Genomic DNA, 60,948 nt, shown 5'->3' on the forward strand with positions numbered 1-60,948 from the left:
CTCCAGATGGTATGGACTACAGTTCCCATCATCCCCTGCCAGTATGGCTAATTGCTCATGCTGGCAGGGGATGATGGGAACTGTAGTCCATGCCATCTGGAGGGCCGCGAGTTTGACACCTGTGAAAGGATGAGGTCGGAGATGTATGAGACCTCAGCCTGAGAAAATAAAGAGCTTCTGCCAGTCTGAGGCAACACTTACCTCTGTAGACCAAGGGACCAATTTAGTGTAAGGCAGCTTCATGTGTGGACTTTCAGTGTCTTTGCTTGTCACAGGTGGATAAAAATGCAGTTTCTTACACAGGTGTGTATTCACACACACTGGAGGACGATTGCAGGGATACCTACTCTTCCTCCCCTGCATGGACAACAGTGATGGCATTCTGATTTGAAACCAGCTCGGGTTACCTATTGAAAAAGACATGCAGGTGTGAAGTTTAACTAGAGTTAATTTCGGGTCCCCCTGCCAACCCAGGATTCTAAGGCAGCTTTTAATCCAGGTGTTAGAATCATTTTTGTGTAGGGGAAACCAACTTTAGTCACATGCATGCACTGATGCAGCCTGGGTAACCTTAATTAGTTTTAAAGTAGGTTTCATTCATTGTGCTCTGTGTGAGCAAAGAGGCAAGTGCTAGAAGGCATTTGGGCTCAGTGCTTGCTTGACGTGGCCTCTGAATGTGGCTCATGTCCTAGTAGTGCAAAAGTTGTCCTGGTGTAAATATTTTTGCACCCTGGGCATAGCAAGCCCAGACATAGCAAGAGGGTCCACACTTTGAACCAAATTATTAATCTCAAAATTCAGGTATGACTAATACGCTGTGGTCTGCAACTGTGAATTAGACGCTCTCAAGCAGGCAAGAACGAGAGTAGGGATTTTGCTGTGCTGCTTTTAAAAAAATACGACGCGATGTCACTGTTACTTGCAACAACCACCTGGCAAGCCCAAGACCACTCAACTAATCAGTACAGTCAGAACAAGGGGTTAAAACCAGATCTTTTCAGAAGCTCGCTACCTGCTGGGTCGCACAGGTACGTGTGGAATTGTACAGTAGATGGCCTCTCCTATTTGCAAACACAGGGACTGAGATCAGTTGCGCAATTGTTCCCTTTTTTTGCCCCCTACACAGTCTGTGTGAGCTAAGGGTGCAGTTGTATATGTACAAGGGGAAGCTCATGCTGATTAGCCGCCTGCTGCTGCTGAAAGGTTGTGGCTTCTGCTGTCAGACGGAGAAGCTCTCCGGTTTGCAGGCCTGATCCCAGTAGGTCATTCACTGCAGGCTGCCTGTTCCCCATGGAACTTATTTGCCAGGTAAAGTCTGCTTGGAAGCCCTGCTTTGTATCCCCCCACAAGATGCAAAGTGGGTGGGACTCCTATTTTATTTTATATACGTCTTTTGTACCCTGCCTTTCCCCTGCAATGGATACCTAAAGAAGCTTACATAGTTCCATCTCCCCATTTTATTCTCACAACAGCCCTGTGAGGTATGTTAGACTGAGAGTGAGCGACTGGCCCAGGGTTACCCTACAGGTTTCCATGGCAGAGTGGGGATTGAATCTGGGCTTCTCAGATCCTAGTGTGACACTGTAACCTCTACCTCCCATTGGTGCTGTTTTTGTACTGTATTTTCCCTTTGGAACTTCCTCCTGACACTTTGAAGTGTCCAGCTGCAACCTGTTCCCCCAGGCACTTGCAGATAGCTGAGTGTTTTCCCTTCTCTTTGTTCCTTAATTCTCCTTTAATACTGCCTGTCTCTCCCCCCACCCCCACCCCCACCACCATGGTTTTATGTTTCAATGTGGCAAAGCTTGATATTGTGTGTCTTTTTGTAATATTGTGCTTTTGTTAGGTTTTTTTATGGTCTTGTTGCTCTGGTATTTTTAGAACATCATCACTTCGATCGGATGTTCTGTATAGTTCCCAGTTGTGGGTTGCATGGTTATTGTAACCCTACTCAGGGACTTTTAGCTGAAAAGATGGGGAAAACATTTTAAAGAAACATTAAGGCCTGTTCCGCACATGCAGAATGATGCACTTTCAGTCCACTTTCACAATTGTTGCAAGTGGATTTTGCTCTTCCGCACAGTAAAATCCAGCTGCAAAGTGCTTTGAAAGTGGACTGAAAGTGCATTAATCTGTATGTGAGGAAGAGGCCTAAATTATGCAATCATATTGTACAGATCAGCTCCAAGTACCAATCAAATCAAAAAGAGCAGCAGACCCACACAGCGATATTTGTTCACATATTTATAGCCCACTTTCTCCCCAGTGGGGCACCGAAACCAGCTCGTTCTCTCAAGCTTCATGTTATCCTCACAACAGCCCTGTTTAGCTAGGTTAGGCTTGGATAGAGTGGGTGACCCCTGATCAAGCTTACAGGCCAGAGTGGGGGATTGGATCTGGGTCTCCGAAATCCTAGTCCAACCACTGTGCTAACAAAAGTCAGACCAGAAACCCATACCTGTTAAATGTACCCTGGTCAAACATTTTTTTTTGACCTGGTATAAAACCCTTAAGTTAAACCTTCTTGAGCAAAGAGCTCTAAAGGTTATGTACCTCTACTTTAAGAAAAAAACAACCAAAAATACCCCAGGTGTTGTGGGTTTTCCAGGCTGTGTAGCCATGTTTTGGTGGGTTTTGCTCGTAACATTTTGACTGCATCTATAGCTGGCCAACCCCCCACCCCACCCCCCAACCCTTCTCTCGTGTTCCTATGACTCTAAGGGTGATGGAGACACGGAAAGGACCGTTAGCAAAGGGTGCAGGTGGATTCCTGTGGGGAAATGTTGTTTTTTTTTTTGAAGGTATCCAAATGCAGTTGCTTATGGAAGACATGGGAATGTGTTACATCTAGACAGGAATGTTTGTTAAATATTTTCCAGGGCAAATAACATTGTGAAAGTTGTGAGTCAAATATTGGGAGATTAGAATCCAGTCCATGGAATTGAACGACATATTAATTGGATGTTTTGTGAATTTGTAAAAAAAACTTAACTGTTTACTCTGATCAAGTAGCTGAATTAATGATTCCTATACTGTGTCTTTTGGGGCAGGGGTAGATGATACATGCTCCCTGGACTGTATTTTGTATCTCAGATCCTCTTCTCTTCCCCCCCCCCCCCACTTTCCCCAGAACAAATTGTTCATGAGTAGGTTGTTGTGCAACAGCATGTATGGATTAGGAGTTAGGCCTCATGCAAACTACAAGCCTTTTGTGATCTGCTCCTAGCTGACAAATCTAAGGGGTATGAGAATTAGGCACTTCTTTCCCATGCTCCACAACTTGTAAAAATGCCTCTGAATTTAGTGTGTGTGTGTGTGATATGAATCTGACAGGTGTATGTAGGCTTAAATTGTGTGTATGAATGAGAGAGAGGAATGCATATGGAGGTGAAATCTGGATATGTTGTGCTGGGATCGGTCCAAAGGAGAGGCCAGATGTGCCCCGCACTGTGCACTGTGCCACTGATACAGGTGTGTCTCTTTGTGGCTTTGCAGAAGCAGCAAGGAGCTGTTGTTACAGCCCGTGATCATCAGCAGAAACGAGAAGGAGAAAGTCCTGATCGAAGGGTCCATCAACTCTGTGCGCGTCAGCATTGCAGTCAAGCAGGTAAGCAGTGCCCAAGAAAGAAAGGGGTGGAGTGCGGTGGTCACTGCTTCTCTTCCTAGAGGAAAGGCTGACGGGCTTCCCATTCCCTCCTGCAGGCAGATGAAATTGAGAAGATCCTGTGTCACAAGTTCATGCGCTTCATGATGATGAGAGCAGAGAACTTCTTCATTTTACGCCGGAAACCTGTTGAGGTGAGGTGGTCTGACCAAGCAGCACGGAAGATTCTAATTTGCTTGAGGTCTCCAGTGACAGTTAATGCTCTTTGGAGGAAGGTTATTTGTATGCTTTAAAATATATATATATATATGTGTTGGCTGATTTGAGGAATGCAAATTGCAGATCACTTTCTCAAATAACGTTTGTGGGGCAGTTGTGACCTTCTTCCACAGGTTGTTGTGATGGGACTTAGTTTAGATCAGGGGTCTGCAACCTGCGGCTCTCCAGATGTTCATGAACTACAATTCCCATCAGCCCCTGCCAGCAAGGCCAATTGACCATGCTAACAGGGGCTGATGGAAATTGTAGTTCATTAATGGCTGGAAAAGCTTTTTTTTTTTTCTGAGTGGTATCTAATTAGATAGGTTTTCAAAGTGGGTTGACAAATCCATGATCTGAGTCTACATAGAGCTTTTAGCCACAGTGGCTTCATATTTAGAGGGATCCATGTTTAGAGGAGCAACATGTGTCCCATCCCCCCCAGCCATGTCTTTGAAATTCAACCCAGCTATAGAGTTAGCCCCAATTATCTTATCAATTTGACATCTATTGAGCAGCGAAAAACTTTATGCTAGCGCTGTTTAGGCTAGTTTATTCAATTTATATCCCGCCCTCCCTCGAAGGGCTCAGGGCGGCGCACGACAATAGTATGAGTAACAATGTCAATATCAGCAATATCAATACTAGCAAACATTAATAAGCATCACAACATGCAAGAAAAAATTCATAGGCATGGGCAGTAAAGTCAGCAAAATAACAAGCCACAACATCACAAATTACAAAGTCAGTATCGCACATTACAAAGTATACCATCACACAAAAATTATCAGTAACATGACACATTGGCATATAACGCAACAGCATCAACAAAATAACAATCATGACATAATAGTTTTCCATCCAGTGCTACAACTGACATACCATCAAATACCCAAACACCACTGTGGACAAGGAGTATCAGCCACCCTACCCCATATCCTTTTGGACTGTAGATTTAACACCGACCTGTGCTTCCTATTGGTTAATCCCCTGCTGTCATCAAGGAACATTTCATCATCCTGCTCATATGGTCTACTCTTCACTGAATGATCATAACCCTGAAATCACAGTTTCAGTTGCTTCTTTCTTGGTGCTTATCCTCAAGATAACAACAATTGCATTGATTGTTTTTATCAACCCAGGTCGTGCTTGGCTTTTAAGCTGTTGTATATTGTATGTTGTTTACTGTATTTGTTTATGCCAGTAAAGGCGTGGCATGACTGAATGTTTAAAGGAAACAGCCAACCAAATACCCATCATAGGGAGAAGCAGCATGGAAGACCTATTGGCCATGCCCTAGTCATGGGCTGTCTGGAAGCTTCATATTGGGCACTGTTAGATCAGGATTGCTGGGCTTGGATGACCTTTCATGTGGGCCAGCAGAGCTCCTCTTTATATATCACTCCCAGCCATGCCAATAGCAAGGAGTTAGCTTGACCCTTCTGCGCGTCTCAGATTGTATCGCTGCAGCCCCCTTAGAACGCTTGAGTCCTGGGTGGGCGTTGGTGACTAGAAGCGTGAGCATTTTCCTCTTAGGTGTTGAGCTTGTTTACAGGCTGCTTATGTCCCCTGGCATAATGCAAGGTGGCCTTCCTCAGCATTGTAGATATGGGAGTCACACAAAGAGCAAGTCTTGGTATCTGGCCGTTTCTATTACCTGCTGCTTTTCAGTGACTCACAATGCAGGGGAAAGCGGCAGGTGCATCATTTAATAAATTAATGTTTGGATGTACAGATGCTGTGGTTAGCACAATTTGGCCTCCAGATGTCACTGTGCCAGAAAGCCAAAACTTAGCTGCAGCTATCTTGAGGTGATACCACTCCTGCAGGTGTAGAACCATGATTTTCAGTTGTTAATGAAGACTTCTAGAGCAGTGGTTCTCAACCTGGGGGTCAAACGACCCTTTCACAGGGGTTGCCTAAGACTCTCTGCATCAGTGTTCTCCATCTGTAAAATGGATCATGATGTTCAGGGTTTGGGGGAGTCACACCCACAGCACTTTGAGGAACTATATTATTAAAGAGATGCAGCTGTGCATTAGGAAGGTTGAGAACCACTGGTCTACAGTTTCTGATTTTGTTTTTCCTGCCAGTGATGGCTTGTGACCAGAGCAAACAGAAAGAAAGATGGGTCTGTCTCAGTTCACCATATTCTAATCTCCTGCTGTTCTCTTTTTGTCTCAGGGCTATGACATCAGCTTCCTGATCACAAACTTCCATACAGAACAGATGTACAAACACAAGCTGGTGGACTTTGTCATTCACTTCATGGAGGAAATTGACAAGGAAATCAGCGAGATGAAGCTGTCTGTCAATGCCAGGGCTCGCATTGTGGCTGAGGAGTTCCTCAAGAATGTAAGCCCCTTTAAGTATGCCAGAAGTAATAACTAAAGGCTGTGCTAGAATTCACTGGGGGCTTGTGGGAACACAATGGAAAGGCCATCAAACTGCCAGTACCATACGTAGGAGGAAGTCAATTCAGTACCAGTTTCTGGGGTGAGAGTGACACGTAAAGCCAAAGTTTATTTGAATATGAGAGCGTAGACCTTCATACCCATTGAGATGAGGTGGTTCATCCAGATACCTAAGTATTTTGGAGGCAACAAGGCTCTTTAGGGTTCAATATTATCTTTGCGTCCAGGAGCATACATAATGCAATCACCAGCTTAATGATGAAAAATATCAGGGGTAGCCAGACGTCAGTGTTTCACCTCAGATTTATCCTTTAGGATCAGTGCCTAGAATATTTTCATTCTGTCTTTCTAATAATCTTGCTGAAGGTGGCTAACATCCTTGATGAAGCTGTAAGGAATGTAGTTAATTTAAAACAGCTTTAAAGGATTGCAGGCAATAAAACTCTCAGCAGTAGAAAACGAATCAGTAAAACCTGCCATTTAAAAATCTGTTTGTAAACAGAGGACAGACCGTAGAGGAGTGGTGTTAAGAAATACCAGAAAGGTATCTACTAGTTAAATGACTGGGTGACGCAGAATGTTTCCCTATGTCGGTGGTGGCGAACCTATGGCGCGGATGCCAGAGGTGGCACTCAGAGCCCTCTTTGTGGGCACGCGAGCTGTCACCCCAGTGTGGGCACTCGGCAGTGGCATAGCGCCAAGGGGGAGAGGGGTGCGCAACGTACTGGGCATGCACCCCTGCGAGGGTGTGGCAAGGGTGTTCTGGAGGTGGGGTGCTTTGGGACATTCCGGGCAGGGCAGGGGCGTGGAAGGGGCACAGGGCGCATGCATGCCACAAGTACAGTTTCCCCTCGCTCTGCCCCCTGGCACTCAGTCTCTAAAAGGTTCGCCATCACTGCCCTATGTGTTTGAAAACCTGTAAAATAGGCACCAAGACAGCTTTCAGTGGGGAAGACATTCCCACAGATGGGGGAAGCACCGCTTAGAAAGCTCTATTCCTGTTACCACTCACCTCCCTACTGTGGGGGGCAGCATTAAGAGAAGGACTTGAAATGATAAAAAGAACAGAGGGAAATGAATTGTAATAATAAGCTGTTGAAGTTTCTGAATGCATGCATTTGAACTCATCCTAACAGACCTTCCAGAAGGAGTCAAATACACCACTGGAAGTGTTGGAAGTCCTAGAGAATTCTGTTGGCACGGTCTAACAGTGCCATCTTTAGCAGAGTTATACCCTTCTAAGTCTGTCGAAGACATTGGGCTTAAAAGGGCCCAACCACATTTAGGATGGTGTTGCTGATGTCCTACGACTCTGCCTGTTGCAATGAAAGCACGAGAGCTTTTGTGTGTGTTCAGAGGAGGGGTGGAAGCATTAGAATCGTATAAATTGTATTTGTTTTGCCCTGGGTGGGGTGGGATGCTTTTATGTGCTTCTGGCAGGTGAGGATACGTTTTTCATTGACTGGATTTTCTTTTCTCGTTTTCCCCCAGTTCTAGACCACGGGGCTGGAATCCACAGCTTTGCTTTCTCTTTCTCTCTGCACAGCCACCTTGCTGGGGCTACAGAGAAGGCCGCAACTCGGGAGCGGGACTGAGAAGCAGCCAGACCTGCGGAGGCTGTCCCAGCTCAATGTACCACACTTGTCAGCGTGCCCAAGGGAGGGAGGGGGCTTTTTTAATATTTTTGGAACAAAAACTCTGCTTGTTTAAAAAAAAAACTGTGTTAACTGGATACCCTTTTTTGTTTTTTTAAACAATCACTTGCTGTGATTTGCCTACTTGAGTCTCCTAGTGGTCGAGTTCTTGGAAGGGAGAGCGGGGGAGGAGGAAGGGTCGCTCTAGTGACCCCTCCGCACGGAGCCGCTGCAGGAGTTTCAACTTATTGCTGCATGTGGAAAAATTGCCTCCCAAAAGCTGCCTTTCTCTTAACGCAAAGAACTATTACTTGAGGCCTTGAGCTTCTTGCACTCGGAATGAGCGGAGCGCCAGTCAGCCCGGGCACATTCCGCTGCAGCAGAGGTGGCCGCTACACTTCACCTCTCTAGTGGTGTGTGAAGGTATTTGGCGAGCTGGCTGCTGGAGACAGCCACCTTCCCTGTGCCAAGTCATTCCAGTTTCTAAGGAGAGAGCATGCTCTCTCTCTCTCTCGCTCTCTCAAGTCAACTTCCTGCTCAACCACCCGCTCCTGTAGGGATCAGAGCATTCTGAGCGCAGGGCTGCCTCCTGTTCCTTCCCTTTCGTTCCCTTCCGTATCTTTGCTGTAATGAGAGGAAGTTGTAATGAGAGGAGGGGTCCTAAACCACGCCGGACGGAGCTGGAATCTGTAACTCTTGGTTCTTTTCTCTCTTTTTTTTTGCTATGGCACTTGCTGTAATTTTCTTACTCCCTATTAAAGCCTTTTTTCTCCTGTTGCCTGCTGCAGTTAAGGGTGCTTGCATGCTGTGTCCTACCTGCTCTCACCTGGAGCTGTGTTACTAAAAGTAGTCAATTTTGTGCTGCTCATTTGCATTGATACAGAATGTAACAAACAGACTGAGTCCAGGGCAAAGTAACTACAAACAGTTCTTTATTCACTGGCTTAGACAGATCCGTAGGCAAGGCAGGAGCACTCTGGACTTCCAGAGTTCAAACAGTAGTATAAAACCAGACCCGCATCCCACCCGTGCAGAGATACCATAAACAAAGCGAGTTCACACTGAAAGAAGCATAGTTGAAGATAGCACACAGACGGGCCTATCTCGGCCCGGACGAACTGCCAAAAGAAGAGTTGGCACACCAATGGGTGGCAACCAAGGTCGAAAACACATAGCACTTGACACAGAAGAGTGCATGCTCATGAGGGAACATATTTGGAGTTCTTCATTGCTTTACACAGAACAGTTTTATCTGGGCTTAAAGGCGCTCCCAACTGGGCAAGCAGGACTTGCTCAACCTTCCCCTAATGTCTTCATGTGCAGTTTGTATAGGAAGAGGGAACCTACACACCACTCCCTTCTGACACTCACAGCGACAGTAGAGCAGGAGATAGTGTGTTGAAGGTTTGATAACACCTAGTAGTGGTTTGAATGAATGTGCTGCAAATTCAATTGCCAAAATTGATCGTCCTACTGTTTCTCCAGTGGATCTAGACGAAATGTTCCAGGCCTCAAAGCAAGTCACACTTCTTCTAGAGCAGAGGTAGGGAACCTGCGGCTCTCCAGATGTTCAGGAACTACAATTCCCATCAGCCCCTACCAGCATGGCCAATTGGCCATGCTGACAGAGGCTGATGTGAATTGTAGTTCCTGAACATCTGGAGAGCCGCAGGTTCCCTACCCCTGCTCTAGATCAATGAAACCACAAATATCATGGGTGGACAGTACCCTGGTCATGGCTATCCTGGTTAAGAAAGGAAGTATTTATTGATGTTGGATGCTGGGATAAATGTTGTCAGCCTTTAAGGTGCCACTAGACTCCTGTTTTATTAACAAACTCACGTAGCTTCTTTAGGGCCATTCACCTGCATATTCTTGGTGCCAGCTCCAATGCCAATACAGCAACTCCGCAGGAACAGGTATGTCAGTCATGGTGCACTGCACAGCCACCTGGGAGGGACAAGGTGACAGGTCACTGTAGCAACCAATCAGCTGGTTCTCACTGTTATCGGCAGCTCATGGAGGAGCTCAGGTAAGAGCAGAGTTGGGGACAGACACGTCCAGTATGTGATCTATAGTCACTGACTGCCCACTTCCTGCTGCCAAACAGAAGATCAAGAAAGCTGTTAGCAGTGAAGAGAAAGCTCCACTCAAGACCACCAACATATTCTTGCAGAGAGCTTGAAGATTTATTACAAAGCAAAGTTGATTGCCATGATAGATCTACACTATTTTCACTGCCACCAGGAAAAGCTTTTGGGCACCGCTCACACAGGAGCAATATTGTTTCAGTAGGCCCACGGCTGATGCTCTTTTGGGGTCCTACTGCAGATCAACATTATTAAACAGCAGCTGAGTAGCATCTCAAAGTGTTAAACCGAAATTTATTCCAGAGTCAGCTTTTGTCAGTCAGCTGAATCCGCTCGATGCAAGAACAGCAAATTCCATTGGCAGGATGTCATTACTGTTATCAGTTCATCAACAGCTGGGAGTGGTCCAAAGCAATTCTCATTGGATGACTGAAAGGATCTGATGTTCATCTGTGGCTCAGCAATGCAAATGCCACACTCCTATATCCTAAGAAACTGGGCCTCCCATCCTCCCGCCCTTCCGTTGTTTGTAACTTTGGGCATTAGAATATCTCACAATTGAACAGGCACTTCATACATCTGTCAAGGTGAGAGGTGTTGCAAAGGCTGGAATAAACATTGTGATGTCGTTGGACTCCTGCTTAATTTTGCTATAGTAGACACATGGCCCCCTTTCTGAACCAACTTAAACGGCTTGTCTTTGGGAACGCTTTTATTTCACTACTGAGAGCGATCTCAACAGGCTCACAGATGTGTGGAAGTCGTTCTAGTTCCAGAACAGTCATCATTTTAGTTTCTTTTTCCAGCAAAACCAAGGGATGATTTTGTTGAATATGTAATTGTTCTGATGGTGGGCTCCAGTCCATAAAACCTTGGGCCGCAATAAATATCCTGACAAGCCCAAGGACTTTTCTTGCTTCCCCGCAACAAAGTCTTAGCCCAACTGCTGCAGCACCCTGCCTTTTTGAAATAAAGAATTTGCGTTCACAATTGCACCCCCTTCACCTTTTATACTCCACTCATCCCCAAACCAGTTTAATCTACTTCCACATCTCTCCCCATTTCTCCACACTCTTACCCAAAGCTACACCCATCCCATTACAAAATAAGCACAGTTCCACACACTATCCCAAACGGGGTTCAGACCTGAAATGCAGGAAACCATCAAACAGAACACTCTATGCACATGCAAAGTGGATTTTTCCTACTTGGGGGTGATGGTGGTGGTGGTGGTAATAAACCACCACTTTTCCTAGGGTTGGGAATTTCCTGGAGATTTGGGTGTGAAGTCTGGGGCGGATGGGGGTCTGAGATGCCAGAGAGTCCAACCTTCCAAGCACCCAGGGGAAGTGGTCGCTGCAGCATGGAGCTCAGGTGTAATTCCGGGAGATCTCCAGGTCCTACCTGGAAGCTGGCAACACTAACTTCCCCCCACAGACTTGGAACTAGCAGTTGCAACTTGCACGTCCATATTAGCAATGCAAGCAAAGTTTACCCTTGCAGACGGGCTACATCCCCAAGGCGCCGCTCTTCGGCTGGCCGGCTCAAGCCCGCCAGCCCCCTCCTCTCGAGACTGAAACCCCACTCCTCCCACCCTGGATATCCGGGGTGGGGAGTAAAAGGGGACCGAAGCGCCCGTGTCCGCCTGCGCGGCTCCAGCTCTTCCCCGCAGCTCCCAGGCGGCTGTTTGACGTCTCTATGGAAACGAAGCACAGGCATGTTTGGGGCTTGCAAGAGGGTCTGCAACAGCTCTCTGCAGACTGCATGCAATGGGAACCCTAGACAAAATGGCTTCTGAAGTAAAGGTTTCCTTGGCTTCATAAAAAAACCAAGAGCACTAGAGCAGCCGAAGCATTTTGCAATAAACTCGCGGGGACGAGGATGGCACGTGACCACGGGATAGGTTCCCTTGAGGGAAACGGGAAAGCTGAGAGGCGGCCCCAAGGGATGTGCTTTGCTGCACTTGGCGACCCTCACATTTACCTCAGAAGTGTAATTCGGTTGCACGTTTTCCCACCGCCTTGCTTCTCCCCCACCCCGACCCCCACCCATAATTCAACTCTGCCCCGCCACAGTGCAAAATAAAACAGCTTCACACACCATCGCTGTGCAAACGTGGTTTATTTGCACTTCGAGGCACAAATGAAGCAAGTGAGCCACGGCTTGGATTGAGGAAGACGGCTGATTTCGCCCTGGTGACTCCCTACAAGCAGAAAAGGGATTCCTTCCTGAAGCCATTTGAAGAGCCCACTGCTCCCAAGAGATGGAGAAAAGCCAGGATTAGCTCCTTGCTTTGGGGAAAATGTGTTTTTGGGAAAGAAGGAAATGGCACCAGAAAACACACTGAGCAGTGGTGGGATCCAAAAATTTTAGTAACAGGTTCCCATGGTGGTGGCACTCAAACTGTGGCCTAGCGCCAATGGGGCTCGGCGGGGCATTCCTGGGTGGGGCTGTGGCAAGGACGCAGCCTCTGCGCCGGTCCTTGGGTGGGAAACGAATGCATGCAGGCACAGGCTGCCATGCACGCCGGTGCACCTCCTGCTAGACTGCTTCAAGTTCTGCGCGCTACTGCTGAGAGGAGGGGCGTAACTAAGGCAAACATCACGTGGCAAAATCACCAATTAGTAACCCCCTCTCGGCACACACAAATAATTAGTAACCTACTCTCGGGAACCTGTGAGAACCTGCTGGATCCCACCTCTGACACTGAGGATCTTGAGGATCACTAGCTTAGGGTTTCAGGTTATGAGAAGACCCCCACATTAAAAAAAAAGGTTTTCTTTTTTACTAAGCTTCAATATTAGAACAACATACTTCGTTTTGGAAACGCTATTAGGTCTGTTAAACTTTACAAACTTAGGGCACTGGTATGTTTTAACTCAGCCCCAAAATCTCTAGGAAGTTCCCAACTCTGAGCTGGAAACTCTACAAACCTAGGGCTGAACCCTGAAACATATGGGGAAGTTGATAAAGTTTTCTAGAAGGGGCTTCATGTCTGTCACAATCTCATGCATGGTCCAAGAAGCTGGATGCCGCCTGTTTTTGGACCCTTCTCTTGTGAGTGGTATTGGAACGATGTGCATATGGAGAAAAAAAGCTCTCTACCATCTCTAGGAAATAATGCACAATTTTTACAGGAGCCAAGTGCAGCAAAGCACATCCCTTGGGGCCGCCTTCAGCTTTCCTGTTTCCCTCTAAGGGGAACCTATCCTTGTCATCACGTGCCATCCTCGTCCCTTGAGTTTATTGCAAAATGCTTCGCTGCTCTATGCTCTTGGTTTTTTATGAAGCCAAGGAAACCCTTTACTCAGAAGCCATTTTGTTCAGGGTTCCCATTGCATGCAGTCTGCAGAGCTGTTGCAGACCCCCCTGCAAGCCCCAAACATGCTCTGTGCTTCTGTTTCCATAGAGACGTCAAACAGCCGCCTGGGAGCTGCGGGGAAGAGCTGCCGCGCAGGCGGACTGGTCCCTTACTCCCCACCCCGGATATCCAGGGTGGGAGGAGTGGGTTTCGTCTGAGAGGAGGGGGGGGGCTGGCGGCTTGAGCCGGCCAGCCGAAGAGCGGCGCCTGGGGATGCAGCCCGTCTGCAAGGGTAAACCTTTGCTTGCATTGCTAATATGGACGTGCAAGTTGCAACTGCTAGTTCCAAGTCTGTGGGGAAGTGTTGCCAGCTTCCAGGTAGGACCTGAGATCCTCCCGAATTACACCTGAGCTCCATGCTGCAGCGACCACTTCCCCTGGGTGCCGTTGACCCTGGCATCTCAGGACCCCCCATCCGGGCCCCAGACTTCACACCCAAATCTCCAGGGAAATTCTTAACCCAGAGTTGGTAACCCTAGAAAAGTGGTGGTTTATTACCACCACCACCACCATCACCCCAAGTAGGAAAAATCCACTTTGCATGTGCATAGAGTGTTCTGTTTGATGGTTTCTGCATTTCAGGTCTGAACCCCGCTTTTGGGATAGTGTGAACTGTGCTTATTTTGTAATGGGATGCGCTTCTAGTAAGAGTGTGGAGAAATGGGGAGATGTGGGAAGTAGATTAAACTGGTTTGGGGATGATGAGTATAAAAGGTGAAGGTGCACCTCAGAATCTAAATCTCTTTATTTTCCAAAAGGCAGGGTGTTGCAGCAGTTGGGCTTAAGACTTTGTTATGGAAGCAAGAAAAGTCCTTGGGCTTGTCAGGATATTTATTGCGGCCCGGTTTTATGGACTGGCTCACCATCAGAACAACTACATATTCAACAAAATCATCCCTTGGTTTTGCTGGAAAAAGAAACTAAAATGATGACTGTTCTGAACTAGAACGACTTCCACATTACCAGAGCCCGTTGAGATCGCCTTCAGTAGTGAAATAAAGCGCTCCCAAAATATCGCCGTTTGGTTGGTCTGCAGGGCCATGTGTCTACTATAGCAAAATTACAGGAGTCCAACGACATCACAATGTTTATTCCAGCCTTTGCAACACCTCTCACCTTGACAGATGTGCGAAGTGCCTGTTCAATTGTGAGATATTCTAATGCCCAAAGTTACAAAACAACGGAAGGGCGGGAGGATGGGAGGCCCAGTTTAGATAGTAGGAGTGTGGCATTTGCATTGTTGAGCCACAGATGAACATCAGACTTTCAGTCATCCAATGAGAATTGCTTTGGACCACTCCCACTGTTACGAACTGATAACAGTAATGACATCCTACCAATGGAATTTGCTGTTCTTGCATCGAGCGATTCAGCTGACTGACAAAAGCTGACTCTGGAATACCGTTTAACACTTTGAGATGCTACTCAGTTGCTGTTTATCAATACATCTGCAGTAGGACCCTCAAAGAGCATCATCAGCCGCGGGCCTACTGAAACAATATTGCTCCTGTGTGAGCTGTGCCCAAAAAAGCTTTTCCTGGTGGCAGTGAAATAGTAGATCTATCATGGCAATCAACTTTGCTTTGTAATAAATCTTCAAGCTCTCTGCAAGAATATGTTGGTGGTCTTGAGGAGCTTTCTTCACTGCTAACAGCTTCTCTTGATCTTCTGTTTGGCAGCAGGAAGTGGGCAGTCAGTGACTATAGATCACATAATTGATGTGTCTGTCCCCAACTCTGTTTCACCTGAGCTCCTCCATGAGCTGCCGATAACAGTGAGAACCACAGGCTGATTGGTTGCTACAGGACTCCGTCACCTTGTCCCTCCCAGGTGGCTGTGCAGTGCACCATGACTGACATACCTGTTCCCGCGGAGTTGCTGTATTTACTGGGAGCTGGCACCCAAGAATATGCAGGTGAATGGCCCTAAAGAAGCTACTGGAGTTTGTTAATAAAACAGGAGCTCCAGTGGCACCTTAAAGGCTGACAACATTTATCCCAGCATCCAACATCAATAAATTCTTCCTTCTTAACCAGGATAGCCATGACCAGGTACTGGTCCACCCATGATATTTGTATCATTGATTTATAGGTTTCCAGATATTTGCACCATATCATTATCAGCCTTCACCAGCATGCCAATTGGCCATGCTGACAGAGGCTGATGGGAATTGTAGTTCCTGAACATCTGGAGAGCCGCAGGTTCCCTACCCCTGATCTAGAGGTTTAAAAAATGTGGAATTTTTTTCCCGATGTCTTGAAGATACACACACACACACACAAAAAGGAAGGGTATAGCATTAGAACAGTGGTTCTCAACCTGGGGGACGGGACCCCTTTGGTGGTCGAACGACTCTTTCACAGGGGTCGCCTGAGACTCTCTGCATCAGTGTTCTCCACCTGTAAAATGGATAAATGTTAGGGTTGGGGGTCACCACAACATGAGGAACTGTATTAAAGGGTCGCAGCGTTAGGAAGGTTGAGAACCCCTGCATTAGAAGCTTTGGTGCAGCGAAAGAGGGTGATACCCTGTTTCCCCGAATATAAGACATCCCCAGAAAATAAGACATAGTAGAGGTTTTGCTGAAGCGCAAAATATAAGGCATCTCCCGAAAGTAAGATATAGCAAAGTTTTTGTTTGGAAGCATGCCCAATGAACAGAACACAGAAAAATAAGACATCCCCTGAAAATAAGACATGGCGCATCTTTGGGAGCAAAAATTAATATAAGACACTGTCTTATTTTCGGAGAAACATGGTAGTTATCAGGAGCTGACCAGAGTAGTTAGAGCTTGCTTTTGTTACTATTGCCCAGTCCCTCTTTGGCATTTGATCACTCTAAACTCTACCCATTTAAACATATTTTTCCCTGGGCCATGAGGACTAGAATCTTGTGACTTTTTTAGAAAGGAAGCTGAATTTGGCAGGGTGGCAGGGTACCAAGTCAGCATGCTTGGCTATGCATCAAATGTTACAATCTTGATGGAATGAATACATAAAAATAAAATGGATACGCAGGCTTGATAGCTCAACTTTGAAGAAATTGCAGCCCTGCAAAAATAAAAGGTGTATTTGACTTGTAATCCAAGGCAAAGCAGGCAGGTTTTGGCCCAAGTGTCAAAACAAACAGACAAACCCAATGCAGGGGTGCCAGCAAATAAGTGGAGAGAGACTAGAGTGACAATTACTTGGCCAGAGACTATCCAGGACAAGCTGGACTTAGTGGTGATTCTGTTGCTTTAAGTGCTGCTGTTGGTTGATTGCTTTAGGTAACAACTTTGCTTCTCATACTCTTTTCAGTCATAGGCTAGAAGAGAGTGCCATTAGGAACGACCGCTGTATACTTATTTTGTACCAAACAATTTGCTAGATCATCACAGAGCTGATGACACCAGGTAGAAAAAGAGAACACTTTCAGAAAGGAAGTATAGGAGGATAACCATCGTAGAAAAAGGAGGAAAGAACTTTTGTGTGGGGCAGTAATAGAGTGAATTCTTGAATTATCTATTACTACCTGTTGCCCCAACCTAAGCCCTTTCCACACGGGCTTAGTATGATTAAAAAACCATTTGGGGGGGGGGGGACTTCGCACAGATCCTGCCCCTAAAACGAGTTTGCCCCACATTATTTTCTGCAAACTGGATTTTTTGAGAATCACGCTGTTAGCGAGTCTTTTCAAAAATCCCGGGTTCCAGCCACTTGTGAGCGAATGGCCCGGCAGGAGGCACTCAATTGCCTCCATTTTCCTCTTTTTTATTTCGTGGCTTACATCTTCTTAGCGACATAGGTGCAGATGGTCGTATAGTGAGGCATCAGCATGGCTATGGGGGTTCATTTGTGCATGCCTGCGTAGCTACGCATTGATGGGAAGTAAATTTTAAAATAGAGATGTGTCTCCGTTCGAAGGTGCAGCAGCAATCCGGATTGTTTCCGTGGGCTCCAGTCGCTGCCTGCATGGATGCATGTGAACGTGAAAACAGGAAAACTGGTTACTTTATCCCAACTGCAACCCATTATACATTGCTGTGCAGAAGGGTCCTTAGAAAGGATATCCTAGAACATGTACAGAAAAGGGGCAACCAAACATTATTACAAAATTGGGGTGTCTTCCCTGTGAAAAATGATATTTCAGGCTTTTTAGTTTATGAGGGAAATGACTAAAGGAGGTTTATACACCTGTGTGAAGTTTATAAAATTATGCATGGAGTTGTGGAAGTGCATAGAGGTTGCATCCCTTCTGTGCTGGATATTGTGCTCCTGTGCTAATGAAGTCATTTGCAACTGAATTTTTTTCCCATGTCAACAAGACAATCCAGTTGCAAAAGATTGCTACAGTGCAATGCATGTAAATGAAGCCAGGGATCACTTTTTCTTCCTGTCCCTATTCCTAGAGCTCAGGGTGCGTATTGGGGGGAGCCAACGATGCTTATGGGCAGAAGAGAGGACATACAAAAGAAAGTATTTCACACGGTGCATCAATAACTGTTGTAACTCTTGACCATAGGGGTCGTGATAATTACACAGGTTAGATATCTTTAAAAGATGATTAGACAATTTTGTGGAAGATCAGTTCATTAGTGGAGCCTCCATGTTCAGGCACAATACACTTCTGAATTCCTGTTACTGGGCAGCAGGAACCGGGGAGAACCTCTGGCCTTCTTGCCCTGCTGATAGGCTTTCCAGGGGCACCTGGTTACTATGGAAACCAGGATGCAGGACTAGATGGCCCCTTGGTCTGATCCATCTAAGTGTTCTTACACTTTCCGGCATCTGATGCCTTATTTTAACTAACAGCTCAGGGTGTGTCATGTTGTCCTTTCCAAAAAGGATTTGACCTTAAAGAAAAGCAAGACTAGAAGAGCCCTTAGGTCCCAGGGGTCATTTCCACTGGTAGAAGGAATTTGTATAAGATGATTTTCCTTATTTCATTTTTTCTGTTACAGTCCCAGATTCTCTCTGACAGAGAACCCTGGGGAGATTTTGAGGAAGGAATTGGAGGCCTGCAGAGGAAGGCGGGGGTGGGGGGGTGGGGGGGGGAAGGTAGAGATTGAACATCTCCTTTGCCTTCTGTTAGCAGAAGATTTCTTCAGGATCCAACTCAAGATTCTTTCAAAATGTTCAGCTCTATGTGCTCTTTGAATGGCTGGCAGAGTGGCACCAGGGAGCTTGTAGGCCTTTGTTCCTTGAATGTCAAAGGGACACACGAAAGCACTGTGTTTCTGTTGCTCTCTCCCAGGTGTGCCCAAAGTGTAAACTAGGAGGGGACAGTGATGCTGGCGGGCGCAAGCGGCCTGGAAGAGGAGGTAAGGTAGCATCTCCAAGATTAGTCTGTTTCTCTGGACGGTGTGTAAAGGGCAGGAATTCAGCACATAAATGGCTAGTGAAGTGCGGTGGTTAAGAACAATGGACTCTAATCTGGAGAACCAGGTTTGATTCCCCACTCCTCCACATGAGCAGCAGCCTTTCATCTGGTGAGCCAGGTTTGTTTCCTCACTCTTCCACATGAAGCCTGCTAGGAGGTCTTGAGCAGTGGTGGGATTCAGCAGGTTTGCACCACTTCGGCAGAACCAGTTGTTAAATTATTTGAATCCCACCACTGGTCTTGGGAATCCCACCCGTCAAAGTTCTTACAAAACTCTCTCAGCCCCACCTACTTCACAAGAGAATCTGTTATGGGTAGGGGAAGGGAAAGTGCTTGTAAGCCTCTTTGGCTAATTCCGCACATGCAGAATAATGCACTTTCAAACTGCTTTCAGTTCTCTTTGAAGTTGTGCGGAATAGCAAAATCCACTTGCAAACAGTTGTGAAAGTGGTTTGAAAATGCATTATTTTGCGTGTGCGGAAGTGGCCTTTGACAGAGGAAAGCAGGGTATAAAACCTACTCTTCTTGTTGCTTCTGTGTGCTTCCTTTATTCTGCACTAGTGATTAATCCTTTGAGAGCCAGCATGGTATAGTGGTTGAGAACAGGTGGACTCTAATCTGGAGAACCAGGTTTGATTCCCCACTCCTCCACCTGAGCAGTGGTCTTTAATCTGGTGAGCCAGGTTTGTTTATCAACTGTACACATGAAGCCTGCTGTGTGACCTTGGGCCAGTCACTGTTCTCTAAGAACTCCCTCAGACGCACTTACCTCACAAGGTGTCTGTTGGGAGGAAGGGGAGGGATTTGTAAGCTGCTATGAGACTCCTTACGGTTGAGAAAAGTGGGGTATAAATCCAAACTCTTCTTCTTGTCCCCCAAAATAACTTGGATGCAGTTCTCAGTTCTGGTTGCTGCACAGCTCTTTAAAGTGAACAGGGTAGAGTTATTTATTTATTTATTATCTATCATTGGATTTTTATACAGCCCTCCCCTGGAGGGCTCAGGGCTGTGTACAAATAAACATATACACAGACAGGGGAAAGTTAAAACTGGTACAAATATAATACAAGCCCTGTCTCCTTATTAAAACCAATAAACAGCAATACAACCAGCATCCGAGAACTAAAACCAAACCCCCCGGGGGCACACAAAAGCCCCCCACTAAAATTTACTGCCCTGGCCCCTGCCTGGTGGAACGCTCTTCCTCCAGCAGTTAGGGCCCTGCGGGACCTTGGGGAGTTCTGCAGGGCCTGTAAAACTGAGCTGTTCTACCGGGCTTTTCGGGGGACCGGCCGCTGATTCTGCCCCCTTCTTATTGCCCTGTTTACTGGCTGTGCACCTGACCATCTGACCATCTGCCAGCCCCCTCCCAGAATTTGTCCACTCCCAGGTCTTGATCGCCGGGGTGTGATGCCAGACGCCCCTTATTATTAATTATTAACTATTTATTGTGGATTGCTGCTGCTATAGTTTTAAGATTTGTATTTTAACTGAGGTTTGTTTTATTATGGTTGTTCTCGTTTTGTTGTACACCGCCCTGAGCCCTTCGGGGGTAGGGCGGTTTATCAAATCGAATGAATAAATAAATAATTAATAATAATAATAATAATAATAATAATAATAATAATAATAATAATAATAATAATAATAAAATGGGCCACATAATTAAACAAACAGAGAACAAGGAGAAGAGGGTAGGAGACGGGGGCACCCTCAGCAGCCGACCCCCCAACCCAAGCCCGGCGGAAAAGCTCAGTCTGACAGGCCCTGCAGAACTCACCAAGGTCCCGCAAGGCCCAGACAGATGGAGGGAGAGAGTTCCACCAGGCAGGGGTCAGGGCTGTAAAGGCCCTGGCCCTAGTGGAGGCCAGCGCATCATAGAGGGGCCAGGGACAACCAGCAAATTGGCCTCTGCTGAACGCAGAGACTGAGCTGGGACATGCGGGGCTTATACCCTCTCAGCTCCTCATGCCTGGGGATCAGGACTGCATTGCCTTACAGTGCAATCTCTTATAGAATTCTTCCCCTTTTCAGAGCGGGGCAGGCTTTAGGGGAAACAGGAGGAAGCTGAAAAGCCCATGTACAAATGCAACCCCAAGAAGAGTTACATTCTTCTAAGCCCCTCATTTCATGAAGGATGTAACTATTTAGGACTTCACTGTTTGTGTGGGCCTTAGAATTCTTGCCACCAACTAGAATTTGCCGATGTCTTTGTAAACTTCCTCTGTTTTCATTTATAGCCCAAGCTATAAATAAACATGTAATATATTTAGGCCTGGCCCACTGGCTCTTACGAGGAGAGTCATACATTGACTGCTTCTTAAACCTCAGCTTGAGAATGGGGTGGGGTGGGGTCCCCTAGGCTTTAAAAACTCAAAAGTCTGAAAAATAGAGTAGAGGTGATGTAGTATAGTGGCCAAGCATCTGGTAGGTCACCAGTTCAAATCTCACCTTGGCCACAGACTCACTAGGAACTTTGAGACAAGGCATTCAGCCTCAGTTCCCTATGTGCAGAAAGGAAGGTAATAATATTGGCCTTCACTAAAGGGCTGTTGCAGGGATTACTGTGATAGCATATACGAAATGCTGAATCATTCTGTGATGTTCAGAAGCATGCACACCTGGCTGACAAAAGACTGTTTCCTAGTAAATCAGTGCACATGGACAGCCTGGAAAACCCACAACAGCCTTTCCTAAGGCTGTAATAATGAAGTTAGTCTGGGAACCCAGTTTCTCCCCAGCTCATGGGTTCAGGGAACGGAAATCTCCAGGATTTATATAAGTACTAGCAACAAAGGGCCAGTGTGGTGTAGTGGTTAAGAGCAGATGGATTCTAATCTGGAGAACCGGGTTTGATCCCCCACTCCTCCGCCTGAGTGGCAGAAGCTTATCTGGTGAACCAGATTTGTTTCCACACTCCTACATTCCTGCTGGGTGACCTTGGGCTAGTCACAGTTCTTCAGAGCTCCCACTCACCTTGCAAGGTGTCTGTTGTGGAGAGAGGAAGGGGAAGCAGCTTGTAAGCCTGAGTCTCCTTACAGGAGGGAAAAATGGAGTATAAATAAAAATAAAATAATTTTTTTAAAAGCCTATTGTGCGAAAACATACAATTGTCTCTAGAAAACTAATCCTCCCAGCCCCAGGGCAAGAGACATGGATGGGGCATATCTAAAGGAAATGACATCTAGTGCAAACAGTGAAATTGCACCCCCCCTCCCAAGCCCCCCTGTGCCGAGGAGGGGCAGCAAGGTACCTGTGAAGATGGGGAGAGTTGATTTCTCATTGGCTTCATTCTTCGTGGTTGCACTCTCTGCTCACTCTCCCTCCTCCTCCTTCCTGTTCCCTTTGTTATGCCACCAGATCCTGCCTTTGGAGGCTCTGGCAAAGGTAGGCTGCTCCCGAGCCCCCTCCTCAGAGTCATTCCGTTCTTCAGTTAATGTTTTTTATTTATGTAACACATTTTCTCCCGCTCTTCTTCTAAGCAGCTCCAGGCACCTCATGCCGTTCTCTTCTCTCTTTTATCCTCACAACAACCCCCTGAGGTAGGTTGGGCTGAGAGAGAATGACTGGCTCAGAGTCACCCTGGGAATTTCATGGCTGAGCAGGGATTTGAACTTGGGTCTGCACCGTCTTTAGTCCAGCATCTTAACCACTACACCACAGTGGATCTCATCAGTGATGAAGCCCTGCTTGGAGTATGTCTTTCTTGTATGGCTTCCAACGGCTGTACCCTCCACTGATGAGGATTTGGTGTCCTTCGAATGCTGACTTTTAAATAATATGTATCCAACTGACTGCAGTTGGCAGGCTGAAGTCTGAAGGAGAGGCCATCCCCAGCGCTGAATGTAAATGTCTGTGCCCCGTTCGCTGCCAGCCATCCACTGTGCCCAGCACTAGCAGACGCAGGCGGGAAGGTGAGTCACTGGGGTATTATTACCAATTCCATTGCACAAAGGGATGGTGGCATCTTGCAAGTTGCTCCCCTTACTGGAGGGTAAGTGCTTATGTTGGGAAAGCTATCTGCACCCCATGGCACCAAAATATGATGCCTCGTCGGTCTTTGGAGTCTCAATCTCCATTTCCTCCCACATCCTATCCTTAGTACTTTGCCTCTGTTCTGCTTGAAATTGGTTGCCTCTGCCTATTTCTGTTCTGTGAGTGGACCCGGGTTCACTCAAAGGACAATTTCATGAGGTAATTGCCTCACGGGGTAAATATTTCATGAGGTAAATGTCTCAGAGAGGTTACAGAGCATAGATGCTTTGCCAGTTGTGTCTTTTTTTCTTTTTCTTTTTGATATGTGCAGACTCTCTGATCTATGGACGTTTGCGGCACAGCATCAACTTCAGCCTTTCCTTCAACCCGGAACGCCTTAAGCAAGCCAGACAATTTGTGGAGAGGGCCGTCAAGGTGAGGGACTCCACTGGCTCAGCCAGCCTTTTTCCCTGTTCCTAGGTGACTCCCTTTTTTAAAAAAATACCAATTTCATTTCTGTCAGGAGCAGTGTTATGCAGAAACAGAACCTTAAGGACCGAGAAGACTTTTATAAGTCCAAACCCCCTGATGAGAGCAAGGAATTCAATCTAGGGCATCCCTGAAGGATACCCCACCTCTCCTTGAAGACCTTGGTAATAAATTCCCCTTCTGGCTCCGATGTATAGGAGAGGAGTATAGAAGTCCCCTGAATAATTAACTAGAGTCAGAGACAGACATGAGCTAATTAGAATTTAGAAGTTTATTCTACAACCATTATAAGTGGTAAAGGAGTTCTTCTTTTCAGTTTCAATTTAACATTCAGAGAAGGTATAACTGAAGTAACTATATACAGCCTTGTTACAGCTTGTGTATTCTTTTTGGAGAGGATAAGTGTATTATCATAATATAACCTGTACTTATAAGAGACCAGAACAAAAAGCCAATACTGACATTCTTGGTTCCCCTGCCTAGCGAATAGCTTGAATAGCTTCGCCCTGGAAGTATCTCAGGTAATGAGCTTTGCCTGAGGCGTTTCAGTGCCCCATTGCTCATCAATACCCTCTCCCCCGCTCTCCTAGAACCCGGCTCCTTTTCAGTATTTACTTTCCCTAAGCGACTAGAACAGGGGTCTGCAACCTGATGTTCATGGACTACAAATCCCATCAGCCCCGGCTGATGGGATTTGTAGTCCATGAACATCTGGAGAGCCGCAGGTTGCAGACCCCTGGACTAGAAGAACTATCCTGACGTAGTTTTGCTTCTCCCTTAGGAACCTCTAAAATAATTTAATATGTTCCCTCCTTTCACATCTAAATTCCACCCAGTCCTTGGGCTGCTATAGCTCCCCTTCAACTGACAACTGTCAGGACCCTTTTTTTTTTTCACTCAGCAGCTCCTTCTAATCAGCTGTTAGGAGGCTTAACCCTTACTATGCCGAAGGTTCATGTTTCTTTTTAAGCACTGGTTCTGAGTGCATAGGGTGAATCCATTACAACTTTCAACAAGAGAGAGGTTCCCCCACACACACACACACACAAAAACCCCTGATTCCGTTGTCAAACTGCTCTCACCATTATGAGGTTTCTCCTAAAGTCAGGGGCGCACCGCCCACGGAGACAGCGAAGGTCAAATGACCCCGGGCAAGATCGCCCCCTCCTCCCCCAAGCCAACCCGGCTCGGAAGAGCTGGATTGGTGTGGGGGAGGCACCTAATGACAGAGGTGGTATGCTCAAATAAACTAAAAAATACACACGTTGCAGTCTTGCTTTGTCCAATCTTGTATATTGATCTTACATATAATTAAACAACTTAACGCTTCTATTTGTATTTACATTTCCTTATTTCTCTGACAAAGTTCTTAAAGATACAGCATAAGTCTTCCAACTCTTATAACTAAACATAAATAATCACTTAGTCCATTCAATTCTTTGTTCAGAAACAAAGCTATATTCCAATTCTGTAGGTTCTACATAAAAACGTCTCACGTGTATAGAACGTTTTTCGTGTGTCCTCCTCAGTATGCCAGTATGTTCAATCAACTTCCAACAGTTCTTTGAGGCTTCTAATGGGTATATCTGAAATTAAAGTTACACAGATACATATATACTGAAATCAAAATTATGCCTATTCATCTATCTTTCCTGCACCAGTCCATTTCTCAATTAAGTGATTATTTATGTTTAGTTATAAGAGTTGGAAGACTTATGCTTTATCTTTAAGAGCTTTGTCAGAGAAATAAGGAAACATACCAGTAAATACAAATAGAAGTGTTAAGTTGTTTAATTATATGTAAGATCAAGATTGGACACAGCCAGAGTGCTAACGTTGACATTGCACTCTTAAAGATAGTGGTGATTGTTAGAGGTGGTATGCTGCCAGGAGCTGGCCTGCTGCTGGGGGGCCCATCTGAGCCACCCCCTTCCCCCACCAGGCCCTGGGGGGGTGGAGGCGGCTCAGACGAGCACCACAGCGGCAGGCCACCTCCTCCATCTTTCTCAAAGCTTAGCATCCAGAGCTTCACATGAGGCCCGACTAGCATTACTTCTCACGATTTGTACTGTGCTTCTGTGAACCGAGCCGAAAATTCGCATCAACCTTGTTCACAGAGGCATTGCGCTGCCAGCTCATCTCCCTCTTGTGAGTGACCACAATTGTGAGGTCCAGTTTCACTCCATATAATGCAACGTGGCTAATCCTCCCCAGTTTTTTTTTTCTCTGACCACCCAGCAAAGGAAGATCTTCATGATACACGGCCCTTACCCTGTGATCCGGAAACGACTGCAGGGCAGAGGTTGGGTGGAGAGGAAGTTTCCCAAGTTGCCTAAACCTGCTAGTAAGTGTGTTCCTGTGCCTGATGGGGAGCAGGAGGAAGAAGGAGAGGATAGTGATGCGCCGGAGGATGGTACGTTCTGCAAGAATGTCAACCTGTGCCCCATTTTCTTGCGCTATAAACGTGGCCTTCTTGTTTCCCTGAAACTCACTGCTTTTTTACAGGAGAAGACTGATGTACCACAGTGCTTATTATCTGTAGCTAAGGATTACTTTAATGTGTGAGGAACATTTCCTTGAACAAAAGCGCCGATACAGCACCGCTGATAATTGAAGGGAACTATGCATACCAGTTCTCCTCTCTTGGCATAAATACTGTGGCTGGTATTCCTCAATGGAGAATTCAATCATTGTAATGGAGAGCGTGCAACATCAGCGTGTCAGGTCACAATTAATCCATTTCGATAATCAAAAATTACAGTTCTATACAAATGGGTTGGGAGTGAAGGTATAACTAACCTTTAAGGCCTTACACGGCCTAGGACCCTCGTACCTTCAGGACCGCATTACCCCATATGTCCCAGCTTGACCTCTGTGTTCGGCAGAGGCCAACTTACTGGAGATCCCTGGCCCCTCAATGATGCGGCTGGCCTCCACTCGGGCCAGGGCCTTTACAGCTCTGGCCCCTGCCTGGTGGAACACTCTCCCCCCAGCTGTCCGGGCCCTTTCGGGACCTTGGCGATTTCCGCAGGGCCCGTAAGACTGAGTTGTTCCACCAGGCCTTTGGAGTAACCAGCCGCTGAGTTATGCGCCCTCCCCCCCCCAGGTCATGGGTCCCCAATATCATCGGGACCCATTATTGAGACCTACAGGTCCTAATACCATCAGAACCAACTACCTCTCCCTCCTCCTTCTAGGAGGATTAGGTTTAGGTGGGATGCCATCTTAGGATACAACTGCTGTTTTTATTATATTTATGGAAGTCTGATTATGATGATTTTATACACGGTTTTTATGTTGTACACCGCCCAGAGCCCTTCGGGGATGGGGCAGTATATTTAAGTAAGTAAGTAAGTAAGTAAGTAAGTAAGTAAGTAAGTAAGTAAGTAAGTAAGTAAGTAAGTAAGTAAGTAAGTAAGTAAGTAAGTAAGTAAGTAAGTAAGTAAGTAAGTAAGTAAGTAAGAAAATAAACAAACAAACAAACAAACAATCTTGTTAGGCCCAGGAAACTAATCAGGGCCAGTACTTGGAAGGGAAACCACCAAGGAAGGCTTTGCGGAGGAAGGGAGAGCACTAAGGAAGGCTCTGCAGAGGAAGGCAATGGCAAATCACCCCTTCCCTCACTTGCCTTGAGAGCCCCTTGCTGGGTTCGCCGTTAAGTCAAGTTGGCGGCACTTTACGCACACACTGAAGCGAGTTAAAAATGGGAAGTGAGGGACTTGAGGATCAAAACAAAACCTATTCCAGGCAGGAAATTTGAGACACAGAAAAGGGAGTTGTGCTTGCTTTTCTTCCAGTCCTGGACAGTACCAAGAAGGGGAGGCAAAAGAGGTATCAAACGGTAGTCGTCTTGTTCCATAACGTATCAAATCCCTCACACACTGAAGTGAGTTAAAAATGGGAAGCAGGCGACTTGAGGATTAAAACAGAAATTGCTTATTCAACTGCTGCATTGAATAGCCTGACAGCACTGCCTGACAGCTTCCAAAGGGGGTAATGCCGCTACTTCCTCAGAGGGATCGTCCTTAAAGAGGGAGCAATGGCCGGGCCATGTGTCAGACCTTCAGTGAGTGAATAACCGGAAAGTGGCAAGCTGAAACCTGCAGCTGGAATGCTGAGCCGTATTTACAATTCTGTTTTTCTCCCTAGTGGTTGCCAGTCAGTGTTGGGTGACAGCTTTTTATTGGAGTGCTAGGTCTCTCTCTTTCTCTTTCTCTTTCTCTTTCTCTCTCTCTCTCTCTCTCTCTCTCTCTCACACACACACACACACACACACACACACACACACACAGATTTTTTTTTGGTTGACACTCCCTTCCCCCCCAAAATTAACACATTTCTTATTTTTTGCAAACCTGGGAGTTTTCTTGTATAATCCTTGATAGCCCTCCCCCTTTTTAAGAAGTTTTGATCCCCCATGGTGGGAACATAATTGGGAATTAGAAATATAATTACTCTTAATGGGGCTAAGTGTTTGGGGTTTCTTTTTTTTAGGGTGAAGACATTTGTATTTCTTCAGACATTTGAATTGTGTTCATCTCACTGCATAGCACTGGGTTCCTTTCTTCCTGACTGTTTTAGGAACTATATACACTTCTTGTCCAGATATCTGCTTGGCTTGTTGGAATTCACTTTATGCATTTGTTTCTAGGCAAATTGTCTGAATTAATTTTGTTCCATAATGTATCAAGTCCCTCGCAAATGCCTTAGCAGACCAGGTGCTCGAGAGCAGCAGCAGGAGGAGGCCATTGCTTTCACATCCTTCATGTGAGCTCCCAAAGGCACCTGGTGGGCCACTGCAAGTAGCAGAGTGCTGGACTAGATGGACTCTGGTCTGATCCAGCTGGCTTGTTCCAGGAATTCATTTTGTATGTTCCAGGCAAATTGTCTGAATTCATTTTCTATGTTCCTGTAGTTTTTTAGGTTTTATTGTTGTTATGGTAGGTTTCCTTTTGTTGGAAGTGGTTGCTGAGAACTTTTAACAATAAATAAATACACAGCAATATTTGGATAAGCCCCCATCCTTGCCTAAATCACCATCACCATCTACTTTTTTTGAAAAGTAATCTCAGGTGTACACAAGAAGCCACCTGCTGCAGGTGAGTTACTTTGGTCACTCTTACCCCACTTGTTGGTCTAATCTTTTTGCTGACAGATGAAGAAGAAGAAGAGGAAGATGAACCAGACGATGATGCTGACGGCACCTATAGCCTCATGGTAAGCGTGGCACACCCTCCCATCCCATTAGGGTTGCCAACCTCCAGGTGGGGCCTGGAGATCTCCAGGAATCGTATCTTATCTCCAGACTACAGATGTTTCCCTGGAGAAAATGGCTACTTTGGATAGGGAACTCTATGGCATTGGGCCTTGCCGAGGTCCCTCCCCTCCCCAAGCCGCGCCCTCCCTCAGATCTCCAGGAATTTCCCAACCTGGAGTTGGCAACCGTGCCTTCAGTGCTCGATTGTCATGGGTCGTTTTCCCCCCAGTATTAGCAACCTTTATTTCACCTCTTCTACACTAAGAACATAAGAACAAGCCAGCTGGATCAGACCAGAGTCCATCTAGTCCAGCTCTCTGCTACTCGCAGTGGCCCACCAGGTGCCTTTGGGAGTTCACATGTAGGATGTGAACGCAATGGCCTTCTGCGGCTGTTGCTCCCGAGCACCTGGACTGTTAAGGCATTTGCAATCTCAGATCAAAGAGGATCAAGATTGGTAGCCATAAATTGACTCCTCCTCCATAAATCTGTCCAAGCCCCTTTTAAAGCTATCCTCCAGGTTAGTGGCCATCCACCACCTCCTGTGGCAGCATATTCCAAACACCAATCACCACGTTGCGTGAAGAAGTGTTTCCTTTTATTAGTCCTAATTCTTTTCCCCAGCATATTTTCAGTGAATGCCCCTGGTTCCCTAGAGATTGTGAGAAAGAGAGAAAAATTTCTCCTCTGTCCAACATTTTCTACCCCATGCATAATTTTTATAGACTTCAATCCCATATCCCCTCAGACGTCTCCTCTCCAAACTAAAGAGTCCCAAACGCTGCAGCCTTTCCTCATAGGAAGGTGCTCCAGTCCCTCAATCATCCTCGCTTGTCCCTTCTCTGCACTTTTTTCTATTCTCTTCAATATCCTTTTTGGAGATGTGGTGACCAGAACTGAACACAGTACTCCAAGTGTGAGTCACATTCACTCTGCTTTATATAAGAGGGCATGACAATCTTTTGCAGTTTTATTATCGAATTCCTTTTCTGATTATCCCACAGCATAGAGTTTGCCTTTTTTTCACAGCTGCCATACATTGAGTTGACATTCCCATGGAACTATCAATTAAGACAGCCCAAATCCCTTTCACTGGTCTGTGACTGATAGCACTGACCCCTGTAGCGTGTATGTGAAGTTTGGATTTTTTTGCCCCTATGTGCATCACTTTGCATTTTGCTACATTGAACTGCATTTGCCATTTCTTAGCCCACTCACCTAATTTATCAAGGTCTGCTTGGAGCTCCCTGCGCCTAATCTTGCTTTGGTGGTTCTCACCTGCCCCTACATAATTTGAGTATCATCTGCAAATCCTGGCCACCACGCTACCCACCCCTACTTCCAGGTCATTTTATGAATAGGTTAAGAGCACTGGATCCCACATGCGGATCCTTGAGGGGACACCACTCCCACATCTCTCCATTGTGAGAATTTCCCCCATTTATACCCACCTCTTTGCTTCCTGTTTCTCAAACCAGTTTTTTAATCCCATAGGAGGACTTCCCCTCTTATTCCTTCTTCATTGCCGAGTTTTCTCAATAGTCTCTGGTGAGGAACTTTGTCAAAAGCCTTTTGGAAATCCAAGTAGACAATGTCCACTAGGTTCCCCCTTATCCACATGCCTATTTACATCCTCAAAGAACTCTAGTAAGTTTGTAAGGCAAGTCTTGCCTCTGCAAAAGCCATGCTGACTCTTCCTCAGCAGGTCTTGCTTTTCTACATGTTTTATAATTTTATCTTTATTAATAGATTCTACTAATTTCCCAGGAACAGATGTCAAACTGACTGGCCTGTAATTTCCTGGGTCCCCCTAGATCCTTTCTTAAAGATTGGTGTGACATTGGCCATCTTCCAGTCTTCAGGGATGGAGCCTGATTTCAAGGATAAGTTGCATATTAAAGTGAGAACATCAGCAATTTCATGCTTGAGCTCTTTAAGAACTCTTGGGTGAATGCAATCTGGGCCAGGGGATTTGGGAGCATTTAGTTTATCAATGGCTGCCAGAACTTCTTCCTTGTCTACCACTATCTTCAAGTAGTTCCTCGGATTCGCCTCCTAAGAAGCTTGGTTCAGGTGCAGGAATGTTCCTCACCTCCTCTTTGGGTGAAGACAGATGCAAAGAATTCATTCAGCTTTTCTGCAATCTCCTCTGTCATCTTTTAGCACACCTCTCTTTGTTCCTTTGTCATCTAACGGGCTTCACGCTTCCCCTTTTGCTGGCTTCCTGCTTTTGACGCATTTCTGAAGAACTGTTTGTTGCTGGTTTTGATGTTCACAGCCATGTGTTGCCCATAATCTTTTGTTGCCTCCCTTACAGCTAACTTGCTTCTCTTTTGCCACCATTTGTGTTCTCTCTGGTAGTCTTTGTCCGTTAATTTGGATGTCCTTTGTCTAAAAGACATCTTTTTTTTCTCTCTAATAACTTCCTCAACCTCCCTTTGTTAACCATGGTGGCTTTCTTTTGGACTGGCGCTTGCCTTCTCCTAACCCAGGGAACACATTCCAGCTGGAGCTTTTAAGACTGCGGTTTTAAATAACCTCCAAGCATCTTGGACATTTTTGACTGTCTGGATTGTCCCTTTCAGCTTCCTGCAAGCACTATCCCCCTCATCTTTTGAGAAATTTCCCTTTCTGAAGGCTTAATGTAATTCACATTAGTAGTTGTCACTTGCTCGCATGCAGAGATACTGAATCTGACAGCATTGGGGTCGCTGTTCCTTATCGGCTCAACAACACTGACTTCCCGCATTCAGGTCCTGGGTCCCACACATAGAATTAGATCTAGGATCACATCTCCCCTGGTTGGTTCTACAACCATCTGCTCTAAGTTACAGTCATTTGAAGCATATCCAGGGAATGCTCTCTCCTTACCATGACCTGAACATGCATTTTTCCACCTTTATATGGGGATAGTTAAAATCACCCATTACCACTATTTTTTTTGCTTTTGTTGGCCTCTCTAATTTCTTTTTCCATCTCAGAATCCTCTTGTGCACTTTGGTCAGGGGGACGATAATATATTCCTAATGTTAAACTATGCTTCACCCCTGGTATTGATATCCACAGTCCTTCTGTAGAGGAATCAGCTCCCCCTGCATTGTCTATTTTATGTGACACTATGTTTCTCTTTGATGTAGAGGGCCACCCCAACCCCCAATACGCCCTGTCCTATCCTTCCTGTAGAGCCTCCTGTAACCCGGGATAACAGCATCCCACTGGTTCTCCCTTATTCCACCATGTCTCTGTGATGCCCACTATATCAATGTCCTCCTTCAAAACTCTGTAATTCAGCTCCCCCATTTTAGGTCTAATGTTTCTTCTATTAGCTTAGAGACACTTGTATACTCTGTCTCTGTCCCTAACCTGGGGATTTATGTGTGTTTTGCCCTCTAGCCTTTTGTAGACACTATCACTTATCACATTGCTATGTTCCTCACTTGTATGTAGGTTGATTTAAAAAAACCTCCTTCTCTGTCTGCATCCCCATGGACTCCTGTATTCTGAACCTAAGTCACCTCTGTAGCTCCTGTCGGCTTTCCCCCAGGAATCAGCTAAAAGCTGTTCTGCCACCTTTTTAATGCTGAGCGCCAGCAGCCCGGTTCCTCTTTGGCCAAGATGAAGCCCGTCCCTTTGTATACAGGCCTGCCTTTATCCCAAAAAGGTTCCCCAGTTCCTGACAAATCTGAAACCCTCTGCCTTGCACCACCTTCTCATCCACGCATTGAGACCCTGTATCTCCGCTTTGCCTAGCTTCCTCGCCTCTGCGCTGCGGAACAGGTAGCATTTCAGCTACCCACCTTGGGGGGTCCTGGATTTTAACCCTTTTTCCTAGCAGCCTAAATTTAGCTTCCAGAACCTCCTCGCTACATTTCCTAATGTCATTGGTACCAATGTGGACCACAACTGCTGACTCCACCCCCAGCACTGTCTAACAGCTTCATCTAGACGAAGCGTGACATCCGCAACCTTCGGCATTCAGGCAGGCAAGTCACCATGCGGTCATCACGCTCTGTCACAAAACCCAACTCTCTATATTCCTGATTATCGAATCACCCACTACAAGGAGCCCCCCACCTCCCTCGAAGGGTATCCTCAGTGCGAGAGGATATTGATCACCAGTTAAGGAAGGGATCCCATCTAAGGGAGCATCTTCATTCACCTCAGACTGGCAACCCCTTCTGTCACCCAGACTCTCATTCCCTCCATGACATTCTGGAAGAGTATTGACACCTTGGGAGTGGGACCCGCTGCTGTGGGTTCCTGAAAGCCTTGTTTGTTGCCCTCTCTGCCTCTCAGCTTCTCCAGGTCTGCCACCTTGGCTTCAAGAGAACGCACATGTTCCTTGAGTGCCAGGAGCTCATTGCAGCGAGGGCACACTACCACGACTTCTGGCCTAGTGGGCAGATAGTCATACACATGTGACACTCAGTGCAAAAAACACTGGCAAGCCTCCCCCCATCCCCCCTGCTGGCTTCCTCGCCTTCATATATCTGTTGCTTTTGCTTAGATATTTAGATATTAAACTTCTTTAGTCAGTGCCCCTTGGAGCTATTCAAAATGTACCTACTATCCCTCAAGAAATGTCCTTATTAATTAATTAATTAATTAATTTTAAAAAATTAAAAAGAAAGAAATTGCGCGCGCCGGTAGGCGCGCGCCGCTGGTTCCAGAGACTGAACTAAAGACTGAATGACTCACCTCAGGAGCCCCACCTTTAGCAGCCCAGGACAAAGAGTAACCTCTGTTAACCCCTGTTAAGCCCCACCTCCAGCAGTCTCAGCTCCTAGTAGCCTTAAGGAGAAAAAGAGATAACCCCTGCAAACCCCTGTTAAAAATACACTGTTTTAAAAGATGTGGCTTTGAGAAAAGCCCTCCAAAATGAACACCAGAGTCACTCTGTTCTTCCTGGACCAGATGCCTTGTCCACTGCCAGATGCCTTGTCCACTACTGCCTGCACCTGGTCTTTCCATCCCACTCTTTTTCCGCTCCCCTGTTTGCTATTTAGAGTGCCACTGCTTAGGGTCTACCCACTAGTTACCTTTCCTCTTCCATTGATAGTCAAGGTTGGTTCGTAACCAGATCCCCTACTTCATCTGGACCAACCGGCGTGAAGTCATTGACTGCCGCGTCCTGCGCAAGGACCAGATGATGAATCACTACGCCAAGGCTGGTACCTTCACCACCAAGGTGGGCGGAGTTCTGCTTCGTCAAAGTTTGGGCTATGTTATTGACTTTGTGTGTCTGTGTGAGTGTGTGTGCGTGCGTGCCATTATTAGTTGTGCAGATGAGCCTGATTCCGGTGGCCTACAAGAGCTGAGTAAAATGGCGGAAGAGTATTAAGTGTGTTGGGGTCGGGGGGAGGTATAGTCAGGAATTTCAACTGCTGCAAAGATGTCCCCTGTTTTTCAGGTAGGACTGTGCCTTAATCTGCGGAAACTGCCATGGTTTGACCAGGCCGATGCCGATACGTTCTTTCCACGTTGTTACCGACTGGGAGCTGCAGATGAAAAACATGCCTTCATTGGTAAGAACTCCTGGTCCAAAGTGCTCTACTTGAAATATAAACAAACATAGATTCATGTAGTTCTTATAATCTAAGTGGGGTTCCCAGTCGTCTCCCATCCAAGGGGCTGATCAGATCGACACCTGCTTAAAACTTCAACAGGGGTTGCAGGTTAAGATGCTTCTACGTGTCTCACAGAGCTTGCCTTTTGTGTTTTGTGTGTGTGTGTGTGTCTGGGGGGGGGGGGGATCCTTGCTTCTTGAGCAGCAATTCTGAAGCTGCAGCAACCTAAACAAAGAACTTTGTGACCAGAACTCCAGATCTGTGGTTTGTCCCCTCCCAAAATAGAAGATCCTAATTTTGAGTCATTTTGTGTGTGTGTGTGTGAAATTCCTTCCAGTACTTGCCACATGTTTGGCAGTACCTTTCCAAAGTGTATGTGACAAGCCATTTGTGCTCTATAATGGCTGCTTTTCTCCTTCATCCTCTGAACAATACGAGACCCATATCAGCTACAGAAAGACCCATAACTAGCACTGCCATTCCAATTCTGATCACCTCCCACCCCCAATATTCAAGGGCTGCATTTCTGCGTAAAGTACACATCTGAATTAAAAATTGGTTAAACGGTGGGAAACCGAGAGTAGGGATAAAGGGTCAGCAGTGAGACCCCACAAGGATCAGTACTGGGGACATTTAATTTGTTTGTCAGTGATTTGGAATTGGGGGGTGGGGGGGAGAGCAGTACAGAGGCCATGTTAGCAAACCAAAATATTCAGGGTAGTGAAAACCAAGGTGGACTATGAAAAGATACAGAATGATCCCTCTAAATTGGCTGTCTGGGCTGCAACAAGACGAATAAAGTAACCAAGATGATTATGATTCTCACAAGGAAAGGGTGAAAGACTCTGGAAACTTAGGCCCTTTCCGTATGGGCCAATAACAGCGCCCTAGGGACAGCAAAAACATCATCCCTAGGGAGCTGTTCGCATGGGGGGCGCTGCTGTATCGCAGCAGCACTGCCCTCGCTCCCCCCAGTGGTGTGAAGCCACTGTTTCCCAACCTCGCTCCCTGAGCGAGGTTTTCTGGAAACAGCGGCTTCCAGCCACTGCCGTGCGAACGGCAGCAGCTGGAAGGCACCATCCCCCCTCTTTCCTGAACGACTTACCTTCCCTCCGACCTTCCAGCGCGTCTCCCAGGCCTGGGGACACACCCCCTCGTCCCGCGACTCCAGAGCTGTCGCGCAGCGCAGGGGGGCATGTTCGTGCGAACGGTCCAGGGGGGAGGGGTGTCAATGTTGTATACGCTGACGCACCCCTGAGCATGGCCGTGCGGAAACGGCCTTAGTTTTGAAAAAAGGGGACTTCAAGGGGGCATGAAAGAGCTTTATAAGATTCTACATGGTGCGGAGAGACTTTGGTGACTTGAAATCTTGCCACAGGGAAACAGCTCTTGTGTCACTTGTATTAAGGGTGAACGAAGCTTAATGGCATTTCCTGAAAACTCTCCTGGTCCTTAATTTACTTTTTCATAGCTATAATTCATCATATACGGCAGTGGTTCCCAACCTGGGGCACACGTAGCCCCAGGGGATGAGCCAGAATGTTTGGGGTACAGGGGAAAAAAATCACATAATGGATTTGCTAATATGGGGACACAGCTTTAGGGAAATGCCTTGCCAAGTGGAAACAGGCTGGGAACCACTGTTATACGGAATCGTGTCATCTACTCCGATGAAGCATGCGCACGTGTAAGGTACAGTCAAGTCGCAGATGACTTACAGCATCCCTCATATGATTTTCTAGGCAATAGAGTAACAGAAGTGGTTTGCTGTTGCCTGCTTCCACGTAGCAAACCCTGGACTTCCCTGGTGGTCTCCCATCCAAATACTAACCAGGGCTAACCCTGCTTAGCTTCTGTGATCTGGACAAGACAGAGCTAGCCTGGGCCATCCAGATTAAGAACATAAGAACAAGCCAGCTGGATCAGGCCAGAGTCCATCTAGTCCAGCTCTCTGCTACTCGCAGTGGCCCACCAGGTGCCATTGGGAGCTCACATGCAAGATGTGAAAGCAATGGCCTGCTGCTGCTGCTGCTGCTCCTGAGCACCTGGTCTGCTAAGGCATTTGCAATCTCAGATCAAGGAGGATCAAGATTGGTAGCCATAGATCGACTTCTCCTCCATAAATCTGTCCAAGCCCCTTTTAAAGCTTTCCAGGTTAGTGGCCATCACCACCTCCTGTGGCAGCATATTCCAAACACCAATCACATGTTGTGTGAAGAAGTGTTTCCTTTTATTAGTCCTAATTCTTCCCCCCAGCATTTTCAATGGATGCCCCCTGGTTCTAGTATTGTGAGGAAGAGAGAAAAATTTCTCTCTGTCAACATTTTCTATCCCATGCATAATTTTATAGACTTCAATCATATCCCCCCTCAGCCGTCTCCTCTCCAAACTAAAGAGTCCCAAACGCTGCAGCCTCTCCTCATAAGGAAGGTGAGGTGCTCCAGTCCCTCAATCATCCCTCAATTAGGGACATATGAAGTGTAGCTGAATGTAAATTTTATAAGTTTCCCCTGTGTCCCCCTCTTAATTATTGCCACCCTCCCCATGTCCTTGGAATGGGAATGGGATGGAAATAAACACATTTGGAAACAGAGTGAGTATAATGTCCCCCCCCCTCCAATCTCTCTTTCTCTCTCTGTCATGTGGTAGAGGATTTCCAGCTCACTGCAGCCAGGAGCCTTCTCAAAGTGGTGATGAGACGATATTGGCGTGAATCCACCTTAACTGCATCGCTGGAAACGAATGAGGATGAGTTTGTGGATGGCAAAAAGTCTCCTGGTAAGGGCAGCTGGGGGGGATCTGTGTGCTAAAAAGAAACCCATCAGGAGTTCATATCTTCAATCTTCAGCCCCAAGCCTCCTACAGAATGTCCAGAAGGCTTGTTAGCACCACCAAGTGGCACAAACTGGTAATGTACTTGACTGTGACTACATCGGGAAGGTGCATTATAAACAAGGATGATTTCCTGTGTGACACTACTAGCATTTTCTCGCAAAGGGGTTAAATCACCTTTCCCCCCCCCCAAAAAAAGAGGAGGGGGTGGGATTCAGGCCCATTCTTATTTAGCCTTCACCCTCCAACCCAAATCCTGTCAGAAAGAAAGAAGCATATTTGGCTCCCCCTTCTGGTGCTGTGGCAAATTGCACCCCTCTAGCCTGCCTGAGGGCCTTTCTACACAAATCTCCTAAAACATTTGTAAAATGTTTTCAGTTCCCCCCCCCTTTTTTTTTTGTTGTTGTTCGCACTCATCCCCTTGAAATGATTCCTGGCCTCCATTTTGTGATTTTCCCCTTATTTGTTTTAGTTCTGTGTTGAATTGGTGCTTCATTGCTTCACAGCCTCAAGCTGCATCCTCTGTTCCTTGTATACTAGATTATTTGACGATTCCCCCCACCCTACCTCCAATAAAAGAAAAAACAGCTAATGCTGCAGATAAATAGGCGAGGGGGAACTGAGTGAGCTCAGAAGATGGCGCCAAGGAGGAAGTTCAGGGATGGAGGGAAGTGTGGGAAACGCAGCCAATAGATCACACAGCCACTGAAGGCATTTTCAAAACATTTCAGTCAGAGAATCACTTTATAAGGGGATTCGTTTCAAAACATTTTGAGTCCGGAGATGAAATGTGTGGAGCTCTGTGGAGGAAATGTTTTAAGTCCTGCCTCAAAATATTTTAAATGAATTGTGCAGAAAAACCCACTGTTAGGGATTCATGAGCTGCATTTGTATGGAAGTCTGATGCTTACTTCACACCCAGCGCTTACGCAAGGGGGTTTGCTTCTATGGGAGAATGAAAATGTGGTTTCCCCCACACTCCTTTCAATTTGATCATATCTATGACATTTGTATCCCACACCTTGGGATAAATGAAAGTTAGTGTACATGGCTCTTTCATGTTATCAGAGGCGTAGCTCCAAGGGCGTGGCATTCCGGGGCGGGGCGTTCCAGGGCGGAGGACACAGTGGTGCATTGGGTGCTTTCCCCCCTTGCTACGCCTCTGCATGTTATCTTTACAACAAACCTGTACAATAGATTAGGATGAAAGAGAGATGGTGATGGCCACTAACCTGGATAGCTTTAAAAGGGGCTTGGACAGATTTATGGAGGAGAAGTCGATTTATGGCTACCAATCTTGATTCTCTTTGATCTGAGGTTGCAAATGCCTTAGCAGACCAGGTGCTCGGGAGCAAAAGCTGTAGAAGGCCATTGCTCTCACATCCTGCATGTGAGCTCCCAATGGCACCTGGTGGGCCACTGCGAGTAGCAGAGAGCTGGACTAGATGGACTCTGGTCTGATCCAGCTGGCGTGTTCTTATGTTCTTAGAGAGAGCACAAATGGCTGGAAATTATGCCGTGAGTTTCATGGCTGAGTGGGTGTGTGAATCAAGGTTTCTCTGGTGGTAGTCTGACACTCCAACGAATATATTTTATTGGCTTATAGGCTACTTGAGATAGCTAAAGACATTTTAATTCTAGGCATTAGTTGGGTGATACACAGTTGTGATCTAAAGAAGGGACACAAGGTGCCTTTCTTTGTTGGGAAACTCCCTTAGAGTAAGAGTTCCCTGGAAAGAAACTGGTAATTGCTGCCACCACTTTGGTTCCCTGACTGATCAACAAAGGTGTCCTTCTAGAATAGTACTAGACAAGTAAAGAAATAAGAGTGTAAGAATACGTTATAGAAAACTATGTAACATCCACGCAGTCTGGCATGTAGGGACGAGATTAAGCAAAATATCCCGAACCATAATGTATAAAGTGAAACCACAAAAAAACTCTTTCTAAAAAACTGTGTACAGCAAAGGAGGGGAAAAAAGACTTTGATTCTATAGGAGTGGGAAAGGCAACACAAATAAAGCTCAGAGAATTTCAAATAAAAGCAATAACATCAGTTTTATTTGGCTAGTTGCACTTTAGATAGACTGTAGTAGATTCCTTGAAACACGTACACAGTTCCTTGCAGTAAGAAGAGATTGGAAGAGTTGTGAACCTCTATCCACCATCCTTGTGAGCTCCAGGTTTCCCATGTTCCCAATGGAGTCAAGAAAAGATCCCAAAACCACAGATATCTATGGGCGATGAAATCTAACCTAGGCCAGCCTCCTCTCTGTCTAGTTCAGGGATCTGCAACCTGCGGCTCTCCAGATGTTCATGGACTACAAGTTCCATCAGCCCCTGCCAGCATGGCCAATTGACCCTGGCTCCAATTGGCCATGCTGGCAGAGGCTGATGGAACTTGTAGTCCATGAACATCTGGAGAGCCGCAGGTTGCAGACCCCTGGTCTAGTTGATTTAATCAATCCAACTGAAATCCTCATCTCTGATAGAGGCTAACATGACCAACTGGAAAGTTGTCAAAATTGTAGTCCCTTCTGCCAGGAGGCACCAAGTAGCTGTTAATGCCTCAGAATTATCATGATCAACTATTGCTTCTGTCCAAACTGGTACATTTTGTCTAAGAAGGATTACGTTCGGCAAGGTGCTCCAATCTGGATTGGGAATGAATGCATTATTTTAATGTAACCCCCCAGGTCCAAGATCCCAGACATTCTAGGGGGCAATCTTGTGGCATATTAAAAGTTAGAGGTCCCTGTCATAACAGTAGTCCCAGATTTTTTAAAAGACCTTCCTTATGGCTTATAGTTATTTGAGGCCATCCAGGAAGCTTGCTAGGAGCTTAAATTGGTAAATGAGCGTGTGCTGAATGCCTTTCTGTTATGCAAATATATCTGGGGGTTGAAAATTAGGAAAACCTGAGTTAAAAACTCAATACACACACTCCTACATGTTGAATAACCTATTCAAGTGCTGACTAGTGATCAAGTGTTGACTAGTAGATGGGTGACACCTGGCTTGAAAATGCTACATGTGAAAGGGATCTGGGAGTCTTACTAGACTACAAACTGAACATAAGTCAGTAGTGTAATGTGGCAGCCAAGAAGGCCAATGCAATTCTATGCTGTATCAATAGTAGTGCAGTGTCTAGATCAAGGGACATAATGGTATCACTCTATTTTCCATTGGTTAGACCTTATCTAGAATATTCAGTTCTGGGCACTGCAGTTCAGGGAGGATATTGACAAGCTGGAATGGGTCCAGAGGAGGACAACCAAGATGATAAAAGGTCTGGATTCCATGCTCTATAAAGAGAGGCTTAGGGAACTGGGTATGTTTAGTCTGGAGAAGAGAAGGTTAAGGGGTGAAAACAACCCAAGTTTCCTCTTTTGCAGCAGGGGTGCCACTTTGCCTGCTTTGGTTCAGAGCCAGTGCTCTCTGCAACATCTGTCTTTGCCCATGAAAGTTCCTTTTTACTGAATTGGGCCCTTGGTCCATCAACTTCAGTATGTCTACTCAGACCAGCAATGGCCCTCCAGGGTCCCAGGGAGGGCTTTCACCTCTTCTTTTACCTGGTCCTTTTAACTGGAGATGCCAAGAATGGAACCTGGGACCTTTGCGTGCCAAGCAGAGGCTCCGTCACTGAGCCACAACCCCTCTCAACAAAGACGAGGCCCCATCAACGTTTGAACTCATGACCCCTGGATTACAAGACCAGTGCTCTAACCCCTGAGCTATGGAGCCTACATGTGGCATCTTCCTTCCCCCAACAGGCAGTCTTCCAGCTGCCCAGCGACCATGGCTCCATCTCTTTGTTTGCAGAAGTCAAGCCAGGCCACAAGAGAAAGCCTGTCCTCTCACCGCGCTTGCTAGAGACGGCCATCCGTGCCTGTGAGGAGCACTTGAGCAGCTTGAAGCACCAGGACATTGACAAAGAGGTTGGATCTCCTCTGGTGATGACCAAAGCGCACTGGGAACAGTTTCTACAAGGCTACTATCAGGTAGTCCAGTAAGTATAGAGGGAAGGTGGAATAAATTCCAAACGCCCCCCAGGTTCTGAGACTGGGAGGCCCCAATTTTGCAAATGACTTCTTAGCACAGGCTCACGCAAATTCCTGGATCCGGAGTTTCCGTTCCGGTAACGGCAGGGCGGCTTCTCTGGTGCAAGGAGACCTCCGCTGGTGGTGTGCATCTTTTCCACCAGAGCAAGGCTCCTCCCACTGACTTGGCTCTTCCAGACATTTTTGCTGACAGGAGAGGTTTTTGTCCATGGTGCTCAGCTTTCTTGCTGCCCCCCCCTCCCACTGCACCCCAAAATGCTGCCTCAAAATAATGGCACAGGAGGAAAGGAGACCCTCAGGAGAAGAAGAAGAAGAGAAGAAGAGTTTGGATTTTATATCCCCCCTTTCTCTCCTGCAGGAGACTCAAAGGGGCTGACAATCTCCTTGCCCTTCCCCCCTCACAACAAACACCCTGTGAGGTAGGTGGGGCTGAGAGAGCTCCCAAAAGCTGTGACTAGCCCAAGGTCACCCAGCTGGCGTGTGTGGGAGTGCACAGGCTAATCTGAATTCCCCAGAGAAGCCTCCACAGCTCAGGCGGGCAGAGCGGGGAATCAAACCCGGTTCCTCCAGATTAGATACACGAGCTCTTAACCTCCTACGCCACTGCTGCCGTGTGAGGGGGAAATTGGCACCAGTCTCTTCCTCTTCCATCCATAGAAATCTTCCAGTGGATTCAAGCCCCTGTCATTAGTAGAAACTTTGGATTAGACACAATATTTTTATACATACTTAGCCTGGTTGAGCGGGACGCACAATCTCTGTGCATTTTATCATCACCATCTCTGCAGCTCGTGTCTTTCTTCTTCCTCCGTCTGTCCCCTTTTGCCCTCTTCTTTCCTTGCCTGCTCTAGTCTGAACATTCTTGTGAAGCGTGATCATGGGATAGTCCTCCGTAACTCCATGGGGAGGGATTTCTATACAAACAAGAAAACATTCTACACAAACAAGAAAACACATTTTTATTGTAAGCCATCTTGACTCGTAGAGATGTGGCAGGGTATAAATTCAAAAAATGAATGAATAAATAAATTGGTTTTTAAACAGCAGAAATTGTATATTTTCAGGGTTAACCCCTACCCCATTCCCTGCCAATTATGGTGAGAGTCCAGACCAGTATTAAATTTTCAAAGATTAGGTGTTTTGAAATTAGAGACAGAGAAGAATATCCCAATTGTGTATTCAGGACATTAATATCTCGTGCAAAATGTCGTGGTTTTGTTTTCAAAACACATATATTTGTTTAATGGCATAGTGGCGTAGGAGGTTAAGAGCTCGTGTATCTAATCTGGAGGAATCGGGTTTGATTCTCCGCTCTGCCACCTGAGCTGTGGAGACTTATCTGGGGAATTCAAATTAGCCTGTACACTCCCACGCACGCCAGCTGGGTGATCTTGGGCTAGTCACAGCTTCTCGAAGCTCTCTCAGCCCCACCTACCTCACAGGGTGTTTGTTGTGAGGGGGGAAGGGCAAGGAGATTGTAAACCCCTTTGAGTCTCCTGCAGGAGAGAAAGGGGGGATATAAATCCAAACTCTTCTTCTTCTTCTCTTCTAATGTTACATTTTGTTCCGTTTGGTTTTTCCTCTGTTCAAAATTCAGATTTTTCTTTTTCACATGAAGAAAAGTTGGAAATTGTGAAGTGTTGAGGGAAAATAAGTCTTGAACAAGAGGATCACAGGAGTTAGATTCCATGGCTAGAGCTGGGTATGGAAATGTCAGGCCCTTTCCGCACGGGCCAATAAACGCGAGGTGCAGCTGGATACATGAACCCAGTGCAACCTTGGGCCTTTTGCACGGTTCCAGATGGGCGGCCCCGAAGCCAACGTGGCTGGCCGATGCACCTTCACATGGAGGCGCTTCTGCTGTTAGTGTACCTATATCTCTTGGCTGCATAGCAACGCAGCTGGCCACGGACTACCCCCACAGCAATACTGACACCTCTGGGCATCCGTACTCTCCTGTGGGGCTGCGCAGGAGAGAGGCGAGGAAGACAAAACAAATAAGGTGTGTTAGAGCAAAAGAATAGCAGAAATCGCGATTCTTGTAAAACTGGGGGTGGGGGGGGGACCTGGGGCAGACTCGCCTCAGGAGTGGGATCCGTGCGAAGTTCCCCCCCAACCTGGGTTTTATCTCGTCCTTAACCCGTATTTATTGGCCCGTGCGGAAGGGGCCTCAGTTTCATAGAAGTATTACTCAAATGCTCCCTGGCATCTTAGATTTTAATTCCCCACATCTTTTTGCTAGTCTAGTACTCAGAGTCTGATAATCCACGATAGCCCCATAGTCTGGGTTTTGCAACCACAAGTTACACCGATCCCGAAACAGCGCTTCTCCCCCACCTTTTCTCCCAAGCTGTCACTGAGCCTGAAATAAATTTGGGTCTAGAGTCATGGTCTGCTTAAACTCTGTGGAGACAGAAAGATGGAGAAATTCCTCTAAGTGTTTGTGGTTGCAGCGAGGGAGCGCAGATGATGCAGACGGGCAGCCACGTTGAAAAGTGTGACGATATCCTGAATCGGCTGGCAAAAGTGGTTCCACAGCTGGACATGGAAGGTGACAAAAGCATTTGGATTGTAAAGCCAGGAGCCAAGTCCCGGGGCAGAGGTGAGAGAAACGAAAGAGCCTCTGCAAAGGGGTCGGCCCTCTTGACCTCCAAAAATGTATGCAGAAAAGCTGGAGACTGAAAAACGCACTCTATTGGGAGCTCGAATTCATGTTGACTTGTCCCTAAATTGGTAACGTTTATGGTTGCCAGGGGGGTGGGATAGGGCTTACGAGCCATAAATTAAGGTCTTGACTTGGTCGTTGCTGACAGCTTGGGAGAAGCTCTGGTATTTGGCAAAAAGCTCTGTGGCAGAAGTTGCTTTTACCATAGAGTTCTGCCCAAACACCAACCTGTCTCCCATGTTGTCAGTGACATGATGATGGTGTCACTTCCGGAAATGGCATTAATACCCTTGTGGTGACCAGACTGAGGCCTTGATTTAGGGCTGGTAAGTCCCCCACTGGCCAGCTGAACGGTGCAAAAGGGAGGGGGCCCAAAGCGGCCTGGCAACTCTAGTCACGCTCCTTCGCAAACACTGTTTGTGCTTTGGAGGGGGGATTGTTATTATTATTAAGAACCTCTTCAGCATGCTAAAGCACCACACACACGTTTCCTGATGTTCCCTGTTTGCCACCTTCACGAGCAGAGCTTTACACATGTATGTTTAGTTGATGTTTCATAGTGGCTAGATTGACGAGGATCTGACAGACCTAGCTTTGAATCCCCCACCTCTCACAGGGACTTGCTGGGTAACCTTTGGCCAGTTACACACTCTGAGCCTAATCTTGCTGGGCTATCATGAGGAGAAAATGGCGGACAGGAGGACCATGCAATCTGCTTCGGGTCCCCACTGAGGAAAAATGAAGGGTACAAATTAAGTATAAAGCAATACATTATTAAAATCTTTCTCTCTTGCCTTTTCTTTGTGGCTCATGGTGGCTTACAAATCCAAATTCAAAACATACAAAGTCCAATAAAACCCCAACTGATTCCCTGGTCCTCCGCAGTGCCTCCCTCACCTCCTCAGGGACTCATTCCCTATGGTAAGAGCTACTATGGAAAGAGTATAGATTCTGGTTGATACAGGTGGGCTAGGGATGAAAACCTGAGAACTGTAGTTGGCTCAGCGATACATTGCGAGAGAGTCCTATATATATATGTGAGTCTTGGGCTGTTTAAAGATCATAATCAGCACCTTTAATTGAAGTTAGAAACAAACAGGCTGCCAGCATAGCTGTTTTAAATTGGACAAGACATATTGCTGTTGGCCAGTGCCTAACAACAGTTGGTCTTTGGGGTGTTGTGTGGTTTCTGGGCTGTATGGCCGTGTTCTAGTAGTTGGTCTTCGCATTCCGGGTTTCTGTGTTTGCTTTCAAGAGTAGCTTTGTGTGGGGTGTATAACGAACCATGAGGATCCCAAAGTATGCTTCTTGGGGGACGGTGAAATGTTGAGCTTTCCTGTCGGTTGATTCATTGGTAATAAATGCCAGGGCCTCCTGCTCCATGGCCTACTACTGCCTAAGCATCTCTGAGGCCTCAGTTTTGGGAGGATGCCCATGCAGCTTGGGCTTTGTAGAAAAAGACAAGCATTTTTAAAGCTCTGTTCTGAGGTGAGCGTGTAAGAGCCAACAGAATGGGGCTCTCACACAATTATAACGGAGTCTTTTTAAACAGGCATAATGTGTATGGACCACTTGGAGGATATTGTGAAGCTGGTGGATTGCGACCCCATGATTGTCAAGGATGGCAAATGGGTGGTGCAGAAATACATCGAGACGCCGCTGCTCATATTCGGCACAAAATTCGACCTCCGTCAGTGGTTCTTGGTAACTGACTGGAACCCACTCACCATCTGGTTCTACCGGCATAGCTACATCCGCTTCTCCACGCAGCCCTTTTCCCTACGAAACCTGGACACGTGAGTTTTAGCCCTTTCTCTCTCCTCTTTTTACAGAAGCCAGTTCTATGTTTCCTCTTTGTGTGCGCGTGCACATGCTCCTCTGCACAGATATGGGAGAGACAGAGATGTTCTTCTTTGTCAAGATTCCGCACAGTCTAAAAGAGATCTCATTTAGACTAGAAAACCTTAACTAGAATTTAAGATGCTGTAAGATCAGGTGATAACAGAGGTACACAAGCTACACATATTATATAAACTGTCACACTGAATCTTAATTTTATGAAGTAAAAAACAAGTTCAGCTCAGTCCGTGCAAACTCTAAAAAAAATCTTGCTGCAGGACAGTCAACCATATCATTCCAGAATACAGAGATAACTGCAGTTTGGAAAATTAATTGTCCAGGAAGGATCGTTCTCTGCATGAAAGCGTAGCCACTGCCAGTTTGAGTAGATGTTTTTCTGCAAGCAGGGCTACGGTCTGATTCAGGCCCTTTCTAAAGGGAGAGGGGCTGTGGACTAAAGTACTACATGCTTACTATATGCTTCCTGTATATATTACCTTCCCTGACCTGGATAGTAAAGGGCAACAGGTATATTTGGAATATATAATCCTGTCAAGCAAAGTAACGGGCGGAAATGTGGATTGTGCGGCATGTCAGATTAGAATAGTTATCTGTCAAAAGACCAGCCGTTTTTCCTCAGAAGTTCATAAAAACATGAGCAGAACTTTACTTAACTGAGAGAGGAAACATACATTATATACAGTATCACAAATAATAGTTACATGTAAGGTATTTGTTACAGTTTTTGTTACAGTTTGGTTGCGTTACAATATCTTTTAGTCTAGTCAGAGCACATTTATATATCATTTGGTTTACAGAGCAGTATACAGAGCATCTTTCTTTTAGAGTTAGTCAGGCAGTCCCAGAGTGTGTGTGGTGAGGGAACAGAACACTACCAACGGATTTTAACTGTCACCTTTGGAATGTTCGGGCAGCTTCCCAGAATTCCATGCTGCTCTTGCTGCTGTTACATGCAAAGCAAGGCTGGAAATTCCAACAGGTAGCCAGATCTCATCAGGTCTCAGAAGCTAAGCAAGGTCAGACCTGATTAGTATTTGGATGGGATACCAGGGCCACTGCGCAGAGGCCAGCAATAGCAAACCACCTCTGCACTGTCTCTTGGCTTGAAAACCCTACAAGCGTGTCATAAGTTGACTATGACATGATCGCAAAAAAATGTATATTACCACGCTGTCGCGATATTATTTCCTACTGATGTAATACCATTTTCCTGCATTGCATATCATCTCTAATGTCTTGTGCTTGTTTGGATTTCTGTAGTCCTAGTGCAGTGCTTATTAGATATCAATGGTATAAGCTTGCATTGTGTCATCTGCTTTCAGTCTCAGTGAGAAAGGCAAACTATAAACCTAGAAAATAAATAAAACTTGTCGAAGGCTTTCACGGCTGGATTCAACTGGTTGTGGTGGGTTTTCCGGGCTGTGTGGCTGTGGTCTGGTAGATCTTGTTCCTAACGTTTTGCCTGCATCTGTGGCTGGCATCTTCAGAGGTGTATCACAGAGGGAAGTCTGGACACAGTGTGTAACAGACTTCCCTCTGTGATACACCTCTGAAAATGCCAGCCACAAATGCAGGCAAAACGTTAGGAACAGGATCTACCAGCCCACTGCCACACAGCCCAGAAAACCCACCACAACCAGTTAAATAAAATTTGTTTCTTGTAGTTTTAGGATCGTGATTTCATTGTTTTATAGTGTTTTATGGTTGGAAACAGGATATGGGCTTTTTATGAAAGGTAAGGAAAGATGCTAATTGTCTTAGTCATGATAGCAGGATTAAGGAAAGGGAGTTAGAATTTTTTTAACTGGTGCGCCATTCCTGGAGGCACTGCAATACCAATACCAGGCTGATGTGTGGAGTGGAGGGAGCAAGCTCCTATTGTTGGCACTGCCTCTGGCCGTTCCGTATAATAAAGCTTACTACCAAAATGGGGTATAATTAATTATTTAATTTTATTAAATCTGGCAGCATCTCTGCCTGCCTCAAAGGAGCCGCGCGGATCATACAAATGTCACAGTTCTTATAGGGTAGAAACATCTGATGCACCATAAACGTTGCAAAGCCAAACGCCGTCAGTACATGACGTTTCAATATTCTCATCATGGTTTATTATGGCGATACATTGTTAAATAGCATTCTTAAGAATATAGTTTCTCACATGGCTTGATTGGTACCTAGATTTAATTCTGCTGAGCAGTTCTTTTTTTACACACACTTTCACAGCTAGTTGCTCAGTGAAAGTATCTTTCCTTTGGAATGTGGGAAGAAACAATCGAGGCTGTTTAGAAAGCAAAGTGCCTTTGCTATATGTCTGAGCAATGATTCTTAATACTAAAAATGCCTTCAAGAAGACTTGCTTAAATTACATATAAGTATGCTTTAGCTGAAATGCTTTATTTCTATTTTCTAAGTTTGTGCTTTTAGATATGCTTTATTTGAAGATATTATTTTCATGAGATTTGACTTGCATACAAGCATAAGTTAGTTGAGTATTGCAGCTAGTGCAACAAGTATCATTTTCTGGAATGCAGGAACACTGAATGTTTTCTCTTACCAAAGACACTTTTTTATGATTCTGTGCAATGACTTTAAGCTGTATTTTACCAAAATCTTTTTCAGAGAGCTTGCTTAAGACCTATATGATTTTGCCTTAGTTAGAAAACCTTAAATAATTCTATTGCTTATTATAAATCCTTAGAGCTGTGCTAACACTGTTGCATCTTCCAGTTCCAAAAATCTATTTAATATATAACCCTCAAAGAGAAGATGTATCAGATGTTAAACTGAAAAGAACAGATATGACGTATTGTCGAAGGCTTTCACGGCCGGAATCACTGGGATGCTGTGTGGTTTCCAGGCTGTATGGCCGTGTTCTGGCAGCATTCTCTCCTGACATTTTGCCTGCATCTGTGGCTGGCATCTTCAGATGATCTGATAGTGGGAAAGCAAGTGGAGTGTATATACCTGTTGGAGTGTCCAGGGTGGGGGTAAGAACCACTGTCTGTTAACAAGTAAAGGGTACAATTAGCAAGCTTGATTTATATGTGTTGAGTGGCACCCACCCATTAGCATGTGAGTAACAATGAAAATAGCAAGGTCAATAGGTGAGAGCATCTGAATAGAAGTAGCCTGGCCTTTTTTTTCCCCTTTGATTGTTTACCTAATGACCTTACTATCTTTATTGTTACTCACATGCTAATGGGTGGATGCCACTCAACACATGTAAATCTAGCTTGCTAATTGCACCCTTTACTTGTTAACAGACAATGGTTCTTTCCCCCACCCTGGACACTCCAACAGGTATATATACTCCACTTTCTTTCCCACTATCAGATCCTCTGAAGATGCCAGCCACAGATGCAGGCGAAACGTCAGGAGAGATTGCTGCTAGAACACGGCCATACTGCCCGGAAACCACACAGCACCCCAACAGATATGACACTTGATCTTAGCCAAAAGGCCAAGAAGTGAGTCAGAATTTTGTGGCAACAAACATGCTGGTAGGCAGAGTGGCATGGCATGCTGGAGAAGCAAGGTGGATGAACATCACATGTAGAGACAAAAGCTTTCTGTGACCAGAGATGGAAAGCATCATAACTGAGCGGGGATTGAACCCTCGTCTCCCTGTCCAGATCCAGGACTGTTAACCACTGCACCTGACTAGCTGCCTCTAGGCCAGTGGTGGCGAACCTATGGCACAGGTGCCAGAGGTGGCACTCAGAGCCCTCTCTGTGGGCACTCGCGCACAGAGTTCATCATGTGGGAGGGGGTGGAAAATCACCCCACACACACATCTAGGCTGGACTGGGCATGATCCTTTACCTGGGAGTAAGCTCAGTTGCTGGCAATGGGGCTTGCTTCTGAGTAAACCCTCCTAGGATCGTGATTCACCCATTTGAATCATTGCATGGTTGTTTCACTAAGCTTACTCCCGAGTAACGCGTGCCTCAGAGCCAACTGTTTTTTCTAAACTAAAACCTCAGTATTCAGGTTAAATTGCCGTGTTGGCACTCTGCGATAAATAAGTGGGTTTTGGGTTGCAATTTTAAGGCACTCGGTCTCGAAAAGTTGTTCACCATCACTGCTCTAGGCTCTGATCCCATCTTCCTCTCCCACCCAGCTCCATCCATCTCTGCAACAACTCCATCCAGAGGCACTATGAAAACTCGCAGAACCGCCACTCTGGCTTGCCCCCTGACAACATGTGGTCGTCAGAGCAGTTCCAGGCCCACCTGTGGCAGATGGGGGTCCCAGATGCCTGGTCCAAGGTAATCGTGCCGGGCATGAAGGCCGCCATAATTCATGCCATGCAGACGTCGCAAGACCTGGTCGAGTTCCGCAAAAACAGCTTTGAGCTCTACGGCGCAGACTTCCTGTTTGGAGAAAACTACCAGCCGTGGCTGATTGAGATCAACGCCAGCCCGACCATGGCAGCCTCCACGGCCGTCACCAGCCGCCTGTGTGCCAGCGTGCAGGAGGACACGCTGCGGGTGGTGATCGACCGCAAATGTGACCGCAGCTGCAGTACAGGGGGCTTTGAGCTCATCTACAAGCAGGTTAGTGGCCTTGACTGCCAAACTGGGCTTAGTGGTCCTTTGCGGAAATTGCCCAGAGGCAGAGGCCTCTGAGACTGCTTTTATTTGCCCTCTGCAAGTGCTGCTGCCCTTTCCCTATGTTCTCCAAGCAAGACTGTCAGGTGCTTTTGGGTTCAGGGGCCTGATTAAATTGAGGGGAGGCCGTGGCTCAGAGATAGAGCACAAGCTTTGAACTCAAAGGTGCTGACACTCTACAGGGTTTAAAGAGGCATGTCCCCCTCAAGAAACTTCCAAGCTCAAATTGGACATGGGCTTGAAGGAGATGGGCAATTGGCAAGTAGCAGCTACACTGGACCATTTCAAACTGGCAGGGGAAAAGGCTGAAAACCCCTCCCTTCCAGAGTCCTGATTCGAGAGTCGGCATAGTGCCGTGGTTAACAGCAGCAGATTCCAATCTGGAAAATCAGGTTTATTCCCCACTCCTCCACACGAGCAGGAGACTCTAATCCGAAGAACCTGGTTTGTTTCCCTGTTCCTCCAAATGAAACTTGCTGGGTGACCTCAGGTCCATCACAGTTCTCTCAGAACATCTGAGTGAACATTCTAAGCTGCATGAACATTCTAAGGGTGACAGTTACACACAGGCAGCTGCATGTCCTTCACCATGGAGCGCCAGGATAAAGGCGTTTTACCTGGGCCAGGTGTGAAATTTCAGGTATGTGAACATCTAAAAACACTCTCACCTGGCTGACTATAGTGGGTGGGAATTTTCAGAGGAATTGGCCCAGCAGTTACTGAGTTATACTATCATCAACAAAAACACTGTTAGGTTTATATATATATAGATTGTACCCTTTCCTGACTATATCTTGCCCTTTCTATTTTTTTCCTCACAGTAACCCTGTGAAGTAGGTTAGACAGGATTAATGTCACTTCCTGTGTGTCATGGAAGCATAAGGATTTGATCCTAAGGATTTGAAGCTGATCTTCCCTGATCCCAGTTCTAACCTTTATAAAAACACTGGCTTGGTAAATTTTGTTTGTGTAGAAGAAGAGTTGATTTTTATAACCTACCCTTTCTCTACCTTTTAGGAGTCTCAAAGAAGCTTTCAAACTCCTGGAACAGCAGTGGCATAATGGTTAAGAGCAGGTGCATTCTAATCTAGAGGAACCGCCCTGCTGCCTGAGCTGTGGAGGCTTATCTGGGGAATTCAGATTAGTCTGTGCACTCCCACACATGCAAGCTGGGTGACCTTGGGCTAGTCACAGCTTTTCAGAGCTCTCTCAGCCCCACCTACCTCACAGGGTGTTTGTTGTGAGGGGGGGAGGGCAAGGAGATTGTAAGCTCCTTTGAGTCTCCTACAGGAGAGAAAGGGGGGATATAAATCCAAACTCTTCTTCTTCTTCCCTTCTTCTCTCCACACCTTGTGAGGTAGGTGGGACTGAGAGAGTTCTGAGAGAACTGGGACTGGCCCAAGGTCACCCAACAGGGTTCATGTGGAGGAGCTGGAAAACAAACCCCATTCACTGGTTCAACATATATCTCCTCCTCTCTTTCTAAAATGTTCTTAAGACCGTTCACAACATTTGATTACAGGAACCATATGATAAATATTAGCAGCAAATAAAGGAAAATCGAGGAAACATACAAACACAACATAGGCCCCTTCCACACATGCGGAATAATGCACTTTCAATCCACTTTCACAATTGTTTGCAAGTGGATCTTGCTATTCTGCACAGCTGCAAAGTGCATTGAAAGTGGACTGAAAGTGCATTATCCTGCATGTGAGGAAGTGGCCATAAACATACAATAAAAATGTCAGAGTTGCCGATTGGTCAGTTAACAGCCTATCCCCACCCTCAGAAAGCAGCACTGATTGAAAGCCCTGGGTGAAAATCCTGAGCTAAGCGACAGAATAGAACTTTGGGAGCTTATCCAAAGTCCTGCTGACTATATCAGATGTGGGTGCATCTTGGAGGTCATTTTTCCCTTTGTGCTTTCAGGTGTTGTACCCTAAAACCTTACCTTGGAGCCTTGAATAACAGGCAGCTATCCAAGATCTGGAAATCCCTACTTACTCAGTTGCCATCAGCACTCTTATTTGGTTTTCCTCTTTTCTTCCCTGACTCAGGCGGCTGTGGAGGTACCCCAGTATGTTGGCATCAATCTTTTGGTCGAAGGCTCCACCATCAAGAAGCCTCGAACTGTGTGCCAAAGAAATCCCACGTCTGAGGACACAAAGAACACCAAGGGGAAGGAGCAACCCAAGACCCCTAAGATTTGTTACCAGCGTGGAAGTCACGGGAACCCCCAGGGCCCAACCCCATGCTGGGCAGCAGCAAACAGCAAGGCAGTGGCGCCGGCAAGCCCTGGGAAAGAGAACCAAGTCAGAGAGACTTCCCCGGCCAGCCAGGTGGCCTCCTCAACCTCTGCCGTGTTGAAGCTTCCCAGCAAGCTGAAGCCGGAACCGCGCAGAAGGATACTGATGGCGCACAGCATTGCTTCCACCGTCGCTATCCCGGGGGACATGCTGTTGCGGCCAGTGCAGCTCTGTGCCAAATCCCGCTCTCAGAAGCTGACCGTAAACCTGAAGGAGTCCACCAACCGTCCTGCCAAGATTGCTGGTGTGTTTTTGCGGGTGACCGGCAAGGCAGCCCAGATGCCAGGTAGGGATCAGAGTGCGAGGCTGCGTGCTCACCCCTTCAATACTGTCCTTTTGCAGGCTGAGATCCCTCCCCCTGCTCCCTCCTCCTGTCGTATGAGGCCCAAGACGCACGATTGCCTGAGGAGCTGCAGGTGGTCCCCCATGCGCAACTTGCCCTTGCCCCCGTCTCCTTCCTCTCCTCCGGGCATGGATTTATCCTCAGCCACTCAGCTCAGTGCCATTAGAGCATGCATGGCCAGAAGGCGGAAGGCAAGTGGAGGCGGGGCCCTCTGGTGACCCAGCAGTCCGGGCCTTGGGGTTGCCGCTGCTGCTTTGGGCCAAGAATCATGCTTTCGAGTCTGAATGTGGGCCTGAATTGAGGAAGAAATCATGTTGCTGGGGCTGGGATCTCTGTCCCAATAAAGGATTTTGAAGGAAAACCGGCCAGAGTCTGATGGAAGTTTGAACAGGGCATATGGGCTGGGAGGTGGAATGACAGCTCTGTTTTTGACATCAGCATAGCGGAAAGAGCTTGGGGCCGTGCAGGGTGTCAAGAACGCAGGCACGAGGGATGAAGGTGTGCAGAGAAATGAGGGGAATGAAGGCAGGAGCTTCCGACTCCAGGAACCTCAAGAAGGTTGCTGAAGGCTCTTTCCCCGCATGCAGAATAATGCACTTTCAATCCACCTTTCAATGCCCTTTGCAGCTGGATTTCACTGTGCAGTATAGCAAAATCCACTTGCACATAATTGTGGAAGTGCATTATTCTGCATGTGCGGAAGGGGCCTTGATGGCTCATACTCCAGGCTCTTTTATGGGCAGGCTGAAATGCATCATGTTCTTGATATGACAGGGGACTTTGGGGGGTCATTTGAATAAATTGATGTACCTGAGCAAGTCTGTCTATGTGGTTCTGGCCAAACAGACACCCTTCAACGTTCTCCTTCCAATTGGGGCCTGCTTAATGTGGCGAGAGATAGATGGATCAAACCTTTTACTCAGGACTGTAGGTGTGAATTGGATAATCTGAGGTTTCTTTCAGCTGGGGTGGGTTTCAATATTACTCTGACAGTTGCCCAGTTTTTTTACCCCCAGTTGTTTAAGATGAAAAATGATTGATTTTGGATTGCACTGTTCAGAGCCGAATTGGCTACACGAGCAGTATCACTAAAGAACTCCATTGTTTGTTCTTGACGGGACATTTGCTGCCATGAAATGTGGTGACGGGAAGGAGCTTAGAGGGGCTTTGAAAGGGGATCGGACAACTTCGTGGCCCATCAGTGGCTGAATGGGAAGCAGCGTACCTCTGAAGGCCAGTGGCTGGAGGGAGGGTCACAACAAGGCGGGGCTTGGGCTTCTGGGCCTTGCTTGTAGACTAGGGGTGGGCAATTATTTTTTCCATGGGGCTGCATAAGAAACAGAAAATATTGTGGAGGGACGGGTCAAAAGGCAGGGGGGCGAGGCGCTTTTGAAAGCCCCACAGAAGCCGGCAGCCAAGGCAACTGGCTTCTGCAGGGCTTTCAAAGGCACCTCCCTCCCCAGCACGGCAGGGGGGCCAGTCAGGGTCATCCGGTGGGCTGGATGTGGCCCGCGGGCCGTATAATGCCCAGGTCTGTTGTAGACCTTCCAGGGGCTGGCAAGATGGACTGTTTTTATCTCAGGCACCATTTCTTCTTCTTTGTGTTTGTCAACCTCCCTCTCATTCTTAGCATTTAAGAGCCCTTCATGTATGGCCTCTGCTGTGAGCCAGAGCTAAGCCAAACTGTGGAGTATAGTGTGCTCACCTTCCTTTCTTGTCACTGCCTGGCAGTCTGTCCTCTCTACCTCAGCATGCTATCATTTTAGTTGCTCTGCTGACTTAGCACTTCATCACATGGACATGGCCCAAATCACGTCTGAACAGTTGCCAACTCTGTGTGTGGGTGTGTGTAAAATACACACTCACCTTATAATCCTGCAGCAGGGTAATCTAAACCATGCCCCCAGGGAAAGCTATATTTCCACAGGATTGCTTGTTTTCAAATCATTTATGCTGCTTCTGGGAAAAGAGAATCCTAGCAAGCGTAAGCTCCACTCTGTACTGCCTACTTCTTCCAGCATCTTAGATGACAGCGGGTGTTGTGGCTCATGGATCTGTTATCCTCTTTGCGAACTCAAGATCTGGAATTGTGCTTTTCAAAATTTCAACAAAACAAAGATTCTTAGAATGCCAAATGCCGTACCCAGAATCCTAGCCTGCATTTGTGTGATTGTGAATCTGTACCAATACGTCTGTCTCTTTGCTGTGTGGCTGAACTAACCATGAAATTGTGTGAGTGGCACGAGAGTTGCGAGAGCTTGCAAATTGGTTGGGGATGGGGTCATATGGCCTTTTGGACAGGGAGAGGAAAGAACCCTCTGCATTTCTCCTGTGGGGCCAAGATGCCCATCAAGATTTTTTTTTTTAACCTGGGAACGTCTTTCTTGGACCTGTAAAACATGATTAGAAGTTGGGTTGTCAGCAGGGGATCCAGACATGGCCACTGAGCATGGAAAAGGGCCCTAAATTCAGACTCCAGAATAAAAATGTCCAAGTCCTTCTGATGATATGGAAAGGCCTAAACATACACAAGCGGTTGGTGCTTCAAGTTTTCAACGTTCGGACGGCTGATTCACTATAATGTGAGCAAATAGTTCACCGGTCCTTCCTACGATTGTCACACTCTGTTCTCCGCTCTTTCTGACTGTCCACTGTCCCTTTTTTATGTCTCACCAGACTTTTACAGATAAACAGCATTTATTTATTCGTTATTTTAGGCCAGTGGTTCTCAACCTTCCTAATGCCGTGACCCTTTAATACAGTTCCTCATGTTGTGGTGACCCCCAACCCTAACATTTATCCATTTTACAGATGGAGAACACTGATGCTGAGAGTCTTAGGCGACCCCTGTGAAAGGGTCGTCCGACCCCCAAAGGGGTCCTGACCCACAGGTTGAGAACGCTGCTTTAGGCAGTACATTCTTACCCTGCCTTTCCTCCAAAGAGCTCAAGGCTGCACACCCCATTCTCCCGTCCTCCATTTTGTCTGTTATTACATCAGCAGCTCTGTGAGGCAGAATGGTTTGAGCGAAAGTGAGTGGGTCAGGGGCTCCCAGCCCACTTGAGCCTCCAGATACTAGCCTGACTCTTTATCTGTTACACTGCATGACTTCTTAACCAAATATTTCAGCAAGGACTGAAACATAAAAGTGTGAAAGTGTAGGCTCCTAGGGGTTAAACAGTTGTTCAAAGAGAAGAGTGCGTATCTGTGAGGATGTCGTTCTAAGTGTCGTTCATGGTTGGGGTTATTTTTATGTGAAATTCATATGCATTTTCTGAAATTGCCCTTCATCACTTTAACGAAGTTGCTCGTTGCCTAATACGTTTTTACAGTACATTTTATTCCAACTGTCTTCCAAGGGGTTTAGAGCATTATACATCAGGGGTGGCCAACCTATGGTGCTCCAGATATTAATGGATTACAATTCCCATCAGCCCCCGCCAGCATGGCCAATTGGCCATGCTGGCGGGGGCTGATGGGAATTGTAGTCCATTAATATCTGGAGCACCATAGGTTGGCCACCCCTATTATAAAGATAAAGTTTCCCTTCAGTCATGTCCGACCCTGGGGTACCACTGCGAGCAGTGATTTTATAGGCAAGCCATTTTTGTGGGGTAGTTTGCCATTCCTTTCCCCGGCTATTCTTTATCCCCTAGCTATGTGCTAGGTACTCATTTACCGACCAAGGCACAAATCAATGGCTGAGTTGACCATGAGCCAGCTGCCAGGATATCTGACCCACAGCGGGCTCGAACTCCTGCCCGTGTGAGCGGCAGTGCAAGCACTTAACCACTATGCCACGTGGCTCCTTCACCCCTATTATACATTACCCTCAACTCCTCCATTTTACCTTCACAACAATCCTATGAGGTAGGATTTAGCAGTGAATCTCATAGCTGTGCGGATACAAACCTGGCATTCCCAGGTCTGGACACTGCACAATGTTGTAATGAGATCATTGTAGGTTTGCCCCCTTTAAATCCCATGCTTTTAGCAGGTGTGTGACAGAAATCCAGCAGGTGAAGTTTTCTCCCATCACTCAGGTAAAGGGAAATCAACAGATTGTGCTTGGAATCTTCTTCCCTCCTGGAGATTTGTGGCTCTTCCCCAACCATTGTTTCATTTCCCTGTTTTATGTAGAGCTATACCCAAAGCAACACAAAGGAACTCGTCATTTTATTTGTGCAGACCTTCCCTTTTGGTAACATAAAGCAGCTGACAGTGTTGTCTTTCTTCCTGTCTTCAGTTTTTTATCACAACAGCAGCCCCGTGAGGTCTGTGAGGCTGAGAACGTGAACGGCCCAGGACCGCCAATGAGGCTTCCACAACAGAATGGGGATTTGAGTACAAATCTCCCGCATTGCAGTCTGACATGCTAACCACTTAACACTGAGCTGGCTTGAACAGCAGGGCCTTCCCATCTTCCTGTTTCCTTGCATAACCCTCTCCCCCACACCCTGGAAAAGCTACTCTGAAGGGTCAGACTGCCCTCAGGAACTACCTTGTGCCCGACACAAGGAGCTGCAGCTGGACGGGGAATCCTGGGAAATCAAGGACCCTCCACGAGTAAATTTTCCTTGTGCCCTTGGAAGAAGACACAACACTGAAATAAGGTTGACTTTCCTCACTGTGGCCTCCTTTCACAGGGTTTTACCTTCTCCCATTTGTCACTTGTGTTCTTTGGCGTCGAATTTGTGGCTTGAGAAGTCTGTCTTTCAGTCCAGCAGTTGTATGGGATTCTCTTCTGTGGTGTGTGTGGTATGTTACTTCCCCTTTCCTTCCCACCCCTGCGCGGAGTATGGCTGCTACAGGCTTGGCGCCGTGGTCTGCTGTTAACTGTGACTGGAAGAGGGCTAGCTTCCTCTAGTCTTCATGTGGCAAATGTGAGTAGATCTGGAAGCTTTATGTGTCACTGTGGAGACCGCCGTGTGCTTGTTCTCGCTCCCTGCGTGTGTCTGAGCAGGTTGTCATGTTGATGTTGCCAGCTGTTGCCAGGTCTTCCCATTAAGCCACATGCTTTATTATTGGTTCCTCCCCAGGCCGTGCTGTGCCCCGCAGGCTTCCCTGCCTCTTCTGCAAGGATGGAAAGGCCTTGGCCAGAGCGCAAATGGTGTGCAGCTGCTCCAGTTCGCTTCCCAAACTCCGCTTCCACGTGAGGGTCAACTCTTGCCAGGCGTACAGGGATTCGCTGAGGGCTCCCAGGACGCAGCTCTTCCCCCCTCTTCTGCCCTCGGAAGCTTTGCTTGACTAAACTGTCCCGCGTGAGGGGAAATCCAAGAGAGTTTCCACTAAAAACATCTTGCCGCTGCAGTCAGTAGCTGCAATGTCACCGCTGCCTGTTCAGATGAACCTCCTCCTCCCAGCACAGTTGCCAGTGAGCTTACCTGAGTTAACAGCTGCTGTCCTGCACCTGCCACCAACCTTTGAGAAAACTTCCACTGAACCGTGATCATGACACCACATGGCAGATTTCCTGCAAACTGAATTCGTCCGGAGGTGGCTGAGCCTGTGACTTCAATCCGCTAATAATTTAGGAGGGGGCTCAGCAGGGGTTGAGTTTAGAAATACACCTACTAGAGTTTTGGGCCTGCTGAGAAGATCTCTAGCGGGTCACGGAGTACCCAAGGTTGACTGGGAGTTCTTCAGCTTTCGCAGCACAGACATCAGCAAGGAGACTTTGTGGTGCCTCTGGGTTTTACCTTTTCCCTCGTGTGCCTGGATAGCTTTCCTGAAGTCTTTGCTCTCTGGCCCTGGGAAAGGAGCACTTTAGAGACACTGTCCTCCTTCACGCACCCAAGGAAGTGGGAGACTCAAAGCCTGAGGGGCTGACCCAAGCGAGAGAGCCAAAGCAAAAGACGACAGCGCTTCACCCGTTAGAATCATGCCATATCTATCTGTGCAAAGAAAGAGGAAAACATGCTTTCCAAGAGATAAAATGTGCGTTCCTTTTGCGCCGTCTCACGTGGCAACCCCGTAAGCCACGTTTCTCATCCTCAGCAGCTAGTGGTCTGTGGGGCAGGGCAAACAGGCTGGTTTGGGGCCTAATCGTCCCCCACTTCCGTTGCTAAGACTCAGGCGAGGGCATCTGTATGGAGGGACTGGTTGCTGTGGTTACGCTCTGCATCTTGTTGACAGTCTGTTTAAGAGAGTGGGGACAGGCCTGGCTTTCTACCTTCTAACACTTCTTCAACACCCCTCTCCAGTGAAGCTGGTTGCTGCTCGGGCTGTTAAACATGAATGATAATCTCATACATAAACAGATACGGGCTTCACAGGCCTGTCGGCTTCTCTGAAAAGGAGAAAGTGGTCTTCACAAGCTTGTTAACTCTGAGTCTGTGCATCTCTCCGTTTTTATATTGTGAAAAATAAGAGAAACCTCAAGTTTGGAACCTATGTGGGAGTGTCCTTAGAGACTAAGATTTAAAAAGGACAGCCTAGACCAGTGGTGGCGAACCTTTGGCCCTCCAGATGTTATGGACTACAATTCCCATCAGCCCCTGCCATTGGCCATGCTGGCAGGGGCTGATGGGAATTGTAGTCTATAACATCTGGAGTGCCAAAGGTTCGCCACCATGGGCCTAGACGGTTATCTTTTATGAGCTTGTCTGACTCCTGGAGGAACTGCTAGTCTAGAGGACAAGACCTTAAAGGCTCTGTGTGGTATGTTTCACTTAAGAGTGTCACCAGGGGCAGACTGGGAAGCCAGAAAGGCCCCGGTGTGGAGCTCCACCAGCAGGGGTGTAATGAGGCAAACCGGAGCCCTGGGCAAAACTTGAGTTGGATGCCCCCTCCCATGGGCGGCCACCCCACCACAACCAAAAATTTTTTTTTGCACCAGGTCATTGGTGCCTGCAGAGGGTGCATTTTTGGACGTATCGGCACCAAGATTTCAGCGTATCATCAGGAGACTGTCCTTATGCTACCCCCCAAGTTTGGTGCAGTTTGGTTCACTGGGGATAAAGTTATGGACCCTCAAAAGGGTAGCCCCCATCTTCTTAGCTCCCATTGGAAAGAAGGGGGGATGGGGCACCCCCTTTGAGGGTCCATAACTTTGGCCCCCCTAAACCAAACTGCATCAAACATGGGGGTGCCATCAGGACAGTCTCCATATGATACCCTGACATTTTGGTGCCAATACGTCAAAAAATGCGACCCCTGCAGGAACATCCCAGAAATTTGCCCAAGAATCTTTGTTCTGCATTGAGTTTTCTGCATTTCTGTCAATGGGGGTTGCAGGCTGTGGGGGGGCACATTTCTGAAGGCACAGTCTCAAAACTTTCAGGGTCTCATCAGGAGACTGCCCTAATGATACTCCCCAGGTTTGGTGCAGTTTGGTTCAGGGAGGCCAAAGTTATGGACCCCCAAAGTTATGGACCCCCATCTCCTATTAGCTCCCATTGGAAACAATGGGGGATGGGGCACCCCCTTTGGGAGTCCATAACTTTGGACTCCCTGAACCAAACTGCACCAAACCTGGGGAGTATCATAAGGACAGTCTCCTGATGATACGCTGAAATTTTGGTGCTGCTTTCCTAAAAACTGCGTCCCCTGCAGGCCAAAAACGGAAAGCCACTAAAAATACCCAAAAACGAACCCTGTCTGATGACATTTTTTGGGTCAGCACCCCTGTTCTCAATACCCTGAACATCTGCTGCCAGGGAGAAAGGTCTTCAAGGCAGTGCTAGGTAACTAGGAGTGTCTTTTTGTTACTCCAGGACATTGCTATCTTGTCCTAGGTAGCTCCTCCACAAAGGCTAAACCTGCCCCTCGCTGCTGATTTGAGTCTGGTTTTGCCACTCTTAACTACAGCTGCTTCCAAGTGGGAACCTTTCCTTATTTTAGCTGTTATGGTGTGTACAATGGCCACAGAGCTTCTGCAGGGGTGGGTGGGGTTCCTCATGCTTCCCCTTGCTTTGCTATTTCTCCCCCTCACACCATCATTAGAGTGTTAAAACATTATAGTAGTGTACATTAACTGATGATAATTATAAAACAACCCACAAAAAGCCTTCTAATGGTAAGGAAATAATTCTGCCTGTGAGTGAGGAAACATGTAAATCTAACCCTTTTCATTCATACTTGCTGGAAAGCTTTTCCAAAGCAGGTATGAGGAAAGCCAGGAAAAATCTAGGGCCCCTTCCACACACCCAAAATAATGCGTTTTCAAACCACTTTCACAACTGTTTGCAAGTGGATTTTGCCATTCCGCACAGCTTCAAAGAGCATTGAAAGCAGTTTGAAAGTGCATTATTCTACAT

The 60,948-nt window shown here is 46.7% G+C and overlaps 2 protein-coding genes and 1 non-coding gene across 3 annotated transcripts in view; 2 read left to right on the forward strand and 1 right to left on the reverse strand.

Annotated features, from left to right (window-relative positions):
• The window catches only part of ARPC4 (actin related protein 2/3 complex subunit 4), a 12,045-nt gene extending 3,358 nt beyond the window's left edge, over window positions 1-8,687 (forward strand). Inside the window, exons 3-6 of the mRNA XM_048488628.1 lie at window positions 3,496-3,607; window positions 3,703-3,798; window positions 6,047-6,217; window positions 7,768-8,687. Coding sequence (XP_048344585.1) covers window positions 3,496-3,607; window positions 3,703-3,798; window positions 6,047-6,217; window positions 7,768-7,773 — 385 coding nt within the window. The 3' untranslated portion in view covers window positions 7,774-8,687. The remainder of the gene's footprint in view (window positions 1-3,495; window positions 3,608-3,702; window positions 3,799-6,046; window positions 6,218-7,767) is intronic.
• Window positions 8,688-15,236: 6,549 nt separating this feature from the next.
• On the forward strand, window positions 15,237-58,962 carry TTLL3 (tubulin tyrosine ligase like 3). Its single transcript, XM_048488619.1, has 15 exons — window positions 15,237-15,276; window positions 18,597-18,663; window positions 22,523-22,636; window positions 23,029-23,132; window positions 25,425-25,599; window positions 28,342-28,403; window positions 33,503-33,631; window positions 33,854-33,968; window positions 36,660-36,788; window positions 40,665-40,851; window positions 43,357-43,505; window positions 45,121-45,364; window positions 49,549-49,984; window positions 52,099-52,633; window positions 57,730-58,962. Exons 1-15 carry the CDS (start codon window positions 15,271-15,273, stop codon window positions 57,939-57,941), a joined length of 2,664 nt encoding a protein of 887 aa, XP_048344576.1. The 5' UTR covers window positions 15,237-15,270; the 3' UTR covers window positions 57,942-58,962.
• On the reverse strand, window positions 48,081-48,274 carry LOC125430372. The gene has a single exon (XR_007244155.1). It is a non-coding gene; the product is annotated as a U2 spliceosomal RNA (small nuclear RNA).
• Window positions 58,963-60,948: the final 1,986 nt, after the last annotated feature.

This window comes from Sphaerodactylus townsendi, linkage group LG03, assembly GCF_021028975.2.
Source record: "Sphaerodactylus townsendi isolate TG3544 linkage group LG03, MPM_Stown_v2.3, whole genome shotgun sequence".
NCBI lineage: Eukaryota > Metazoa > Chordata > Lepidosauria > Squamata > Sphaerodactylidae > Sphaerodactylus > Sphaerodactylus townsendi.

What these genes read in the sequence shown, in the direction of transcription:
- TTLL3 (XM_048488619.1), top strand. An exon ending in CAAGCGGCCTGGAAGAGGAG is followed by an intron (nt 18,664 to 22,522) that starts GTAAGGTAGCAT and finishes AACTGACTGCAG; the next exon opens with TTGGCAGGCTGAAGTCTGAA. An exon ending in TTGTGGAGAGGGCCGTCAAG is followed by an intron (nt 23,133 to 25,424) that starts GTGAGGGACTCC and finishes CTGACCACCCAG; the next exon opens with CAAAGGAAGATCTTCATGAT.